Source organism: Cupressus sempervirens, chromosome 3 (assembly GCF_028749045.1).
Source record: "Cupressus sempervirens isolate cs-2001-9-10 chromosome 3, ASM2874904v1, whole genome shotgun sequence".
Lineage (NCBI taxonomy): Eukaryota > Viridiplantae > Streptophyta > Pinopsida > Cupressales > Cupressaceae > Cupressus > Cupressus sempervirens.
The window spans coordinates 1,114,297,503-1,114,369,591 of record NC_143120.1 but is presented as its reverse complement, the minus strand read 5'-3'; positions in this window follow the sequence as shown (position 1 = coordinate 1,114,369,591).

Sequence of the window (72,089 nt, the reverse complement as noted above, 5' to 3'; positions counted from 1 at the left end):
CTCTAAAAGAAGTAGCAATAGTAAGACAAAAAATTATTGGAATGAAGCAGAGTATTCAAGAAAGGAATTATGTATGTGACACCACTTACATTAATAGGACCATCTGAAGGTATAATTGTTGTAAAACTTCAAGCAGTAGCATCAACTATACATTATGCCATAGTTTCTTAGGTACAACCTATAGTTTTACAACCCATGAAAAAGGATAAAGGTTAAGAGGATATAAGTATAACAAGAGTTCAAATAGTAATCCATCCTAGCACTAGGAGATCAACAATACTGACAAAAGTGAAACAACAATTAGTTGAGCCACATCCCATGAAAAGGACCAAGTACATAGCTAATAGATCAAGAAAAAGAAGAAATTCTCTAGATGTTGAATCTAAGGAATTAGAAAGTAGGGGAAATAGAGAAATGAAAGGAAAACATGAAGACACCTTCTCGAAGAAAATATTGAAAGCTAAAGGTTGAGAATTTGAATGTTCAAATTATCAACAGCAACAATTTTGCAAAATAAAATAAGTTTTATGATCATTATAACAACATGGATAGATTGCAGTTGAAGAATGTCATAGTTAGGAATATGATTCTAATGAATAAGAAGTTTAAAGATACACAAAAAGATATACTACAAGATTTGTACAATAGATTGATTAAAAGAAGAAGAAGAGTAGCAGATGAAGATAAAAGAATTAGAGAAAATTTGAATCAAAAATTTTGTGAAATTAACAAATTAAAGATGATATGGAGAGAATAATTAAGGGTATTGAACCCTTGCTAAGAAATAAAAGAAGAGAGATTTTGTTAATGGGTAGAAATTTTGAAGAGGTGAACAAAGAAACTAAACAAGCTATTGTAAAATTTATGACCTTCACATCAAGCCACGAACAAGTTGTAGCAACAATGTCAGAATCAACTTTGCAAGTCTCTATTAGTACCGATACCATGCAAGTGGAAAGTACAAGGATCACTTTAGAGACTATAGATGATTCATTTAAGGACTATGACACTACTGTTGGAAATTTGGTGAGCTACACCAACTCTGAGAATGAAGAAAAAGAAAGGGAATGAAAAAGAAAGAGGCATAAGACAAAAAGAAGAAGGAAGAAGAAAAGAGGAAGCTAAAAGATGAAAAGAAAAATAAATTGGAGGAAGAGAAGAAGAGAAAAGAAGAGGAAAAAAAGTTAGAAGAAGAGAAAAAGAATAAATCTGAAGAGGATGAACAAAAGAAGAAGAAAGAAGAAGATGAAAAGAAGAGAATAGAAAGAAAAAGGAGGAAGAACAGAAGAAAAAGGAAGAAGAAGAGAAGAAAAAAAAGAAGAAGAGGAGAAGAATAAATGAGGAAGAATAAATGAAGAAGGAGGAAGAAGAGAAGATGAAGATGAGTACACCTAGTTCTTCTAGGACACCCCTTACACTAGCAACCCTAACAAGATCAGATGATGGTGATCAAACTGAGTTGCTCTCATTGCTCGATAAAATAATCGAGAAGAATAGAAAAGTGAAGACTCTATAGATTTCACTAATGAAAGGGACTAATAGATTACATAATACTATTTCAGTGAAGATGACTGTACTAGATTCTTAGGAAAGAGAAAAAGTTGTAATCCAAGATTTTGATATGAAATTCACAATTTTTTTAGACATTGTAGTGGTGAATGCATACACTCTAATGATGCACAAATATTTAGAAAGGTTCATAAATATGAAGGGATATCTAAAGAACCTTGATGAAAAGATTAAGGACTTAAGCCATTCTCTGAATGAAGGAAAGATAGTTTATGGGAAGTGTGTTGGAGTGTACACACTAATTAGGGATTTAACATATGAACTAAATAGAAAATTTAGAGAATTTGAAGCAATAATGAAAGAAGTTCAAGATCCCTCAATCAAGATTATAGATCTTGAGAACATAACCAAGAAAATAGATGATGACATTAGACTTTTAGAGCTATAGAAAGAGATGAAGTTGAAAATATTTTCATTGCTCAGGGAATACCTTGCATTGAAAATTGATTTAGTGCAAAAATAGCTAGAAGAATGCCTGAGATTAAAGGAATCTTATGATAAATTTTCTTACACGGATTTAGATGCAGTAGAGATAGCATCATATGATTTATGTGTAATTTTGAGTGTAGCAAATATAGTGAAAGGAAAATGGGACATGGAGTTCACCATGTTAAAGTAGAAATTTGCTGATTGCATTGCACAAATTTCTAGACAGTAACAACCAGGAAGGTAAAGTAGCAAATTTTCATTTTACATATTTTTTTTACACCTTGGTCATTGATGTTGAAGGGGTAGAGATAAGAAATTTTCTATAAATGAGAGATAAGGTATATGTTAGGGGCAATATGTTGATCTCTAAGCTATGTTATCTATTAGTGCCCAAACACTTAGTCATTTACTAGGAAAGATTACACGATCATCACTGCAACCGAGTCATCTAGTAAAGGCCAAGCATACAAAGCTCATACAGGAAAGATACTAATTATCAAGTATTTAGTTGACATCGAGCACATGTATGTGTTGAGCAATATAATTAGAGCCCAACACAGTGACAAGTTAGTGATTGCCAAGAAAGTAGGTATATAGATGTCGAGTGACAATATGAATTAGTCAACATGACTGAGCATTAGAACATTCAAGTGTCGAGTAGTTCAATTTTTTCATGTAAGTTTGTAATGGCACAAACACATATGTAAACCATTTTGGCTGACTTCTATATGAGATTTAATATTTGTAGAGCCAGCCAAGGAGATGATCACACTTCATTACAGAAGATAGTGATCTCAAAGTATGCAATCCAACCAATCAAAAAATTAGATAGAAATAACAAAAGATGATGAATTGTAAATTGTCAATCAAGATCTAGATATTTCATTGAATATATATTTAAGAAGGATTCTAACCCTAGAATCAGTATGAATAAACAAATGAAGGAGTGAGTGTATGTATGCATGTGTGAAGAGAAAGACTAATTCTGAAAGCATATCAAATAAAGGCCAATCAGTGTTAGGCTTAACCATAGACAAAAATAACAGCTACATGAAAATATAACCAATTGCAGATGCTCAAAAATGGTTCATGCCTACTGTTTCATCACATTTTCATACTAACTCATCACTCTGATCTTTTGGCTATCTTGATCATATCTCAATAGTGTTTGTCATCATTCATATCATCTTTTACACCAATTTCATATCATTTCAAAACCATTTCAAATCAACTCAGAATCACCCCAAATCTACTTGGAATCAGTCTTAATCAACCCATAACGTGTCAAAAATCCCAAATCTGTCATCATTTGTCCAATCATAGGCATTTTTGTTGCTTTCAGTGCCTTGGAAACCTATCAATCTATCAAATCTTATCAATCTGATCTTAGTACTATCATGGCTCTCAGTCCCAGGTGAAACTAGCATGCACGTCATTTGATCTTTGACATTGCCAAGTCTCTTAGTGCCAAATCATGGCATTATCTACCATTTAATAACATTGATAGTGTCCTTCGATGTTATTATGATCAATCTTATCAACCAACCAAGATCTTGTAGCATTTTACAATGTTAGTTAAATGTTACATGTCCTTAATTCAGGTCATGTGTCCTTGGCATGTTATCAATTTCAATCAATTGATCAATTTGAGCATGGCTTTGGTCTATTCGTCATCATCCTAGTCAATCTATATTATCATCACATTTTCATCAAAGGATATTGTTGCACTTATTTAATCAAATTGGCCAATCATCTACTAATTTTCTCTATAGGATTAAACAACCTATAATTTAATCCTATTTCATTTCACTAATTATTCTTCCTAACTAACATCCTCAATTAATTAATTGATTCATCATTCACAAACCATGGAAATTCTCAATTTCATAAGTCATATTTTCCACCATTAATTTCATTTTTACTAATTTCTATTTGTGTGGATATATGAATTTCTAATTCAAATATTCCACATAATATTGACACCATCATGATACATGGGCATGACATATCATGGATTCTCCATTTAAGCTTGGCTAAGATATGTCATAATCCATATATCCTTATTCTCTTATGCATGTCTATCTTTGGCTTCCATTGTCATAGATTCTTGGCTTTAAGTGGGTTTGAGGTGTCACAAGATGTGTCATAGAGTCTCTTCCATTTTTAGCCATGTTTGACTTCCAAGTGTCATACAATCCCAAATTTGGCATCTTGTGTCATATGTGTCATGGATTCTCAAAGGAATCTCTTGCCAAGTCACACATCCAAGGTGACAAATCCAATGCTCTCATATTGTGTGTTGATTATAAATTGAGCATTCTTCCTCTCATTTCTGGTCCTAATCCTTAAGTCTTTGGATCCTAATTCTTAAGTCTTTCAAGTCCTTTACCTTTTAGTCTCTCAAGCTTAAATCACATCTTCTAGTATTCTCATGAAACTTTCATTATCATAGGCTTTTGCTTCCAAATTGTGTGCACTATAGGAAATTGGAGCTACATCACACGGAGAAGAAAGAAGGACGTGGGAACTACAAGTGAAAGAGGGAGTTTTAACTTTGTGTTATTCTTTTTGTTTATTTGGATTTCATGGTATACTAGAGGTTATCAACATATGTTTATTGAGTTTGTAATTTGCTCATAGTATGTTAGACATTAGCCCATTTTCTGGTCCTACACCAATATCATAAAACAATAAATCACACAAAAGAGAACACAAGACACAAAGATTTAGCATGGTTCACCCAATCCCTAGGCTACATCCACCAACAACAAGTCCAATAATATTACTATCTAGTGATTACAATCCACAATCCCTTACAACTCAATACTACTGCAAGAAGCTACAATATCACCAAACATTATGAAATCCCTAACCCAAAGCAATTTTATACAAGATTTTGCCCCTTGACCCCACCTTGTACTACAGTAGGGAGCACACTTGGGGCATTTCCCCAAGACCCTACAGGGCATTGTCCCTTGACTCCATCTTGGGGGCGCTACCCCCAAACCCTTGTAGAAATAATTTGGGGGGAAATCACACCAAATAAACCTCTATGTCTAATTAGGATCCACATTACAACAATCTCCCACTAGGAGATTGATCAAACTCCACAATAATAACCTCCCACTCAGAGACTAATCATAGCACTACTAAAATTGTAGCTCCCATTGCAATATCAAATCACCCTAAACTATGTTGTTCTTTTATTATGTTCATTCTAGAAGACCAACCAAAGTTGAAGATGAGTTCATCTTCTCCCTTGTTACTGCCTTGGTAAATATATCTATTAGATTATCATCTATATGTATCTTTTCCATCTTTAACTAACAGAATGATGTGTTTTTTCTTTGAATGTAGAGAAAAATTCTTTACAAGATGAATGGTACTCATGCTATTGGTAAACAAATAATTATCCTTCTGTGGGTGTCTCAATTCTTCCATGAAGAATTGAAGCTATATCATCTCTTGGTTGCCTCTATAGTAGCAACATACTCTACCTCTATAGTAGATAAAGCATTAACCTTCTACAACCGAAAAACCCAAGTCATTATTTCCCCACCAATAGTAAATGCATAACCTATAGTACTCCACTTGGTGTCAATATCCCCTGCCAAATCTAAGTCAACATAGCCCTGTAAATCAGTAGTAGAGCCCCCAAAATGTAAACACTTACTAGATGTTGTTAGAGTAATTATATATTTCCTAATTAACTCTAGTTTCTTAAGCTAAAATTTAGGAATCTAATAATTAATTTTTTTTATTAATTATTATGATGCAACCTAGGTTAGACCTTTTTAGGGTTTCAATCTTCTTTATAAGGATGATCTCTCATTGTAAACATTTATTCACTTTTGATTATAGAAATTTTTTTTTTCTCATCAAGAATGTCTCATCTATGGATCTAGAAATTCTTGCCTCCATAGTTTTTTACGTCTCTCTTTCTTTTGTGACAGGTGTTTGCATGTAGGTGATTCTTGGGAGTTGTGGGGTTGATTTTTCATCAACTTCAACATGGTATTAGATCAAACCCTTGCCTCTTCTTGTATTTTTCTTCTTTGTGATAAGTTTTCTACATGTAGGTATTTGAGGGCTTCATGGATTTGATTTGCATATTTTCTCAAATCCTTCAGATGTTACTCTCAAATATATGAGAATCCATTTAACTACATTCCAATGCTCAAGCCTGGGATGACTCATATACCTGCTAACAACTCCCAATGCATGTGTAATATTTGGCCTTATACATAACATAGAATGATTAAGCTTCCTACAGCTAAAGCGTAAGGTATCTTGGACATATTTCCCTCCTATTCTTATATCTCTAGAGACATCTCCTTAGTCAACTTCAAAAAAACCAGATAAAGGTGTGTTGACAGCTTTAGCATTTTCCATAAAGAAAAATTGCAACACCTTCTCAATATAATCAACCTGAGATAATGTCAATTTTCTATTCTTTCTATCTCTACAAATCTCCATACCAAGGATTTGTTTTGTTGCCCCAAAATCTTTCATAGAAAATGAATGTGCTAACTATTTTTTTAATCCCTTAATGTGATCCATGTTAGACCCAACTATAAGCATATCATCAACATATAAACATAAAATAATGTAGCTATCATCATCTAACCTCTTAAAATAAACACAATGTTCCTGAATGACACCTACTGCATCCATGCTCATGCATAAAATTGTCATATTTTAGATACCATTTTTGAGGTGCTTGATTCAATCCATATAAACTTTTTATGCAATTTCAACACTAAGTTCTCCTTACCTTTGACCTTAAATCCCTATGGTTGTTCCATATAGATCTCTTCATCTAAATCACCATGAAGAAAGTTTGTTTTAACATCAAGCTGCTCCAAATGCAAATCTTCAATAGCCACAATACTTTAAAAAGTGTAAATAGAGGTCATTTTAACAATAGGAGAAATATCTCATCAAAATAAATGCCCTTTTTCTATGCAAATCCTTTTACCACTAACCTAACTTTAAATCTTTTCTTATCTCCATCCTCTTCTTTCAACTTGTGAACCCATTTATTCTATCAACCCCTTTTACCTACAAGCAACTTGCATAAATCCCATGTCTAGTTTTTCAGAAAAGAGTCCATTTCTTTTTGTATTAAAGACTCCCACTGAATCTTTGTATCCACCTACATAGCTTCATCATAACATCAAGGTTCACCAGCATCACTAAGTAAAATAGAATACAAAGAAGGAGAAAAACTTTCTAGAGGTCTACTTAGCCTTGTTGACCGTCTAGTTTTCACTAGGGTGTGTGGTATTTGTGGTTGTGGTTGTTGCATATCATGAGTAACTATCAGAACATCATCTTTTGAAGCACCATCTAGCACTACATAATTATTTTCTTTCTTCTCGTGTTGTTGCAATAGACCTTTGTACAACACTTTCTAATTGAATATGACATCCCTGCTTCTTACAATTTTATGCTTTTCAAAATCCAAAAACCTATAACCAAATTCATCAATTCCATATCTAATAAATACACATTTCTTTGACTTAGTTTCCATCTTGATTCTATTTTCATAATCAATATGTGTAGATGCTTCAGAACCAAAGGTTTTGAGAAAAGAATAACTCACCTTCTTACCAGTCCATGCTTCCTCTAGAATATCATAGCCCAAAGGAGTAGAGGGACCTCTATTAATCAAATATACAATAGTATTGACAACCTCTACCCACATGTTTAACGGTAGCCCAACATGCAACCTCATGCTCCTTGTACACTCTATTATTGTCATGTTCATGTTTTCAACCACTTTATTTTCTTGTGGAGTCCTTGGAATAGTTTTCTTTTCGTGAATACCATTAGTGGGGCAATAATCTTCAAATTTTTTGATGTAATGCTCACCACCATATTTGATCTAAGACATTTTAATCATTTACCAGTCTCATTTTCAACTAAGCATTTATATTTCTTAAAAGTTTGAAATACATCAAATCTCTATCTAATGAAATAAATCCATACTTTTCTAGTTGCATCATCAATAAATGTAACATAATAATGAGAGGCACCAAGGGAAGATACCTGAGCTGGTCCCCATACATCTATATGCACAAGCTCTAATTTATCATTTTTATTTTCCTAAACCCACTCTTCACAAAACTCACTCTCATTTTCTTTCCTTACACACAACTTTTACAAAAATCTAATTTAACACATTTCAAACCTAGTAAAACTTTCTTTGAATGAATTTATTTCATACCTTTCTCTCATGTGCCTAAGTTTGTAGTGTCATAGTGTTGTATCAGAATCTATACCAACTATTTATTCTCCCTACTTAACTGCAACAACTATTCCTGAATATTCATTTTTCTCTTAAATAATCAAAGTAAAAGGAACAATATGACTTGTACAAAGATATAAGGTGCCTACTTTCATGCCCTTTTCTACTACAAGGGAACCTTTTGAAACTTTTACATTTTTATCATTAAAAGTAACTACACAACCCTCATCACCGAGTTGCTCTGCCGAAATTAAATTCCTGCTCAACCTTGGAACATGTCTTACCTCGTGTAGTAGCCAATGATTTCCATTCTACAACTTAATCTTAAATTTTCTCTTTCCAACAACATGAAAGTGTTCATTATCCCCCAAATAAACAAGCCCAAAATCCCCTTAGACATAATCAATAAAATACCCACTATGGGGTGTAGCATGAAATGAAGCCCCAAAATCTAAAACCCATGTTTCATCACACTTTCTAAAGAAAGAAGAAAAGCATCCTCTTTGGATTTGTTTATTATCACATTTACCTTATTACTCCCTTTTGGTTTATCTCCTTCATTTTTCTTTCAAGTCCAACAATATTTCTTCTTATGCCCTGGTTTTTCCCAATACTTACAATCTCTCGATCTTCTAGATTGAGAGCTCTTTCCCTTTGACTTTGCTCTTGATTTCCCATGATTTTTAGAATTATTTCCTCTCTCAATTTTTCTAACTCTAATTTGTGCATTCAAAGTACTTCCTAATGTAGACCCACCTGAGGTTTTCCTAAGTTTCCTCACTCGCAATAACACCCATCACATCATCAAATTTTACGGTATTAGATCTAGAAATAGAATTACTCACAATCATTACCAAGTCATTCCACCTTTTAGGCAAAGAACACAAAATCAAGAGAGCCCTAATTTCTTCATCAAAATTGACATTCACAAAAGATAACTAACTATTAACAATATTAAACTCATTCAAATGATCTATAATAGGTCTACCTTCTGCCATCTTCATATTAAATAAATACTTCATGAGGAATACCTTGTTCAAAGTAGAGGGCTTTTCATATAGTTTTGTTGGGCTTCACATCAACTATTTCATCATCTTTTCTTTTCTAATATTAAATGTTACTGATGGTTCCAAGCATAATCAAATATTTTCCAACTATTTTTCTATATAAAATCTCCCAGTCCTCATATGTCATAGTTCCCTATTTCTTTATTTTTCCTTCCAATGGCTTCCATAAATCCTTGTGATAAAGATAGTCCTCCATTTGCATCTTCCATAACTAAAATATCTACCCATTAAAATTCTCAACCTTCAACTTACCCTTGTCTGTCATCGCTCCCACTCAACTATGAGTGCTTCTTGCAGAGGATAGCTAAACAAAAATGATGATGGTCTAGCTAAAAAAGGATGACGATAGTCTAAATCTAATACAACTGGTTAGGCTTAACCATAAACAAAAACAATAGTTACATGTAAATATAACCAATATTATAAAATAATAAATCACATAGAAGAGAACACGAGATATTAAGATTTAACGTGGTTCACCCAATCCCTGGACTACATCCACCAACAACAAGTCTAATAATATTATTATACAATGATTATAATCTGCAATCCCTTACAACTCAATACTACTACAAGAAGCTACAATATCACCATACATTATGAAATCCCTAACCCTAAGCCATTTTATACAACCTTTTGCTGCTTACAAAATTAAGACTAGAATAAGTCATCCAATAGAAAATAGTAGTTGATGTCTTTTACAATATAAGGTCATTTTTGGCTTTAGGGGTGTTGCCCTTGAAAATCCCCACAGGGGTTTTCCCCCTCAACCCCACCCTGTACTTGAATAGGGAGTGCACATAGGGTGTTGCCCCAAGACCTTGCAAGGGAGCTACCCCTAAACCTCCATAGAAATAATATGGTGGGAAATTGTGTCAAATAAACCTCCAAGTTTCATTAGGCTCCACATCACAACAATTAGAGCATTGAAGGACTAAATGGAGATATCAGAGGAATCTAAGACATTACAAAGAGGAGACCCAAGAACAACTTATAGATAAAATTGAGGGTTGGGTATTGAGTCAGTTAAAGTGAATTGAGTTAAGGTAAATCTCTTGATTGAGTGGTCTTAATAGATCTGTGTAAACTTCCTAATAGAGTCCTTACTTCATTATAAGTGTAAAATCCTTTAACAAGGTGAGACCTAACAATCTCTAAATATTTTAACAGTGCATACCTCTCACATAGTAGATCATATCTTATGATCAAACTTTGTAACCCTAACAGGTTAACTTTATTCTTATAATAGTGAAGATTTGTTGGTTTCATCCCCACCCCAGTTTTACCTTTGCATTGAAGTATTTTTTGTTTACCAAATCATTGTGTTATGTGTTGAAGTTTTCATGGATGATTATGTTTTAGCTTTATTGTTTTATGCTTTTTACTTAAATATATGAGATTTTTCAAGTGTGAAATCAGTAATTTCATTCTATTACTATAAGTTTAAGATTCTAATTCACCCCCCTCTCAATATCTTTTTTCCATTAATCCTTCCAATAATTGGTATCTGAGCTTAGTTCTCTTGTCAAGAAGCCTAATAGATTGAGAGGATTATATCATGAGATGGAAGTGTATAAGATGGGAAAAATTATTGAGAACTAGATGATTGAAATCTAGATCATATTGCAACAATTAGAAGTACCAAAAGAAGAGTTAAGGAAATCCCTAAAAAGAAGGAAAGAGATAACTATTCAGCAAAATGATGTTAATCTCGTATTGGTTTTGACATATGAGTGACAAAAAACTTAAATCATTTACTTTTTTCATGTTGAACAAGTAATACATGCAGAGCATAAGTTGTTAGATAGTATATGCCAAGCGATAGATATTTCGTGCATGTCAAGTAAACAGTGAGTGTCAAGCCACTCAAGTGTCAAGTCACTCATATGGTGAGCATATAGTATGTGTCAATTGATTCAAGTGTTGAGGAGATAGTTCATGATGACTCATTTAGATGTCGAGTGATAGCATTGAAGTTATAGTTGATGTTGAGCATCAGGGACTTCAAGTGTCGAGTTACATAGTTTTGAAATAGTTGTTTGTAATGGACCAAAGTTATATGTAAACTATTTTTGAACTGACTTAAGGATTGATTTATGATCTTTGTTGATAAGAATGAATCTTAATTGTGAATCCCTATGCATTACATGCATCCAATTAGAAAAAGGGAAGGTTTAAGCAGCAATATGGGTGAATCACTACCATTGATTCATACATAACCCTAAGTCACCTAGGTCTTCTTAAGAAAGACAAACCCTAAACTTTCTATAGAATGCTAAGGAGAATTGAGCTGAGTTTTGCATGTGCAAAAAAAGCATTTATGGTGATTAAGGTGTTATGAATTGAGTTATATTTCAGAATTAGTTAAAGGAGAATAGAGGAAAGGAATTAGAGGATAGCAAAGATACATCTGATCAAAAAGGATCAAGTACACATTAGTATAGAGGTGATATGACATCAAGAAACAAAGTGCTAACTACAGGATCATTTCTGAGACATTCTAATAGAAAAATCAGTTAAATCTCTTAACAGAGTAGTCTTAATAGGTTGTTGTAAATCTTTTAACATGGTGCTTACTTCATTGTAAGTTAAACTTCTTTTACTAGGCACACTTTTAGTAGGGTGTTTAAATGCTTTGACAGGGTAAGATCTAACAATATTGTAAGCCTTTAATAGGGTAGACCTTTCATAGGGTAGATCATGCTTCATGGTCAAACATTGTAACCTTAATTGGATACACTGTATTACTGTAGTAGTGAAGATTAGTGGGTGTCATCCCCACCCCTATTTTACCTTCTCCATGGAGGGTTTCTAGATAACCAAATATCTTTTGTCATACATGTGTTGAATATTTTACTATCATGCTATGTATGTATGTTCTTAATTTGGTATTTCAATTTATATGTATAGATTGTGAGATAGATGTATGGTGAATAGTTTTAGAAGTTAAAAGTTTTAAGTGTTGATTCAGCCCCCTCCCCTGTCAAATTTTACTTTCATATTGTATTTCCAATAATTGGTATCAGGGTGCTAGGTCTCTAAAAGTAAAGCTTTGTAACTTTGAAGAAAGATCTTGGAGACAAAAGTCTACATATTGGGAAAGACTATTGAGGATTAGAAGATTGAAATAAAACTTGCCTTACATTAGCTGAATGAAGAAAGAAATGATTTAAAGATAGCACTAAAGAGAAGGAAGGAAATTGCTATTGGAGAGAATGACACATAATACCAAGAGATTGACACTACTGAATTGTTTGTTGATGGAAACACAAATGAATCTGATGTAGCAGTTGTAGATCTAGTGAAAAAGAATGGAACCCTAACTAAAGAAGTCAAAAATATAAAGAGAGAACAAGAAGTCCGATCAGTATTGCTATGTGAAGTAATCGAGCAGAAAAAGAAAGTTGAAGAGGACAAAGTCATGATTGAAGATGATAAAAGGATTTTGACCAACAGACTAGAAGAGAAAACATCAGAGATAACTAGGATTGCTAACATGCAATTAGAAACTTTGGGTCAAATGATGATTAAAAATCATGAACTAAATGTAAAGGATATTGAGATCACAACCCTAAAGTTGTAGAATGAGCCACTGAGAAATTATCTAAAAAGATAAAAGGAGTTTGTTGATAGTTTCAACAAACCTAGTGAAGCCATCAAGTACTTTGAATAATTGATGAGATCCCCTAGATCCAACAATGATACTTCTGGATAGGGATACACTAGTACTGAAGTAGGACAATCATCCAAAAGTGGTGAAGAAAGAAGTAACAAAGGTAAGAACTCCAAACTTACTTGTCATAATTGTGGTAAGATAGGTCATACTGCTAATATTTATAAGAGCAAGACTACAAATCAAATCCTAAGTAGAAGTTCATGGGTCATTTCCATAAATGCAACAAACAAGGACATCAGGCATTAGAATTCAGAGCCAAGACCTCAAGCACATAAAGATTTGAAGGATATTTTTATAATTGTCAGAAGTATGGACATAGAGCATATGATTGTAGATCTAAGCCTAAATGGTCATCAAACACACAAACAAAAGTAAAGCACAATGACAACTCTTATAATTAAGATTATAATACAAGGTATAGTTGTCACTACTATCAAGAGTATGGACATGTTGCTGAAAATTACATAAGAACACATTTCAGAAGTGACTGCAGTAGATGGTTGAGTCAAACCACATGTTTTAGTTGTTTGAAACCTAGTCACATAAGTAGAAATTGTCCAACTATTGCAAGATTGTTGGAAGCATGAATGCTTAGGATATTCCTATGGTGGGGTATTGTAGATATGTTACTATGATGGTATGTTACATTCATGACTGATTTTTTCATTGATGTCATCATAACAGTTTTCTGTGGTATTTGATAGAAGAATAGTGGAAAGATCAAGTGGTATGGATAGCTAGTTGAGTGTTCTAACTATTTGAGGTTATGGGAGATAATTTTGAGTATCTATTATATGCAGTTAACCTTAGAAGAAGAAATGATAAGTCTAGAAGAAGTTATGTAGGTTTTGGTGATGTTTGTTCTAAGATAGAGTTTTCATAGGCATGTTCTAGTAAATTTATTATATCTCTTAGTAGAATTGTTATTCTAAGAATCGAGGTTGAGGATTTGAACAAGACATATTGCTAATGATGTGGCTAAGATTTCTCATCATAACATTACATGTATAGAAAGATATTCAAGTTGCAAGGAAGAAGATTAATGTTATCACTAAGTGTAATGTGTTCTTAATGTGATCTTATAATGACTAATTTAGAATGTCTAATAGCCTACTCAGGGAATTGTATTATGGATTCAATATAAAGGAAGGACATTTTCCTTTATCATATGGCATGGTTTTTTATTGATGATAAGAAGCAGTGAGAGTGGAATGCGAAGTTGATTAGAGCAATGCAGAAGTGAAGGAAACTTCACTGTTCAGGTTTTCCTGAGTGATTTGAGGTTTGATATTTGGATATGAGGTTTGTGACCTGGTTTATAGGGTCTGATAGTGATTGGTTTGGTTGAAAGAACAAAGGAAATAAGAACATACCAATAAATTACTTGTTTGAGTAGTGAGCTCTTCTTGAGTTGAAATTGCATGTTTGAGCAGTGGGCTCTTCTTGCATACATTGTACTACAACTCCTAACAGGGTTAGAATCTCCTAACAGGAATTCAAAGTCTCCTAATAGGGACTTTATGTACTAAATGTTGTAATATACTCCTAATAAGGTCCACCCTCTAATAAAGAATATTTATATTAGTACATCATCTTGGGGGAATCATTCCCACCAGGGTTTTCCCTCTAATCAAGGGTTTTCCTATTCAACATATATGGTGTAATTGTCTATGTGCATCTTATAATGGTTGTTGTTTACTTTGGTTGAATGGTTAAGTTTTTTTAAAGAAGATAAATGTTTTAATTGTTGGATAATTGATTCACCCCCCTCCCCCACTCTCAGTCATCTTGATGGACTATTGTTTCTAATAATTGATATCAAAGTATCAGGTCCTTGAAGATAAAGTTTAACAACTTTGGGAGATTCATGGAAAGCATGCTTAGGAAAGATAGTCCAAAGTTCAATGGAACAAATTATGACAGCTAGAAGGAAAATATGAAGACACATTTGTTATGTATGGGTCTAGGATATTGGATCTTGACAAAATCAATGAAGACAATCATTTCTAAAAAGGATTCAAAAAATTATACCAAGGACGGAAGATATCTTTTTATGTGTGAAATGAGAGCTAGAGAAGCAATATTGACTGCACTTCCTAAAATTGAATACACTCAGGTAAGCTCACTTGCTACTTCACATTTGATTTGGAAAGCTTTGGAAAATAGTTTTGAAGGTGATGCACATTCTAAGAAGTTGAGGCTAAAAAGTTGGATTTGTGCATTTCAAGATGCTAAAATGATGGAAGATGAAACTGTAAGAATATATATAGGTAGGATATCAAAAATTATTGTAGGTATTAAATCTCAAGGAGGAACCAAAGAAGATGATGAGGTTATATGGAAGATATTAAAGACTCTAACACCACCATTTAAGTCAACAGTTTAGATGATATGGTTATTGATATCTTGTACCAAAGATTTCACAAAGGAGTCATTACTTGGAAGACTTGAAGTAGTTGAGAATGACCTTAGACAATCTAGAGAATTGACCAAAATAGAGACAGGTTTCAGTGCCTTGAATATTTGACCTAATCTATCAAGGAGCACAAGCACTAGAGGGGATTTTGATAGTAGTAGCAACTATGAGGAAGAAAAAAAGATTGAAGGAGGAGAAGCCCTTCTCGTAAAAACAAAAAAAGAAGGTAAGAAAATCATTAAATGTTGGATTTGTGATGAATATGGTCATTATACATCTAAGTGTCCTAAAAGAGAGGGGAAATTACAAACCTAGAAGAGATAGAGAGTGTTTGTATGCAAATGAAGATAATGATTCTAATGAACAAGCATTAAGTGCTAGTGATAGTGAAATTAGATTTGTGGCAATTAAAGAAGAAAATCTAGAGAAAGTAGCTTTCGTGTGACAGGTTGAGAAGAAATCTAATTGGATAATTGATAGTGGTTGTTCACATCATATGACTAGTGATATGAACAAGCTTTTTTACTTCAAAAGTTAGGATGGAGAAATTGTTAGAGTTGGGAATAATGCAGCATGTCAAGTTAAAGGTATTGGATCTATAACTCTTAATGGTAAAACTAACACTGAGGATGTATATTTTTTGATGGTTTAAAGCACAATCTTTTGAGTGTTAGACAACTAGTAGAAAAAGGTTATTAGTTGTAGTTGATAGAGAAGACATGCATGATCAGAGATAAAGATGGAAAGGTAATTGGAACATGAACTAGATCTAGAGGTAATGTATTTTAGTTGAATCCTACTAAAATGACATGTTTGGTTGCAAAGGTAGATGACAGTTGGTTATGGCATAAGAGATTTTTTCATATAAACTTTGACAGTGTTGTGAAGACTAGTAGTATGTTTGAAGTTAGATATTTGCCTAAGATTGTAAAGCCTACTAACACAATTTGCAAGGGATGTGTGTTGGAAAACCATAAAAAAACTTCTTTTCCCTAAAAGAAGTTTACTACTATAGCAAAGTTGGAGATTCTACACACAAATCATAGTGGTCCTGCAAAGACTAAAGGATTCTATGGTGAAAGGTACCTTTATGATTCTAGTTGATGAATTTTTAGAATGATGTGGGTTGCATTTCTGAAAGAGAAGTCTAAGGTATTTGATAAGTTTGAGATATTGATTTTAACATGGTTTGTGAAGAAAATGGAACCAAAAGACAATTATCAGCTCCAAGAACCTCTAAATAGAATGGCATGGTAGAAAGAAGGAACGGGTTAGTTATAGAAGCTACAAGAGATATGTTAGCTAAGAATGAGGTATCCAAGACATTTTAGAGAGAAGTTGTGAATACAAAAATCTACGCTATGAATAGAGTGCAAGTTAGGAAAGACACAAACAAGACCCCTTATGAATTGTGGTTTGGTCACTCACCTATAGTTAAGTATTTCAGAATTTTTGGGAGTAAGTGTTATATCAAAAGAGAACATGATATTGGTAAGTTTGATGCTAGAAGTGATGAAGGTATTTTTATTGGTTATTCATTGAAAAGCAAGGCTTATAGATGTTATAATTAGAGAACTAAGACTATTATGGAAAGTGAAAATGTAAGAATTGATGAGAAATTCATAATACAAGAAAGAATAGTTGATTACAATTAATATGATGATGTTGTTACTAAGCCAAGGAATGATGAGGTATTTCTTGAGACTAATAATGATTTTCAGAATGAAGGAGAGCCAAGGCAGGAACAAAGCTCAGAACCTTTAGTAGAGCCAAGAGTTGAGATAGCAACTCCTACTTTAGGAAAGAATATGATAAAGAATCACCCATCTGAGAAGATCATCTGAAGAAAAGATAGAGGTGTGATGACAAGAAGCAAAGTCAATGAAGAACTATGTTTGATATCTCAAATTGAACCTAAGAATGTAGATGAAGCATGTAAAGATGATTATTGGAAACAAGCTATGAAAGAGGAATTGGATTAGATAGTAAAGAATGACACATGGGAATTGGTCCCTAGACCAGCAGACAAGAATTTGATAGGAACTAAATGGGTATTTAGGAACAAGATGAATGAACAAGGTGAAGTTGTAAGGAACAAAACAAGATTGGTATGTAAAGATTACTCATAGCAAGATGGAATAGATTATGGGGAGACCTATGCTCCAGTAGCTAGAATAGAAGTAGTAAGATTATTATTAGCCTATGCAGCATGGAAGAAATTCAAAATGTATCAAATGGATGTCATGTTAGTATTTTTGAATGGAGAACTTGAAGAAGAAGTGTACATTGAGTAGCCTGAAGGTTGTCCTTTGAAAGATGACAAGGACATGGTATGCAAATTGAGAAAAGTATTTTATGGCTTGAAGCAAGCACCTAGAACCTAGTATGCAAGGTTGGACAAGCATTTGACAAAGCTTGGATATAGGAAAGGTATGGCAGACACTAATCTCTATTGGAAAGAAATTGATGATCGTTTGATGATTTTGGTAATATTTATTGATGATATCATATTTGGAGGAAATGATGGAGAAAGTGAGAAGTTTTCAAAAGAGATGAAGGAAGAATTTGAAATGAGTATGATAGGAGAAATGTAATACTTTCTAGGATTACAAATTGTACAGAATAAAGAAGGAACCTTTATTTCTCAAACTAAGTACTTGAAGGATTTACTAAAAATAATTGGTTTGGAAACATGCAAACCCATTGGAACACCTATGCTAATAAGACACAAGTTATCTACAAAAGATGAGACACCTACTATTGAGCAGAAGCACAGATCTATGATTGGAGGATTGCAATATCTAACTCGCATAATGCCAGATATAGTAAATGCAATTGGAATTGTTGCAAGATTCCAAGCTGATACTAGAGAAGCACATTATGCAGCTGTTAAAAGGATAATTAGATATCTGAAGGGAACATCTGAGTTTAGATTATGGTATGAAAGATCTAATGAGTTTACTCTAAGTGCTTATATTGATGCTAATTAGGTAGGCAGTATGGATGATAGAATGAGCACTAGTGTGGAGCCTTCTTTCTTGGAGGAAGATTGGTTTCTTGGTTAAGTAAGAAGCTAGATTGTACATCACAAAGTACAGTGGAAGTAAAATATGTTGCAGCAACAAACAATTGTAATCAAGTTGTTTGGATGAAGTAGATGCTTAAGGATATAAGGATTGAAATCAATGAATTTGTTGTCATACATTGTGACAACACAAGCACAGTAAATATGTCTAAGAATCCAATGTTGCATTCAAGGAATAAGCACATTTCTATCAAGTATCACATGTTGAGAGAGAAAGTTGTAGAAAAGAAAATCAGATTGGAGTATGTGAGCACTAAAGATAAGATTGCAAATATATTCACAAAGCCTCTTTGAAAAGAGACTTTTGAGTATTTATGAGGTATGATTGGGGTTATGCCCCTTCTTACATCATAGTAGAAGATGCAAAAGTGAAATAGTCTAGTGTAACAGAGCACCATTATTGTCTGGATTGAATGTTGATGCTTCCTTTATGGGGGAGTATCTATGATGGACAGAGTCATATAGGACTCTTATTGGATATTGTTTTGAATAGTGTCTTTTGACACTTGAGCTAAGCATGAATCTGTTGTTGTAGAGTTTGATGCAGTAAAGTTGGTTGTTGAAATCTTTGACATTGATGTTAATGGGGAAGATGTTCAGCATGAAAGATAGCATGGAAAAATAGCATGTACAGCATGATAGTTGAAAAAGATTGGCATGAGTATAGTAAGTTCAAAAGAAGCACAAAATGGAATGATAGTTTGACAAAAAGCACATTGATGTATATCAATGGGGGAGAATGATTGATGAAGAGAATTTGAAAAGTAAGATTAACAATCTTTTTGTTGGTGTTTTTGGAACTAGATGTTTTTCATCTATGTTACCATCAATGTGAAAGGGGGAGATTGTTGCAAGATTGTTGGAAGCATGAATAATGAGGATATTCCTATGAGGGGGTATTGTAGATATGTTATTATGATGGTGTGTTACATTCATGACTAAGTTTTTCATCGATGTCAACATAGCAATTTTTTGTGGTATTTGACAGAAGAAAAATGGAAACATCAAGTTGGTACAGATGGCTAGTTGAGTGTTCTAACTATCCAAGGTTATGGGAGATACTTCTAAGTATCTAGTATATGCAGTTAACATTAGAAGAAGAAATGACAAGTTTGGAAGAAGTTATGTAAGTTTTGGTGATGTCTATTCTAAGATAGAGTTTACAGAGTCATGTTCTGGTAAACTTTTTATATCTCTTAGCAAAGTTGTTATTCTGAGAATCGAGGTTGAGGATTTGAAGAAGAAATATTGTTGATGACAGGGCTAAGATTGTGTGTCATAGCATTGCATGTAAAGAAAGATATTCAAGTTACAAGGTGGAAGATTAATGTTATCGCTAAGTGTAATGTGTTCTTAATGTGGTCCTACAATAATTAATCAAGAAGGTCTAATAGTTAACTTAGGGAATTATATTATGGACTTGGTATAGAGGAAGGAGATTTTCCTTTATCATATGGCATGGTTTTTTATTGATGATAAGAAGTAGTAAGAGTGGAATGTAAACTTGAGCAGAGCAGTGCGAAAGTGAAGGAAACTTCATTGTCAAGGTTTTTCTGAGTGATCTAAAGTTTGATATTTGGATCTAAGGTTTGTGGCCTAGTCTAAAAGGTCTAACGATGATTAGTTTGGTTGATAGAGAAAGGTCTAACAATGATTGGTTTGGTTGACAGAACAAATGAAAGAAGAACATAGCAATAAATTACTTGTTTAAGCAGTGAGCTCTTCTATTAGTTGAAATTGCATGTTTGGGCAATGGGCTCTTCTTGCATACATTGTACTACAACTCCTAATAGGGTTGGAATCTCCTAACAGTGATTCAAAGTCTCCTAATAGGGACTCTATGTACTAAATGTTGTAATAGACTCCTAACAAGGTCCACCCTCTAACAAGGAATACTTATATTTATACATCATCTTGTGCGCATCATTCCCACTAGGGTTTTCCCTCTAATCAAGGGTTTCCCTAGTCAACATATTTGGTGTAATTTTCTATGTGCATCTTATTATGGTTGTTGTTTATTTTGGTTGAATGGTTCAATTTTTTTTAAGAAGATAAATGTTTTAATTTTTGGATAACTAATTCACACCTCCCCCCCCCCTCTCAGTTATCTTGATGGACTATCATTTCTAACACCAACAAGGTCAAAGGTACCAAGAAACAAATTAAACAAAGGAAAAGGAAAAGAAGATGTTTAGAATGTCAGAGATGAGATGAACAAGACATGGAAAAGAAAGGAAGATTGTAGCACATTAAGTTCAAAAGGGATCACTTCACCCAATGGGTTAGGTGATCACACCTCCTCCAATCAAGTAATCAATAGGTATGTGGGACTGATATCTAAAAGATTTACTATACATCAATTCCAAGGATTTAGATATGAAAAGATTACATATGCATGAATATAGATGCAAAGTGTTGTTAAGAATTTAGAAGAAATTTTTAAGTTTTGCTAGTTTTCATGTTACTGCCGAGCATGAAAAGTTTCACTATTGTTGTCAAGTGAAATGATAGTTGATGTCAAGCTAGCAAAGTTGTTAGTGTTGACCAAGCTCGTAGTGATTGCCGACTAAAATGGAAACTTCATGGAAGCCATTTGAGTCAAATCTTTACTGAAACCAAGCTTATAGTTGTGTAAGCACTAAGCATTAAATGCTAGGCTTTGAGGTCTATATGATCTATTTCTACTCATTTGACATCATTTGAACTTGAAGAAGAGAATGAAGAGTGAAAGGTGAAATTGAAATAGATCATATAGAAAATTCACAAAGGTATTTATCGTGTGTCAAGCTACAAAGTTTGAATTTTTGTAAACCCTAGTTTACATTATGGCATCTAGTTCTTCAGATGCTAAGGTTAAAGAGGGTAAAGAAGTTTTGAATGTGCAATTGATAAGTAATGAGATCAAACAACCAAACTTTAAAGCCATACCCGATATCACTTACAAGAAAGGTCCATTCGGTGCTTTTTCGATGATACAACCAAGAGTTTCGATGATTCAAGATGTAAGATGTTGCTATACATGTAAGGTTGGTAGCATAGGAGACATGGAAATTATGAAAACCTATGGAAAATTATGTGAAAATAGAGAATTTAAGGATGAATTCAAAATAGTAGAAAGGAAAGAGTTGACCCATGCCCTAGATTTTCAAAATGTTTTCAAGACTGAATGAATTAAGATAGTTCTTAATAGAATTCATGATAATTCTATTTGGTTGGATAATGTGCTAGTGAATATCACCAAGAAAATTGTACATAGAGTAATAGGGTATCCAACAATTGACTAACCTAAAACAATGAGAAGTGAATCTAAAGAGGTCATTAAAAAGAATATAGGGGTAGTGTGGAACATACAAGGGATGACAATTGATACTATTTTAGATCCCCTAATTGCATTTTCGATGAGGATAATAGAACATAACTTCTATCAATCAAACAGGCTCAACATTGTACAATGTATTATTGTTGACATGGGCTATAAGAGTGTAATGAAGGATCATACCTATGACCTTGCTATGTTGTAGATGCAACAACTATTAGAAAACTTGGGAGTTATAAAGAAGACCAAAAGTGCACAATGTAAATTTGGCTCAATTCTTTTATGTATGTTCTTTTATGTACATAATACATTCCCCACATTTGGTAAAGTGTATAGCAAAACAAACAGATCTATTGTAGTGCAGATAGGAGAGTTTATTGAGCAACTTGGGAACAATTTTGAGTCAGTTATGACTAGCTATTTTGAGGACTTCAAATAATCTATGAAAAAGAGACTAAGGATACCAGTTTCACTAGTTGAGAAACATTTTAATGATGTTTTCTTTCTAGTTGATACTGATTATACTTATGTTCAAGCTATGGTTCCAAGGGTTAGGTGGCTAAGACCATTAGGCTATGAAATCAATGTTGATGAAGCCTCTATAGCAATAACAACATTACTTGCAAAATATGTAGATGTTAAGGCTATTGCCTTTGGAAACTATGATCTGACCAAATATAAGATAACAATAGATTTGAAGATTGCCTCAGTCATTAGGAAAAAGAACAAGATTTTGAATAAATTAAAAGAGAAATTTGGTAAAGGAGTAGATGAAGAAGAGGATATATCAGCTCAAGCACCATTGGCATGTTGACATTATAGTCATATTTGTTATTAATGCAATATTTTTATTCAGATTGTAAGCATCTACCAAGCTTATTGTATAGTTAACAATGTTAACCAAGCATTTCAGTATCTACCAAGTTCTACAGTTGCTACTGAGTCCTTTGGATAGTTTTTAGTTTGTTAGCGTAAATAACTAATTATTATTACACTTTACTTAAGTTTACTTAGGATAATGCATTTTTATATTAGTTGTCATGTAGATACTTAGGAATATGCATAGACATATGAATTGTCTTGTTGACAACATAGGAGTTAGCAACTTATTAGAGTGCATGGTGTCTACAATATCTCTTTATGAGATACACCTATGTAAACTTATCCTCTCATAATCACACAAACTCATGTGCTCAATGGAGGATAATCAACTCTTGGTGGACATGTGCTTAGTTGTGATGTTTATCTCATTGTTGACTCCTAGTCATTCTAGTTGCCTTTATATACAGGCACTTCTAGTGTGTATTCGTCTCATATCCAATTATCTAATATCTATTCATCTGATATCCATTCTCATTTGATCATCATTTGTCTCTCTTGTGCTATCTACTTAGCTTCTTAATCTTGGCATTGAATTATTACCTTAGGAAAATTCTTACATGGTATCAAAGCCATAGGAGTTTCGTTGCATAGCCATTGGAGAGATTTTTTTTGTAGGTCAAGATTAGAGCTTGCTGGTGCAAATCAAATATTGGTATCACATTCAGAAGGTCAAAAAAAACCCCAATCAACTTTTGTTTCATCAAAATCAGACATCTAGGGTGAAATATAGAGTCATTTGATTTTTGGAGGTCCGACGACAGCAATTCAAGAAAAATAATTATAGAGGTGATTTTCAAACAGCGATATCTCCCTCATACGAACTCCTTTTTTCGATCAATTTTTTTTGTGTTGGGGTAGAATTTTGTGATCTACACATTAGTGCAAGTTGTTTGTGATCTTTGTTCCTAGATTTTTTTGAAAATCACAAATCCTGATTTTCACAACTTCAAAGGCATCATTCAGGTTCATATGGACACATGTTCAAGTACTTTTTTTTTTTAGAGTACATAATTTTTTTTCTACTTTCAAGATTTGGTATCAGTTTGGCATAATTTTGAGTAGACATAGTACTTTCAAGATTTGGTCATTTTTTGGCCTATTTTGGCACTAGTAATTAATTAGATCCTTAAGAGGTCTTGTGTCTTATCATGTTGAGTCTAATATAGCTTCATATTTGTTGTTGTAACCAACAAAGTCAGAAGTCCACTTAGGCCCTAAATTGGCAAGTGATCATTATAATCGCACTAAATATAAAGTGTCAAATCATGCATTAGGGGGTTTCTTTAATTTATTTATTTTTTGCATTTTGGGGTTGCATACATTATTTGATCTCATGGAGTCATGTCAAAAGTGTCACTTTGGTTTAAGATTCAAATTGACAAAAAATAACTATCAGAAATGGAGTGTTTGGATGATTGATCATCTAAGACAACAAAAGGAAGTATTTCCTTATCTATATTCAAAGATATTTCCACCTAATACTAATTGAGGACATCTTTCCCTTCTTCTTTTATGCACAACAGTATGAGTAAGGAATCTTTTGTTCCTCTTAGTAAGGCGAGTAGTCATCATGACATTTGGATGTGTCTTTGGGAAGCATATGGAGATCCACAAGTCTCTCTATTACTAGAGGACATTCTACCTCTAGTCACTCCAGTTGTGGTACCTAAAAATCTAGTTGAGATCATACCTCCTAATGCTCATGTTGCTTCTACTGATCTAGTTCTAGCCACAGATGCTTTTAATTCAGTGTAGCAGGAAACACCATGTCTTCCTATTTCAGCTTCATGGGATGACTTCCTTCCAAACATTGTAGTGTTTTTTGTGGAGTCTTACATTGAAGATGTGGGAAACATTATTGATGACATCCATCTTCTCTTTGTAAAGGAGAGTTCTTCTTCACTTGTTGTGAGGGAACACTCTGACCCTCAACCACTTGATCTTTCTTTTGAGACTAACATGATTGTGGACACTTATTTTTAGTAGTTGGAGGAGGACTCTTTTACTTCAAAGGAGACATATCAGTCTTTGGAGATTATATTTTAGTTTGCTCAAACATCATACCTTTTGAGGATTCTTCCTACTAGTTGGGGAACATTCTCTACTACACCTATGGCACCACTTCTTCCTACAAGAAGGAACATCATTCAGTTTTCATGGTGTAGCTTCTTTAGTCATCAAGAAGCTTCTTTCATGGGTGTGCATTCATCATTGAGGGGAGGCTACATTGCTTCTCTTCCCATATCTTCCTATAAGGATGATTCCTTGTCTTTGGAGTTTAATTCACTTTCATACATGGACATGTTACCTTGTTTGCCACCTTCTTTTGGGCATCCACTAGATTGGCTTGTGGCATCTACATCCATCAAGGACTTGTCAACATATGAGTAGACTTTAGAGGTAGCATCCATAGCATACTACATATGGATTCCTCATCCATCTTCCTATCCACAATGGGAAGTATACTTGAACCTATACTTGGTCTATCTTCTTCCTAGAGGGAGAAATGTAGTTTATAGGCATTGGATACTTTTTTATCTTGATGACATCCTTGCAGGAGATTATTCAATATGGGGGGATACCATCATGTGTTTTTTCTTATGGGGGATATATGCTTGTACATGCATGATGTATGTCATACTAGGGGGGTTTGCATACATCTTTTATTTCTTCATCTCTCTTTTTGGAGGAGGTTTTTCCCATGAGGTTTTCCCTCTTTTTTTGTTTTCAGAGAGATTGCATTACATAGCATTGTATGTAGATTGTACGTGGGTACCTAACATGGCCTAGTAGTTGGGACCAACATTGCATCTCTCATTTTTCTTTGTGAGCTTAAGTGCATTCTCCTAAGTTGCATTTAAGGGGGGGTGTTAGTGTAAATAATTAATTATTATTACACTTTACTTAATTTTACTTAGGATAATGCATTTTTATATTAATTTTCATGTAGACACTTAGGAATATGCATAGACATATCAGTTTTCTTGTTGACAACATAGGAGTTAGAAACTTATTAGAGTACATGGTGTCTACAACATCTCTTTATGAGATACACCTATGTAAACTTATCCTCTCATCATTGCACAAACTCTTGTGCTCAATGGAGGATAATCCACTCTTGGTGGACATGTGCTTAGTTGTGATGTTTATCTCTTTGCTGACTCCTATTCATTATAGTTGCCTTTGTATACAAGCACTTCTAGTGTGTATTTGTCTCATATCCAATTAGATATCCAATCATGTGATATCCATTCTCATTTGATCATCATTTCTCTCTCTTTTTCTATCTAGTAAGCTTCTTGATCTTGGCATTGAATTATTTCCTTAGGAAAATTCTTACATGGTATCAAAGCTATACCAAATTCTTATAAACTTGTTGATTAGCAATTTTAAACTGAGCATCTCAGTGTATGTTAAGTTTATTAGTGCAAACCGAGTTCTGTAGTGCTTACAGAGATTACAGTTACTATGATGTGAGTCTAGTGTTAGCTAAGCTACTCAAGGTTAACCAAGTGACTTAGTTTATGCCAAGCTCATAGTGATAGTGTTGATCGAGCTATGCAGTTAGAACCAAGTGATTCAGTCTATATGATGAGTTTCATAGTATTCGTTGAGTCACCAATGCAAACTAAGTTCAAGACTACTTGGAAGTGATTAGCATGGATCGATCTTCTATGTCTACTAAGTGTACAATGATATTGAGATTTGATAATGGGTTTTGAGTATCAGAACCTCATCGAGCTAGTCTTCAAAACCCAAGTTTCTATACTTTGGCCAACTTTGTGTGTTTTTTGTAAACTTGTATTATGGTCAACTTTGTAATTTTGTAATTGGATTGGTATATATGTAATTTATTGTATCACATCCAATGTAATATATGGAATTAATGTAATAATAAGAGAAGAGTAGAAGAACATATTACAAAGGCTACAACAGTATAATGAGCAGTAAAGATTTTCTATCACATCAAGGTGATTTCTACACTCAGAGGATTCTCATTCAGCAAACCAAGTTATATATTAGAGATCAGCTATTGTTTCATCTTAATAGGTAGATTAGTCAAATCCTTTCAAAAGGTAGACCTAATAGTCTTTTGTAAATCTCTGTATTGAGTGCATATTTCGTTGTATGTTTGTAAATCTTTTTGTAAGGTGGACCTAGCAGTCCTTATTGCTCCTAACAGGGAAAATCATCAGAAGTGATCATTGTAAGCCTTAATAGGCCAACTTTATACTACAATAATAAAGCTTGTGGGTATCATCCCCACCCTAGTTTTACTTTCGATTTGGAAGGTTTCAAGGTTACCAAATTGTGTGTCAAAAGTGTTATGTATGCTTTAATGTTTTTAGTTTCTCATGCATGCAATTAGATCAGAATACACATGAAGAATTAATTGTTAATTAAGGATTAATTTTTATTGGTTACTAATTCACCCCTCCCCTCTCAATAACTTAGCCTATGATAATATTTCCAACATGGCCTTAACTCAAGGTCAAGGAGAAGACCAAGCAAAAGAAGTGGAAATTGAAGAAGGTGTTGAGGGAGAAGAAGCTAGTGAAGCACCCCAAGAAAAAGAAAAGGAAAGCTAAGACACCAACTGCTAGCAAACTAAGGAAGGTTGAAAAACCTAATCCTATAGTCCCCTTTACAAGAAAAAGCACAAGGGCTACTAAAAAGAAGGATCAAGAAGCAATCAAGCCAAAGGAGAAGAGAGCTAGTCAAGCTAGCAAGGGTGAAGAATCTCAAAAGAGACAGAGGAGAAAATATGTTGCTTTAGTTGAATCTGATGAAGAGAAGACATAATCTGATGAAAATAGCTGATTTCAAGTGGTAATTCATAGTCCTTCTTTAGATATAGATAATATATGTGAGAATATAAAGAACAATGTTGATTTATCTAGTCTCTCACATATTAAAGTTGATACACTTGGAAAAGTTGAGATGAACCAAGTAGAGGAGTCAAGTTACACAATGATGGAAACATTTAAACAAACTCCAATTGAGATTTCCAACTCTCTACCAAAGGAATTATCTGATAGAGTTGAGAAAAAGTGGCAATATAGTCTAAACATAGAAAGACAAATTAGAGAGACTACACTTGCTAGAGTAATGTTGGAACTGGATAGGGAATCAATGGGCAAGGCATTGAAGAAGCATACTAGAAAATTTGCACCAAAATATAGGGCATTCAACATATTGCAGAACAAGATTGAGGATTTTGTACAAAAGACCACTTTGATTTGGAAATCACTATATGGTTTGACAACACCCAAGGCAATAATGTAGGCACCTATTGAGGTAGGTGAGGAAAAAGAAGAGCAACAATAGGTAACTAAGGTAATTAGAGTTGATACTAAGCTAGTTACATAGGAGGAAGACACTAAAAAAAATGTAGATACACATGCACCAATTGAGGATGAGCAACAAATAGAATAGAGTGTACCAAATACACTAGTGTTGAGTGTCAGTCTTCCACATGAAGTGAATACAGAATGTGATAATGTAAAGATTAAGGATGTTTCTAATTCTATCACTCAAAACATTAATCCTCTCACAGTGGATGACTTGAAAAAGATATTGGTGGAATCCACTACCTAGGCCAAAAATTTTAAGAATCTTGTACTAGTGAGTGTTGATAAGATTGAGAAGGAAAATAAGATATCTATAGGGGAGGAAGTACAGAAGCAAGTTATACTTGTAGGCCTCCTCAATTTTCTATGATAAAACCTACATTACCCCTTGTGGTATATCAAAGGAAAGAGCCAGCTACTTCTACCATCAGTACATTGGCACAAAGTACTCCAGTCTCAGTCACTATAAGGGTAAGTGAACATGATAAGGCTGAGATAGTTGGAGAGCAAAAATTTGAAATGGAGAAGACTGAAGGAACACAAGTTCAAACAGGTTAGGTAGACACTCCTGCACCTACAACACAAGAACAAGGTGCATCTATGAATGTAGAGAAGGAAAAGGATAAGACTGAAGAGCTAGGTATGACTACCAAAACTGAGGAACAATTAGCAATACAAACACTGGTAACTTTACCAAAAATTGCTACTCCTAGTCAAGCTCTTCATAGGTTGAGTATAGAAGCTATATCCCTATAATCATTATGGTTGACCCCAAGAAGATCTAAGGTAGATAAAGTCACATCATTTATCAATGTGAACTTGGATGAGGTGATTGAGTTGCCCAAATTTGATTTTGCAACTATCACTATTGAGTAGATGGGCATACTACAGGATGCTCTAGCAATGAAGAAGAATCAACAACTACTCAGACAAGACCATAGGTAGAAGTAAGCCTTGAAAGATATCAAGGAAATTTTCAATTATACATTCAGTCTGCTGGCTCTAGAGGAAAATAAGCCAATAATTGAACAATTAACCAGCTTAGTGGAGAAGCTAAATGACACAAACCCAGATTCAAATGTAAAATTACTCGAATGGTCTGAGAGAAAGTTCCAACATAAGGTTGATAAAAAGATATCAAGTGTTATTACATTATCACAAGTTGAGTTAGCAACCAAAATAAACAGTGTGAAGAAGGTACTAGAGAACATCTTCTCTTTGTATGCCAATTTGTGTAATCCCACACTCTTCACACAAGAAATAAGGATTCATATTCTAAGTTTGGAGAGTCATATATAGTCATCTAGTATAACTTTTCCAAAGTCTCCAACTCAGAGTGAGAAACATTTCAAAAATCTCCTCAACTCCCAAATTCAGTTGGCAATGTTATAAATAGATGAAGTGAACATCAAGGATAAACTAATAATAATCCAGTCAATTTTGACTCCAATAGATATTTCATGAGGAACTAGCCTTTTCTAAAACATTCATGAAGAAATATATGCATCTTTCTAGTCATGAAGGCTTAGTTCACCTTGCTACCAAGCTAGCCATCTAGATCAAATCATTAGAGGTAGCTTGTGATAACTCAGATGCAGCATTGAAAATCATGCTTGAGGTCCACAAATCATTTTTGGACAAACACACTCTAAGTGTATAACCCTTTGACATCGATGTCAAAATGGAGGAGAGATAAGGTATGGGAGAGATAAGAAGTATGGGGGAGATAATATTTTTGAGGGAGATGACATAAACAAAATACATACAAATCTACTCAGTAGGAGGAATAACGTTGAGTTCAGAAAAATTCAATCAACTCGAGGAGAGTTATTGAATTTTGTGGTGAGACTGATGAGTCATAAGCTTTTGAAAAAATTTAAAGTTCTAAAATTTTGTATCTATATAGATATTATCTTAGTTATGCTTGAAAGGCTAAAGGTTATTCATACATGATCAAGTATTTTTCCACTCATGTCAAAGGGGGAGATTGTTAATCTCATATTGGTTTTCACATATGAGTGACAATATACTTAAATCATTTACTTTGTTCATGCTAAACAAGTAATATATGTCGAGCATAAGTTGTCAAATAGTATATGTGGAGCGATAGATATTTAGTGCATGCCAAGTAAACAATAAGTGTCGAGCCACTCAAGTGCCAAGTCACTCAGATGCTGAGCAGATAGTATGTGCCAAGTGATTCAAGTGTTGAGTACACAAATCATGCTAAGTCATTCAGATGTCGAGTGATAGTATTAAAGTTGTAGTTGATGTCGAGCATGAGGGACTTCAAGTGTCGAGTTACATAGTTTTGACATACTTTTTTTGTAATGGCACAAACTTCTACGTAAACCATTTTTGGGCCAACTTAAGGACTGATTTACGGTTTTTGTTGATAAGAATGAATCTTAATTGTGAATCCATATGCATTGCATGCATCCAATCATAAAAAGGGAAGGTTTAAGTGGCAATATGGGTGAATCACTATCGTTGATTCATACCTAACCCTAATTCACCTAGGTCTTCTTAAGGAAGACAAACCCTAAACTTTCTATAGAATGCTAAGAAGAATTGAAGTGAGTTTTGCATGCACAAAAAGAGCATTTATGGTGATTAAGCTATTATGAATTGAGTTACATTACAGAATCAGTTAAAGGAGAATAGAGGAAAGGAATTAGAGGATGTTAAAGATATATTTGATAAGAAAGGATCAAGTACACATCAGTATAGAGGTGATTTTACATCAAGCAATAGAGTGCTAACTGTGGGATCATTGCTGAGACATTCTAATAGGTGAAATAGTTAAATCTCTTAACAGAGTAGTCTTAATAGGCTATTGTAAATCCTTTAACAGGGTGCTTACTTTATTGTAAGTTAAAGTCCTTTTACTAGGCACACTGTTAGCAGGGTGTTTAAATCCTTTAATAGGGTAAGATCTAACAATCTTGTAAGCCTTTAACAAGGTAGACCTTTCATAGGGTAGATCATGTTTCATGGTCAAACATTGTAACCTTCATTGGATACACTTTGTTACTGCAGTAGTGAATATTTGTGGGTGTCATCCCCACCCCAGTTTTATCTTCTCCTTAGAGGGTTTTTGGTTAACCAAATAGCTTGTGTCACACATGTGTTGAATATTTTACTTTCATTCTATCTTTCATAACATGTATGTATATGCTTAATTTGGTATTTCAATTTATATGCATAAATTGTGAGATGGATGTGTGGTGAATAGTTTTAGAGGTTGATAGTTTTAAGTGTTTATTCACCCCACCCCCCCCCCCCCCCCCCCCCCCCCTCATATTTTACTTCCCTATTGTATTTCCAACAAATGACACTCAATACAAAGAAGTTGACACAAAAGGATTGCTTAACAGTGGAAAGATTAGCAGTGACAATGAAGCATTGACAAAACTACTGGAGAAGAACAATGTCGTAACCAAAGAAGAAAAAGATCTCAAGAGAGAACATGAAATCTAGTTAGTCATACTATGTGAAGCAATGGAGAAAAAGAAGAAATCAATGGAAGACAAGCTCATGACTAAAGAAGATAAAAGATAGATAGCTATCAAACTTGAAGAGAGATCATTTGAAGTAGAGAAGCTCACAAATAATCAGTTGGACATGATAAATTAATTGATAGGTGCCAATCAAGAAGTAAACAAAAAGGACTTGGAGATCACAAACCTAAGGTCATAGAATGAACAATTAAAAAATAAGTAACTTATGGAAAGAATGAACAAACCAAGTGAAGTTGTCAAACACTTTGAAGACCTATTGAGGTCACCCAAAACAAATGAAACCTCTGGACTTGGATATAACAAGCACTTTTCATCTACTAAAGTAGGAGAATCATCAAAGAGTGGAGAAAAAAGGAATAATAAATCCAAAGGTGAACCTACATGTCATCAATGTGGTAAACTTAGACTCATAGTAAACATTTGCAAAAGTAAGAAAGGTATGCAAACTTAAAAACTTAGGTCTATTACTAACTAGTCTAAATGCAAGAAGGTAGGACATCAAGCACACAAATGCAGATTAGAGAAAATGATTCATTCACCACATTTAAAGGATGGTGTTATAACTGTCAAAAATATGGACATAGAGCTCATGAGTGCAATTTCTAGACAAAACCTCAGTGGACATCTGAGAAGTGGGTTCATGCATCAAGAAAAGGCAATTCCTACAATTGGGATTACAATACATGGCACAATTGTCACTATTGAGGAGAATATGGGCATATTCTAGAGAAGTGCATCAAAACACATTTTAGAGAAAATTACAAGAAGTGGCTAAATGGAGAAATAATACGTTTCAATTGTCTCAAAGTTGGACATATTAGTAGAAACTTCAAAACCAAAGCACCAACACCAAGTAATGGAAATAACAAAATTGAGGGAAATAAGAAATGGATAGAGATAGTGAGAGCTAGAATAGTGGAGTAGGAAAAGTTGAGATCACCTAATCTAATAGATTAGGTGATCACACCATATCTTACTAAATAAAGAAGATATGTACGAACTATATATTCAATGACATATTTCACATTAGTTCCTAACATAGATGTACCAAAAGGTTCATGTTTGCATAAGTAAAGATGCATTAAGATTAGATTCATAGAAGGGAAAGGAAAATAAAATCATTTATTACTATTGCCATTACATCAGTCCCCTATATTTCTCAAGATCATAGGATTGGGGTTGTTTCAATCTTTCACGTATGTGTTTGGTCTAGGTTTCTATTAGGGTTTTTCTCTCTCATCTTTATCCCTAAGTTGCCTAGGTGGGAATACAAGAATAATGTAATAGATTCAAATAGTCTAGATGTCTAGGATTTGGGATGGTAAGTTTCTACATACCCTAGATGGGAGAGAGAAAGAAAGAATCATTTCTATTCATATGAAATCCTAACTCTATGATCAGGTGCTCCAGTGAAGACATAACATAGAATAGAATGAAGAAATTACAGGCATATATAGAGAAAATACAAAAGAGAAACATCAAAGACTAAGGCTTAAAGATAAAATGCAGATCGTGAGAATGAGATACAAGTGAAATCAATTGAATTTGATGCAAAATGAACTTTCAAAAATACATAAATGGTCAAAGAACATGGTCAAAGGTGGTGAAGACCAAAGTTGAAAATCAAATCGATGAATCAAAACACATTTGAACATCCACATCGTCAAGTCAAATAGTCAAGTCACCTTGGAAATAAGTCATAATTGTTAGATGTTTTGAGATTGATGGATAATGTTTTAAGATGAAATTATAAACTATCTAATGATGCATCTTGTTGGTTGTCAAATTAAATGAAGATCCACAATCATTGTTATGTCGCTATGTAAAGTTGCTCGATCATTATTTATAGTGACATAGCAATGGATCAACATGTGTCCAATGGGCCATCACCTTTCATAAGGTACAATCAGAACTCAATCACAAACCAAAACAAGTCCATGTCAGATCCTTCACGCAATGAAATGACATTACCTATTAGTCACAATGTGCCTAGCTGGAGAAAGTGGACCAATGTTGTAAAACAAAGAGACTGACATCATTTTGTTACCACCGTGAGATTGGAATAAGATCTATGCACGTCGCTTTGTCACTATGTAAGGTTGCTTGATCATTAAATATAGTGGCAAAGCAACATGAAGACATGTATACATAGAGGCCCCAGTAAGGAAATACAAAGGAAAGACATAAAGAGGTTTCTCATGATATAATCCTAATCGTAGGTTCTAGGGTCAATGATGGAAGTTTAAAATAGCAATGAACATTGGAATATGAACCATGCATATTTGGCGCAAAATGATAGAAGATGAAGAAAATAGTTTTATCACAGGGTTTTCTGAAGATTGCAAGAAGTTAAAAAGTCATGGAGTGTTTTCAAGAATATCTCTAATTCAGAATCATTGATGGAGAAGATGCCACTTGGTCATATTATTGGATAATGTCATATTTCATCCTCATATTTATAACTGTTTCTCTGCCAGAATTAGAAAGGATAACAAATAGCTATTAATGTAACCTCATTTGATAACACAAAGGTCGACAAACTTGATGGTGAATTGGTCTGTGATTCCATTTATCGTATTTTCTTGTGATGTTTTGTTGTCCATGCATAGATTAGTTCTACATTAAGAGTTGAAGGAAAATTATATGTGATATTGTGATAATAAGGTGGATTCCATTTCATTTTTATAGTTGCAGTCGAAGTGATTCCATTTACTTTCCTCATATATGATTCTACTTCCTCTCTTGTTCATTTCATATCATGTTAGATAATTTCATTGGGAAATGAAAGATAAATGTATATGAATCTATTAGTTATTGGTTGGATTCTATTTCATTCAAGGCTAATAGTGAAAGCAATTCCATTTGCCCTCATCTGCATATCTCTTTATTCCTCTTTTGCATTTAGATGGTAAATCTACACTTAGAAGTAGGAGTAGATTTTAGAAAAATTTCAAGGTATCTTGTGATATTCATTCCACTGGGAGTTATAAGTTGGCCAAATCTTTTTCTACCTAGGGTTTTTGTAGTTATGAACATCCTAGTTTATCCTTTTCTGCTCTCAGGTTAAGAGCATACCCCATATTCCAATGATCTATTAAAAACACAATTCATTGCATATATTGCATATAAGGGAGTTGTACCTTACAATTCAGAGGGTAGTGATATAACACATACACTAACTCATTTTTTGGTAACATGCTTTTGTTTCCTCACATTTTGGGCATCTAGAGTCGAGGTAAAACCAAGTTAGCAAGAGGGACAAACTATTCACCAACAGTTATTAGCAACTCTGCTAGGGAATTGGAATCTAAGCCCAGTGTTTGGTTTCTCATCCTCAAAAATCTAAAGGTGTCTTCCCTGGGATGAAGACTGGTGACTCTGTATGAAGGACCTACATTCTTTGGTCTGAGAAGGTTCAGTGTAATTCAATGGTCATTATAAATTCAAAGAATGAGAAAAGGCCAAGGCTTAAACCCACTCTCCAAGAGCTTAATGAAACTACTGACAAGTTTTTGTAGGAGCTTGTACTTCTATATAAAGAAAGCATCTCCCATGTTATACAAAAAAATTAGCATTGAAGATGATCATGTTTTTGCCTCCCTCTGGAAATGTGTGTGCTCTAGATTCTATAAGATGAAACAAATACATATAGTTGAACATGAAAAACTCTTGGATAGGCTAAGGCCTGAGCCTACTCTTGAGGAACTTTATACAATTAAGGACAAGTTCTTTAAGAAGATCTTATTAAATTTTGTCGAGATTCTTGATAAAGGAGATGACCCCAAAGCAATGAAGATGTGGGATCACCTTTGCAACCAATTCCACAAGTTGAAGAATCAGAAAAAAGACAATAGAAAGGAGCTAAAGTTGAAAATAACATCTACACCTAATTATGAAACTCCCATGGTAATGTCTCCTGACTCTACTTCTCACATTTCAGAGTCTTTGGTAGACAACAAGCTATTCTTGATGTTATAGATCAAGATGACAATATTCCATCAGATTCTTTTGAAGAAGAATCTTTTGATGATCAAATTCCTACACTAGAACATTCCACTTGTGATCTACCAATAGCTACAAGTCTAACTCCAATTGAAGGAAGAAGCAACAAAGTTCAGCCTGAAGAATGGTTGTATTGGCATAAGGAAGAACTTCATGAACTCACTAGCAAGAATCTTATCTTTGATAAAGAGTTGATTGAAGAAATGAGTCTTGAGACCAACTATCAATTTGTAGAAGAATCAGTTCCATTGGTAGACACAACTTTCCCTTGTAGTGAAGAAGAAACAACTCATGCACTTCCTACAAAAGAAGAAGAAGATGTGACTCCATTGAAGATCAAGAAGAATGGTAAGGAAGAGCCTTTTTATGAGACCACTTTACTAGGCAATTTTGATCATCATGATCTTACTTTTGATGATGAAGAACAAGTCTTAAATGACAAAAAGAAAGTAGAAGATATAGAAAGAGAAGTTATTCCCTTTTGGTCTTCTTCTATTGAGAAATGCTCACCCGATGAAGAAGAACTTGTTGAAAAAGGATTAATGGTGGATGTATTATTTGAGAGCTTTTTGAATGTTCATAACTCCTCTAAAGAAGTAGTGAAGTGGAAAGCATAAATCTTTTACAACAACTCAAGTATGAAATGTCAAACTATTGAAGATGAGTTGTTTTTGGCTTCCCCATCTCATCTTTATGAACCAGACATTGTCAATCTAAAGTATAAGTTTGTTATTGAAAAACCATTAACATGTTAGAGGATGTAAAGAAAGAAGAATCATTAGATTGCCCAAATAAAAAACCAAATCAAATTAAAGAAGGGTCATTAATGGTTGAGTTTTCTCCTCCTTGTTAGGATTAACCTCTGATAGAAAATAACAGTTACATACAAAATATAACCAATACCAAAAAATAGTAGATTGCATAAAAGAGAAAATGAGACACCAAGATTTAATGTGGTTCACCCAATCGTTGGGCTACGTCCACCAATAGCAAGTCCACTATTATTATTATATAGTGATTACAACCTAATTACAATCAGTAATCCCTTACAACTCAATACTATTGCAAGAAGCTACAGAATCACCATTCATTATGAAATCCCCAACCCTAAGCCTTTTTATACAAGCTTTTGTTGCCTACAAAATTAGGGCTAGGATAATAGAAAAATAGTAGCCAATGCCTTTTACAATATAAGAGCATTTTTGGTTTCGAGGGCATTGCCCCCAAAAACCCCCATGGGGGCATTGCCCCTCGACCCCATCCTATACTGCGATAGGGAGCATGCTTGGGGTGCTACCCCTAGACCCCGCAAGGGCACTACCCTCAAACCCCCATAGAAATAATATGGGGAGAAAACCACACCGAATAAACCTCTGAGTCTGATTAGGCTCCACATCACAACAATATCCCATTTGGAGACTAATTAGGCTCCAAAACAATAACCTCCTACTTGGAGACTAATCGTAGCACTACTAAACCTGTAGCTCCCACTAGAATATCAAACCACCCTGAACTCTGTTGTTCTTTTATTCTGTTCAATCTAGAAGACCAACCAAAGTTGAAGAGGAATTTAGATTCTCCCTTGTCACTACCTTTATAAACATATCCATTTATCATCTATATGTATCTTGTCCAGCTTTAACTATCCATCATCCGAAACTAATTGAATGAAATGGTACCGCAATTGAATGTGTTTTGTCTTTGAATGTAGAGCTTAATTCTTTGAATGGCACTTTGACTATCTGTAAACAAATAATTATCCTTCTGAGGGTGTCCCAATTCTTCCAAGAAGAGTTGAAGCCATATCATCTCCTTGACTGCCTCTGTAGTAGCAACATACTCTACCTTTGTAGTGGATAAAATAGTAACCTTCTGTAACCTAGAAACTCAGCACATGGTTGTCCCACCAATAGTAAATAAATAACCTGTAGTACTCTGTCTAGTATCAATATCCCCTGCCAAATCTAAGTCAACATATCCCTGTAAATCAATAGTAGAGCCTCAAAAGTGTAAACACTTACTAGATGTTCCTCTCAAATATCTAAGAATCCATTTAACTGTAGTCTAATGCTCAATTCTTGGGTGACTCATATACCTACTAACAATTCCCATTGCATGTGCAATATCTAGCCTTGTACATACCATAGCATACATCAAGCTTGCTATAGCTGAAGCATAAGGTACCTTGGACATCTTATCCTCCTCTTCTTATGTCTTGGGACACATCTCCTTAGTCAACTTCAAATGACTAGGTAAAGGTGTGTTGACAACTTTAGCATTCTCTATAGAGTGATGCTGCAACACCTTCTCACTATAATCAGCCTGAGATAATGTCAATTTCATATTCCTCCTATCTCTAAAAATCTTCAAAGGATTTATTTTGCTGCCCCCAAATCCTTCATAGAAAATTCATGTGTTAGTAGGCATTTCAGCCCCTTAATGTGATCCATGTTAGACCCAGCTACAAGCATATCATCAACATATAAACATAAAATAATATAGGTATCATCATTCAACCTCTTAAAATAAAAATAATGATCTGAATGACACCTACTATATCCATGCTCATGCATAAAACTATCAAATTTCAAATACCATTGCTGAGGTGCTTGCTTCAAGCCATATAAACTTTTCTTCAATTTACACACTAAGTTCTCCTTACCCTTGACTTCAAATCCCTATGGTTGTGCCATATATATCTCTTCATTCAAATCACCATGAAGAAAGGTTGTTTTAACATCAAGCTACTCCAAATGCAAATCTTTAGTAGCCACAATACTTAAAATAGTGCAAATAGAAGTCATTTTAACAATAGGAGAAAACATCTCATCAAAATAAATGCCCTTTTTCTATAAAAATCCTTTTACAACTAACCTGGCTTTAAATATTTTCTTACCTCCATCCTCTTCTTTCAACTTGTAAACCCACTTATTCTATAAAGTCTTTTTACCTGCAAGCAACTTACATAAATCTCATGTCTTATTTTTCAGCAAATAGTCCATTCCTTCTTTCATTGTAGACTCCCACTGAATATTTGTATCCACCTACATAGCTTCATCATAACATTAAGGTTCACCAGCATCAGTAAGTAAAATAGAATACAAGGAAGGAGAAAATATTTCTAGAGGTCTACTCATCCTTGTTGATTGTCTAACATTCACTGGGGTGTGTGGTATTTGTTGTTGTGGTTGTTGCACATCATGAGGAACTGTTGGAATCGTTGAAATGTTCAAAATGGGAAGAGTACTTTTAAGAGGGGGGGGTGAATCAGAAGTAACCAATTTTTATCCTTTTAAACCCTTATTAACATATAACTGAAAGCAATGTACATGCATGTAAATATATAAGCAAACATGAAATGAAAGCATGCATCAACACATAACACAAAGATTTGGTAACCCAGAAACCCTCCAGGAATAAGAAGGTAAAATTGGGGTGGGGATGACACCCACAAAAACCACTGCAGCAATCAATGTTCAACCACTTCTGATGGTCTACCCTATGAAAGGCCTGCCCTATTAAAAGATTTACACTGTGTCAATAATGACCCAGTTAGAGGATTTACAAACACTTACATGAAGTGTCACCCTATTAAAGGATTTACAATAGGTTGTTAAACCCACCTAATACATAGGATTTTCAATCACCTTCTCCAAAGGTTGTCCTACCTAGCTGTTAAGCTAACCTATCAATATAGGATTTTAGCATCTAATACAATTGTGAGAGAGTATTAGAACATTTGACCTGATTGAATGCAATCTCAAATTGCTGAGTTCAAGTACTAGATCTACTCTTCTTGTTTTGATCCTTGCTTGATCTGATCTCTATATGTGCTCCTTGTCCCTTGTACTATTCTAATCAACTTGATATGAAATTGTTGCTTTCTACCTCTAAGTCTTTCCTTCTTCACACTAAAATTTCGTTATAATCTCCCCATACACTATTCTGATATAAACATGCAATGGGTTTTTGACCTCCTTTTAAAGATTGTAAAGACTTAGGGTTAGGTATGAATCTACGATCCACATTGAATTTCAAATTCCCAATCAAATCCTTGGATTTTCTTCATTGGAGGTATGCATTCTCCATTTTTCTGATTGGTTGCATGCAGATTTCATAGGGAATGTAAATGATTTGTCTTTATCCTTTTTCTCCTTCAAAATCCCTCTAAGTTAGCTCCAAAAATGGTTTACATCTTAGTTTGTGAAAGTACAAACTCTTAGTTGATCCTGAGTTACTTGGCACTCATTACATTACTAATGCTCGGCATGAATTGATTCCTAGATTGCTTGACATCCATTACTTTCCTGGTTTGCTCCGCACCTATTAAACAATGTATTGCTTGGCACATGTATGTTCTATATTTTTTGGGATCCGAACATTTATGGATTACTCAGCACATGAACATTTCTTGGATCACTCGGCACATGAACATTTCCTAGATCACTCAGCACATACTACATTCTGACTTGCTCAGCACCAACTGTGGCTTGGTACCTATTGAAATTTTGGCTCGGCATACATTGTGTACTTGGCTTATATATTGAAAATGGTTAAGTGTGTTGACACTCAATTGTCAAGACTATTCTTTTGACCAACAATCTCCCCCTTTGACATGAGTGTCAAAAACACTTAACTAAGCATTTATGAACTTAACCTTATTGAGTATATTCTTTATTTGCTTGGCATTTATGAAAAATTTCAAAAAATATTGTAACAATATACCTTATGACCCCCCTAAGTTGATTTTTCCTTGTCCATTCTTAAGACTAAAATTGTGTGCTAATGTGCCTAATTCTTTCTGTCTTTTGTCCTATTTCAGCATTCTGAGCCTGTGTGCTGTATCTGATCTATGTGAAGTTCAAAATTTTGCATCTCCCCCTTTTTCCTTATTACTCAACTCCCCCTTTTAGCTATTTACAAACTTTCCACTCAATATTCAAAATGAAAGAATGTAATAAAAAATGATTCAAAATTTTGTATTCTCCCATAGCATTTGCATATATACATATCTCCCCTTATACATATATCTCCCCCTTACTTTATCTCTCCCTTTTTGACATTGATGTCAAAGGGTTATATGGAGTAGTACCATGCTTAGCCAAAAATGTGGTATTTACCTCCAAGAATATTTTTAGAGGTGCATCCCAATTTGCTAGTGCAATGTCCAATGACTTATGTTGGATGGCAATCTCTACTGCTAGATGTACAAGTCCATCTGAGGTAGAAAGATTTGAATCTTTCTTGAGGACTATTTCTACACACATTTGCTCCTTATGGAGTACCTCCAAGTGAGAGGTTATAGAGGACTGGATTTGCATCAACTTAGCTTTTGCATTTGCCTCCTCTATTGTTAATATAGCTAATTCTCTTTGAGTGTGAAGTGTTTGAGCAAAATGCTTCTCACTTTGAGCTAGATTGGATGGGAGTTGCATACTAGAAATATTTAGATTTCTCTCCAAACTCAGTATCCTCTGGCTAGTCTCCTGTGTGAAGTTGGAAAAATCACACAACTTGTTGTATAGGGAGAATATATTCCCAAGTACAATCTTTACTCTATCCAATTTCTTAGCCAGCTCAACTTGAGATAGTGCTATATCACCAAATATTTTCTCATTTACCTTTCCTTGGAACTTGCTTTCAAACCATTCCATCAATTTTGCATTTGTAGCATGGTCTTCATTTGTCACCTAGTCAACTATATCAGATTGTTGCTCTATTCTTGGCCTTGACTCATTAGGTGTCTGCAAGCTAAAGGCATCCATGAAGATGTCCTTTATCTCATTCAGTGCTTGCCTATATTTATATTCTTTTGTCGATACCTCTTATCTTCTTCTTCTATCCAATGCACTCTGTATTTCATTAATCTTCTCTTTAGTGAGAGTGTTTAATTCATAGTAAGGTATTGCAATTTCTTCATCAAGCTCATGAATTCCATACTGAAGTTTCCATGCTACTTTTGTTGAGCTCAAGCCTGGTGTTCTAACTTGCAATGCTAGCATTTCAGTGCTCGGCTTCTAAAGAGTTTGAGTGGGAGTACCTGTGTTTGGTAATTCAACCAAAGTTTTTATTGTAGATTCCTCTTCATCTCTTGTCTCTTCCTTCTCTTCAGCTTGTTTCTCCTTTTCACTATCAATGGCTGGGCATGTGCTTGCCAGTTGTTCTATTTTTCTTGTGTCTACCCCTACTGTTGCACTCGGCACTTGAACTGCATCTGTTATTGGTTTTGGTAGAGATGGTGGTGGAAGCAATAAGATTCCAGTAGTTTGAGTGGTCAAAGGTGGTTCTTGTGTTTGCACCTTGAATTCCTTTGATTTTACTACTGCCTTTTGCAACTCATCAACATTGACCAGTATTAGGCTTGAACATAATCTAGTTGCTTGTGTTGATTGGTCAAGGATCTTTGTGAGATCCTCTACAATCAATGGATTGATTTTTTGATAAGAGGTGTCAATAACATCCTTTATTTTGATAATCTATGTGGGTGTGATGATGGCATGAGGAGGGATAGGAGGTGGTAGTTGTGTGTCTTGCACACTTTGCTCTTGTTGTTCATATGTACCCTTTTCTTCCTCTTTCTCCTCTTTATTCTCCTCTTCATTTTTATTTTCTTTTTCCACTTTCTTCTCTTCCTCGGCCTTATTCTCCTCTTCCTTCTTATCTTCCTCCTTCTTCCCTATTTCTTTCATTTCCTTTTTCTTGGCACTTGCTTCTACCTTGTATTCCTCATCAAACACATCATCAATTTTCTTGTGTATTATTTTCCACAATCTTGTGGATTTGCTGACTACATCTTCAATTTTATTTTGCAAAATACAAAATGCTCTATGCCCTAGTTTTCCATAGTACCTATAGTCATTTGGTCCTCTTGATTGAGACCTCCTCCCCTTTGACTTTCCTCTTGATTTCTCATGATTTCTAGAATTACTTCCTCTTTTTGTCATTCTATCTCTGCTTTGTGCGTTCAAAGCACTTCCTGATGTAGATCCACCTAAGGATTTCCTATAATTTTCCTCACTCAAAATGACACTGATTACATCATCATACTTTAGGGTACTATATTCAAAAATAGAATTATTCATAGCCATTACCAAGTCATTACAATTTTCAGGCAAAGAACACAAAATCAAGAGAGCCCTAATTTCTTCATCAAAATTGATACCCACAGAAGATAGCTAACTAGTAATAGTATTAAACTCATTTAAATGATCTATAATAGATCCACTTTCTTCCATTTTCATATTAAATAAATGCTTCATGAGAAATACCTTATTTGAAGCAGAGGGCTTTTCATACAGTTTCACTTGTGTTTGCATCAACTCTTCTATTGTCTTCGCTTTTGTAATATTAAATGCCACTGATGGTGCCAAGAGTAATTGAATTCTTCCAAGTGTCTTTCTATCTAAAAGATCCCAATTGTCATTTGTTATAGATCCCTGATTCTTTTTTTTCCTTCCAACAACTTTCATAAATCCTTCTGATAGAGATAATCCTCCACTTGTATCTTCCATAATTGAAAGTTATGCCCATTAAACTTGTCCACCTTTATCTTAGCCTTGTCTTCCATCGCTCCCACTCAACCATGAGACCTTCCTGTAGAGGATGGCTAAAAAAAAATGATGATGGTTTGGCTAAAAATAATGACAACTGTCTAGCTCTGATACTACTTGTTAGGATTAACCTCAAACAAAAAATAATAGTTACATGCAAAATATAACCAATACTAGAAAATAGTAGATCACATAAAATAGAACAATACACCAAGATTTAACATGGTTTACCCAATCCTTGGGCTACATCCACCAACAACAAGTCCAATATTATTATTATCTATTAATTACAACCTAATTACAATCCATAATCCCTTACAGCTCATTACATCACAAGAAGCTACAATATCACCATTCATTATGAAATCCCTAACCCTAAGCCTTTTTATACAAGCTTTTTCTACTTATAAAATTAGGGCTAGAATAATAGAAAATTAGTAGTCAATGTCTTTTACAATATAAGGGCATTTTTGGCTTTGGGGGCACTACCTCCAAAAACCCTCGCAACCCCACTATGTACAACGATAGGGAACGCACCTGAGGCACTACCCTAGGACCCCATAGGGGCATTGCCCCTTGACCTCATCTTGGGGGACCCCCTAGAAATAATATGGGGATAAAACCATGCCGAATAAATCTCTGAGTCTAATTAGGCTCCACATTACAACACTTTATTTGTGTTTATTCCTATTGATTTCATTCTTGAAGATAATGAAGATTCAATGGAGGATAGGGAGAATGCATATCACTATATAGTTGAGGGAGTTTTAGTTCTTGAATGCAATAAAGTAGGTATCCATCCATTGACAAATTTTATGCAAGAGAGGTTTTTCTTTACCTTGGTTGATGAAGCCCAATTATGTAGGGAGTAATTGAAGTTCCTGATGCCAACTTCTTTTCTTCTAATAAGGAGATGCCTGATCATTTTCCTCTTCTACAAGATTATTAGAAAGAAATTATCAAAGAGAGAAGGGATGAAATCAATTTTTTTTTCAAAGTAATGAGGTGACTGATCATCAACTAGTGCATTCCATGGTGAAGGTGACATCTTCTTATTCTCAAGCTCATGAAAGAAGTTCAAACCACTGCAAGAATGAGTTTATTTTCCCAAAGAGGTGTATGTCTTTGGCACAATAAGAGTGTTGGACTAACTACCAATATTCCCCTTCAGTATTCGTGACATGGCTTAACCACCTCCTATGTTCTATAAGTCTAGTGGTTGTATCAGGCATTGATAGGTTAATCTTTTGGTGCAACGACAACTCTAGCTTCTAACAAGTGGTATCAAAGCTTGGTCACAAGTTTGAATCTCCTTGAGTAACACTAAAGGGGAGATTGTTGGACTAACCGCCAACATTCACTTTGGGATTCATGACATGGCTTAACTGCCTCTTATGTTCTATAAGTCTAGTGGTTGTATCAAGCATTGACAAGTCGATCTTTTGGTGCAACAACAACTCTAGCTTCTAATAAGGAGACCATCAAGAGAATGTCATAAAATGTGAAAAATGAGATAATGAAGTATATGACCCACCATGGTTGCTTGAACTTGAATGGATGTATAGCTGACTAGTGCATGTAATCAAAGAAACATGTGGACTTGTGATGCAAGAGCATCCTGGGTTTCTTTGCAATCATACACTTTTGTTCATTTGGTTAGTTATCACTAAGCATTGGAGGATGTTCAGTTCATAGTTGATGCTGAGTGATTCTTTGGTTGCCGGGTTATTCCTTTGGTTATCGAGTTCCTTTGGTTGCCAAGTCATTCCTTTGGTTACCAAGTTCCTTCAGTTTTCGAGTGATTCCTTTGGTTTTCAAGTTCCTTTGGATGCCAACTTATTCATTTGGTTATCAAGAGTTGGAGGATGCTGAGTTCGTAGTTGATGCCGAGTGATTCCTATGGGTGTTGAGTTTGCATGGTTGTCGAGTGTTTGTTCAGATGCCGAGTGCCAGTATTTCGTGAAACCTTCATTTGTCAATTAGTTTGTGTCTAGTTCCAATTTGGGTCAAATTTGTTTGCATTTAATTTTGGTATAGATAGTTAATATCTAATGTGAGTCAACTTGTGGCCTTTCTTGTTCTAGAATATTTTGTAAGCCATTTTGGCAAGTATTTAAAGAGGTCTAGGACTGAGTTTTTAGGCAGATTGGTAGAGAAGGGGACTTAGATGATTGGAATGTGAACTTTCTAAATTTGATTATATATGGTCGTAATCTAGAAGGCCTTACAGCTAGGCATATATGTTGATCATTCAATGAATCAATAAGAAATATTTTGTTCTCTCCCTCCTTGGTGATGTTCTTGTTTATTGTGTCCACTGTGTCAACTCTTGTAGGGTGGCTTAGATAGTTGGGTGTGCCTTTGGCCCTAGTTTCCCCTCTCTCTCCCTATGTTAGGTGGTATCAGAGCTTGAGGAACCTAATTTGAAAATATGGTTTGAGGTAGAGGAAATGTTGATAGTGCAATATTGGATACATTAAGATAGATTGTAGCTAGATTAGATGTTGTGGAGATAGCCCAGAGGAGAGGAGCACATCTTGATGATGTAAGTGATGATGAAGTAGTAGTACCAAACCCTAATCCAAAACCTAAAGAAGACCAAGATGAAGAAAGGGTGTTGAGAGTATTATCTAGGGAAAATTCAAAGCCTGCTATCGAAGTTGTTCCTTATGATAGGAAGTTGGACACCAATACTATATTGGATTGGATCTCTAATATGGAGAAGTTCTTTGAGTATGAAAACACTCATGATAATAGGAAGGTGAAGATTTTAGTTACTAGGTTGAAAGCTCATGCCTCACGATGGTGGGAGCATTTGCAAACTGATAGACAAAGGCGAGGTAAGGAGAAGATAAAAACTTGGGTGAAAATGGTGAGCAAGGTAAAGAACAAATTCCTTCATGCTGATTATCAAGTTAGTTTGCTAAGAAAGATACAAAATTTGAGACAAAGAGACATGAGTGTGAAAGAGTATACTAAGGAATTCTATAGATTGGACATTAGATCTAGACATTTGGATGATGATGTTGAGAAAATTGCAAGGTACATAAATGGATTGAGATCTGGAATTCAAGATGAGATAAGTTTTGTGAAATTGGAAAGCTGTTAAGCTAACCTAGCAATGTAGGGTTTTAATACCTAATACAATGGTAAGAAAGTATTAGAAGGATTTTGACCTGATACAAATTGCAACTTCAACCTTTTAGATTTCAAATCGCTCTTCAGTCCTTTTCTTTGCTTGGCTTTCCTCCCTTGCAATATTGACAACTTGTTCACCCTTCAAGATCTATCTCCTTGAGTTCTTCCACTTGTTATGCCAAAGCACTCTATGGTCATTTGATCGATCTCAAAGTCATGATGCTCTATTCTTACTCCTCTTGGCTTCTTTGCATGATCACACTTATGACCGATTCCCTCTCATGCATGTGCATTTGATCTCTGACCTATAATTCCTTATAAAGAAGTTATGTTCTTCATTTCCCGCTCAAATCTTAATTTGCTCTTGAGAAAACGGTATTGTTTTCCCTCCAAATTGTTTCTTCTAGAAACTTCATGATAAATATATTAGCATTTGCCTTGAAAATGATTTGCATGGATTACATAGAATTCTGTGACATCTACTCATCATCCCTATCATCCAACTAATTCACAAAATTTTATGTAATGACCTTATCGCTACTGATCTGGTGAATCTTTGACTTTAACAAATAATGCAGCAACTCGACATCATTGGTTTACTGATGCTCGACTCCTTCTATGTTACTCGGCTTCTATTATTATTTACTGGCACTCAGCACCTAAAGAAATTCTATGTAACTTGGCACCTAATCTTTACTCGGCACCAAAAAGCTGCTCGGTACTATATATGCTACTTTAGTATGTTAGAAACACTAAATTAAAACAATCAAAAAAAGCATTTGCATACTAATTTAACATAACTTCATGAGAGACAAAGTGAAGTCTTCAAATGAGAATATGAGCCATGGATAGGCTCTCTCAATGAGGATGATCACTTGATGTAGAGGTGTGTCTAATAGCTAAGATGGATTGATTATGTATGTATGCTCAAATGCTCAAATGGGCTTCAATGGAGGATTTTTGATAGATTTTGGTGAATGGATTTGATGTAAAAATGGCTTCTCAAAATGGCATTATGGCTTTACTTTCTAAATTGTGTTGTTTTTGCAAAGGGGAATGATCCAATTTATAGGCAAGAGGCTTGAGGGATGCAGGGCTAATATGGAAGGAAAGGAGAAAGCTTATGGAGGGCTCAGATTGAATGAGAGGAGAGCACATGGATTGTGCTTCCTTACAGCCAATTAGGGAGTGACACATGTAACAGGGTGAGAGGATGGAGGAAAGGGCAAGGATGACTCAACAAAGGAGGCTCAAGGGATAATATCTTCATAAAGACCCTTCATAAGTGCTTTGTAAGAGCATTGAAGGAGAGTGTAAGAGATATTTGAGGGTCATTTATGCTGGAGGGTGAGGAATTTCGACTTGGGTTGGATTAGGAAGGTTTTAAGCTTGCTTAGGATTGTGCAAATGATTAGAGGATGGATTAGGATGGTTTAGGATTAGCTTACGGATAGGCAAGTGGATGGCAATAAATGAGGGTGGGTGAAGGAGGAGATATTTGTTAACTTTGGCTTGGGTTAGCAAGTCCTAACCCATGTTTAGGGAATGTGACAAGGTTAGGAGGGGACTAGGATTAGGATTAAAGATAAGGATTGACATCTTCTAGAAGAGTCTAGGCTTTGGATGAGGATGGAGACTTTCTAGAAGAGTCCAGAACTTCTTAGGATGAGGATAAAAAAGGTTTTTTAGAAAATAAATAAAGTTTTATTTATTTCAAGGGTTTGGGTTGAGGAGATATTTATTAAAACATTTTTAATAAATATGAGGATTAATATTTAATCTTAATTAAATATTTTGAGTTGGGATTAGGGATAGGAAATGATGGGATTAGCTTTTAATCGAAATTAAAGAAGGATTAGAAGATTTTGGAAGAGGTTAGTGGTCTTAAGGAAATTGGCCAAGTTTTGGGCAAAAAATAAATTATTTATTTATTTTGAAATTTTTGGTCAATTTATTAATTAAATAATAAATAAATAAGGAAATAATGTTTAAATAAGATTTAAACATTTTTGGGAGGGATTCCTTAATTAAATATTTTAAATTAAGATAAAGGGATTTAATGGCATACAAAATTAATTAATTAATTAATTAATGATGATGTCATTAGGGACTTTTTTTAGAAAATAAAAATATTTTATTTTCTAAAGGATTTTTAGGTGTCTACAAGTACCTGAAGATCATTCGGCACCTAATCTTCACTTGGCACCTAATCTTCACTCGGCACACACTAAGTTGAACTTGCTCCGCTTCAACTAAGAATCTGTTCGGCACTTATTAGCAAGCTCAGTTCTCTCCAATGAACTTAGTTAATCCTTACATCTTTAATGTGTCTTAGTGTGTCCATCCTTTGTGTCTTAGAGTATTTCATCAATAGCTTAGTTGATCCTTATATTTCATTACAACATCATAACTTCAACCTTTCTCTAGGTACTCTAGTTACATCTTATTGATTACCACCTCCTTGTCAATCAACCAATTGATAGTATTTGGATCACTTAAGCAATTGTCATTCCTGCAAGTAGCAAGTTTGACATCAATAACAAAACAATGATTGAAACATTCTTTACCAGTTCCATTATTCTTCATTCATGATCTTTTCAATCATTTCCAACAATCTCCCTCTTTGGCATTTATGGTAAACCAAACTGATCAAATGTTTAAACTGATCAACTTAGTTACCACCAAAATTACATACATTTTCTTTTGCTGATACAAACTGAATCCTTTGTTCTGCTTCTCCCTCTGGACTGCTGCATCCTTACTCTTCTAAATCTCTCTCTTTCATATACATCTCTCATATATATATATATATATATATATCTCTCCCTCTTACTTTGTATTGATCAGTTTCTCATATATCTCTGTCTTTGACATAAATGCCAAAGATGTAGCATCTTCAACATGCTAAATATAAGCTTTGCATCTTATGTTTTCTCCCTCTGTCACCATGCTTATGACTGATCTAGAAGTTCTGTACATGTTGTTATCCTCTGCATCATTTTTCTGATATTTCAATGAGATACTTCTGTTGATGTAGGGAAATTTCTCAGTTGCTTTAGATGGCTTGAGTTAGGGGCATTACCCCCAACTTGCTCTAAGATATTCATAAGCATCCTTGGGCAATGGTTTGGTGAAGATATCTGCAATTTGTTCCTTTGTGTGAATGTACTCCATCTTCACTTGTTTGGCTTCCACCAATTCTCTAACATAGTGATACTTGATTGCAATATGCTTGGTTTTTGCATGCATTACTGGATTCTTGGATATTTGTATAGCACTTGTATTATCACAATACAATATCACAGGTTTGGTTACCTCTTCTTTCATTCCTTTCAATAGATGTTTAAGCCACACAATGTTTGTGCAATTAATTGTTGTTGCCACATATTCTGCTTTTGCAGTGGATTGAGATGTGCATGTTTATTTTTTGCTAGTCCAAGTAACTAGCTTTTTACCTAAGAATAATGCTCCTCCACTTGTGTTTTTCTTATCATCAATGTTGCCTCCCCAATCTACATCTGTGTATGCATTGAGCTCAAACTTCTCATTCTTTCTGTAATATAGGCCAAAATCATCAGTTCCTTTGAGATACCTCATTATCCTCTTTACTACCATGAGATGATTTTCTCTAGGATTAGCAGAGAATCTAGCCACTATTCCAACTGCTAGTGTTATGTCTAGTCTGCTATGTATAACATATTGCAGTTTTCTAATCATGGATCTGTACATTATTTGATTGACTTCAGCTGATTCATCATTTTTAGATAGCTTATGTCCTATTGCCATTGGTGTGCTTACACGTTTGGAGTCTTCCAATCCAAATGTCTTGAGTATCTCCTTGATGTATTTTGATTGTGTCATGAATATGTCATGTTTTAGTTGATGTACTTGCAATCCTACAAAGAACTTGATTTCTCCAAACATAGACATTTCAAACTCATGTTTCATTTTGTCAGCAAAACTTTTGCAAAGTACTTCCTTTCCTCCAAATACTATGACATCCACAAATATTTCAGATACAAGAATATCCTTTCCTTTTTCTGATTTGAGTACATGTTGTTGTTGTCATCAGTTCTTTCAAATCCTATTTGCACCAGATACTTGTGAAGTCTCTCATACCATGCTCTAGGGGCTTGCTTAAATCCATATAGAGCCTTGTGTAATTTGCATACCTTATTTTTGTTCTTTTCATCAACAAAACCTTCTGGTTTCTCTATGTAGACTTCCTCTTCAAGTATACCATTCAAAAATGTGGACTTAACATCCATTTGATAGACTTTAAATCCTTTGAAGGCTACATATGCCAGTAAGGTCCTTACTCCTTCCATTCTGGCAACTGGAGCAAAAGTTTCTCCATAGTCTAGTCCTTCTTCTTGTGCATACCCTTTATAGACTAGTCTTGCCTTGTTCCTTGTGATTTCACCATTCTCATCTAACTTGTTTCTAAACACCCACTTGGTTCCAATTATATTCTTGTCAGCTGGTCTTGAGACTAAGGTCCATGTCTTATTCTTCTCAATTTGTTCTATTTCTTCTTTCACGGAATTCTACCAGTCATCATCTTTTATGGCTTCATTTACTATTTTTGGTTCCATTTTGCTGAGCAAACATGTTTCACTTCTGAGTCTATTCCTTGTCATTGGTCCTACCTCATTGTTTCCAATAATTTGATCTGCAGGATGATGTCTTTTCACATACTTTGCCAGTACTAGTTCTTTCCTTGTTTGCATGTTGTCTCTTTTAGAATCTGATCTCTCATGCATATTTTCATTAGGTATTTGTTCATTTTCTTCTTGTTGGCTATTCTCAGAATCTGAATGAACATTTTTTGCATTCTGTAGCTCGGCTTCTAAATGTGTCTATTGTTCAACATTCATTGTTTGTGACTCGATAGATGCTGGATTTTGTTGTTGATTGTCATTCTAAGTTGTAATTTCACCATTATTAGGTATACCTTCATAAAAGTAGACAAAGGTCTTGTATTCTTCTACTTTCTTGATGTCTTCAACACTTTGAACTTCTGCAAGCTCATCAAACTTCACATTTGTGCTTTATGCTACTTTGTTAGTGTTAACATTCAAACACTTATAAGCTTTACTTCTAGTCGAATAACCAAGAAATGTGCCTTCCTCACTTTTTACATCAAACTTTCCATTTCTAGATTCTTTATATATATAGCATTTGCATCCAAATATTTTGAAATATTTTACATTAGGAGAATGCCCATACCATAATTCAAAAGGTGTTGCATTTGTACCTTTCTTAACTTGAACTCTATTGAGTGTGTAGACTACAGTACTTACAACTTCTCTCCAGTACCTGAGTGCAACATTTTTCTCCATCATTAAGGTCCTGGCACAATCAATAACTGATCTATTCCTTCTCTCTACTATACCATTTTGAGGTGGAGTCCTAGGTGCTGATGTCTACCTTTTGATTCCTCTTTCAATGCAGAACTCTTCAAATTCTCTTGATGTGAATTCTCCTCCTCTATCAGATCTGAGACATTTTAGGCTCTTTCTAGTCTCTTTCTCTACTCTGGCCAAGTACCATTTGAATATTTGAAATGCATTTGATTTTAGTTTCAGGAACATGACTGTCATCATCCTTGAATAGTCATCTACAAATAGCATTATGTATCTATCACCTTTATAGCTTTGTACTTCAATAGGACCACACAAGTCAGTATGATCTAGCTCTAATACTTCATTAGAAGTATAAGCCTTGCTTTTGAAAGTTGATTTGGTCATTTTTCCTAGTTGGCATTGTTTGCACATAGTGTTATCAGGTTTCTTCAACTTTGGTAGACCTCTGACTTTCTTTATTTTGTTGATGCTTATCAGATTGTCAAAATTTACATGAAATAGCCTCTTGTGTCATAATCATACATCGTCAGTTTGAACAATGAGACAAGAAGCATCTTCCATGTCTAGATAAAATAAATTACTCCTAATTTGATCACATTTTCCTATTAGACTTCTTTGAGAATCACAGATTTTGGCAATTCCATTTCCAAATTCAACCTTGTATCCTATGTTGCTTAACTGTGAGACACTTAACAAGTTATAATTCAGGCCTTCAACATAGTATGTATTATCACATGATATCTTTTTAGTAAGCTTGATACTATCTTTCCCTTTGATCTGACATGGTGCATTGTTACCAAATCTAACACTATTTCCTTCATATTGAGTAAAGGTAATGAACTTACTTTTGTCTCCAGTCATGTGATGAGAGCATCTGCTCTTTATGATCCATCTATCATTCCTGTTCATGTAGGTTACCAGGGCAGTTGCTTCATCTTCATCTAATTCATCTTTCATAGCCACATAGACTACTTCATCATCATTCCCATCAGTCTTCTTCAACAATGTAGCATCTTTTTCCTTTACCTCTATAGTCCTTGTTTCCTCTATCCTTGTAATTTTTCTTTTGTGTGCATCTAGTTGCAATGTGACCAACTTCATTACAATTAAAACAAATGATTGGTAGCTTACCTTTGAATTTTCCTTTTCCTTTATGATGGTCTACATCATCTTCATCAATGTTGCTATCATTAGTTACATACTTTCCTTTTCCATTCTTTTTCTTTGTTTGCACCTCATCATTGTCTTTTATCGTCATCTTGGCTTTGAATGCAGATTCAAAGTTTTCTGGCTTGTAGTTGTCAAAGTTGGATAGCTCAAAGGCAGTGAGTCTTCCAATTATTCCTTCAAATGTCACTATGTTGCCTGGTACACACCTTAGTTCTTGGATGGCTGATACTCTTATAGCATAGATGGGAAGCAAAGTTCTCAAGTATTTGCTACATACTATTTCTTCTGTTGACTGTCCTCCTAGACTTCTTATGGCACTTACTACTTCCTTCATCCTTGCACCATATTTAGCAGCATTCTCTCCTTCTTCCATTTTCATATCATCAAACTTCCCTCTTAGGCTCTCTCTTGACATCTCCTCCATAGATTATTGACAATGTTTCCCACATCTGATGTGCAGTATCACATCCTTTGATGTCATCATACTCGGCATAGCTTAGTGCTGAAGCAATATCTAACATTGCTTGATTGTGCTCCTTCTTCTTGCTCATGTCATCTACAGTGAGGGGTCCTGCAGGGTCTACATGATCAACTATGATTGAGGTCTATGCATAGTCACCTATTGATCTGAGGTGTAGCTTCATCAGACTTTTCCATGCAACAAAGTTGTCTTTGTTTAGCTTGGAAACTTCTCTCTTAGACATCTTGATCTTCCTGCTGCTAGTACCTTGAAACAAATCAGCAGTATGCTCCGATACCAATTGTTAGAATTATTTAGAATAACTGAGAGGGGGGGTGAATTAGTTATCCAAGGTCCAATGATGTCTAATACAATTTTTTCTTGTAATCCTTAATGACACATAACTGAAATTATCATGCATGCAATTGAACATTAAACAATCATGAAAATTAAACATGCATCACACCATAACCTTAAGGATTTTGATGACCCAGAAACCCTCCAGGAATAAGAAGGTAAAACTGGGGTGGGGATAATACCCACAAAATAACTGCGCAATTGATTTCAACCACTTCTGATGGTCTGCCCTGTTAAAGGCTTTACACATTGTAAGATGTGACCATGTTAAAGGATTTAAGAATATTCAACTTAGAATGTCACCCTATTAAAGGATTTACATAGATCTGTTAGGCTCGCCCAAGTCCATGGGATTTTCAGTCACCTTCTCAAAAGAATCTTTTATCCCTCTCTAAGGATCTCCTATCCTCCTCTCTAAGGATCTCTTATCCTTCTCCTAAGGATCTCTTTATCCTTCTCTTGACGATCTCTTTGTCCTTCTCCTAAGGATCTCTTTATCCTTTTCCTGAGGCTTATCCACCTAGTTGTTAAGCTAACCTAGAAATGTAGGGTTTTAATACCTAATACAATGGTAAGAAAGTATTAGAAGGATTTTGACTTGATATAGATTGCAACTTCAACCTTGTAGATTTCAGATCGCTCTTCAGTCCTTTTCTTTGCTTGGCTTTCCTCCCTTGCAGTATTGACAGCTTGTTCACCCTTCAAGATCTGTCTCCTTGAGTTCTTCCACTTGTTATGCCAAAGCACTCTATGGTGACTTGATCAATCTCAAAGTCATGATGCTCTGTTCTTACTCCTCTTGGTTTCTTTGCATGATCACACTTATGACCGATTCCCTTTCATGCATGCGCATTTGATCTCTAACCTGTAATTCCTTATAAAGAAGTTATGTTTTTCATTTCCCACTCAAATCTTAATTTTCTCTTGAGAAAATGGTATTTTTTTCCCTCCAAATTGTTTCTTCTAGAAAATTCATGATAAATCTATTAGCATTCGCCTTGAAAATGGTTTGCATGGATTACATAGAATTTTGTGACATCTACTCATCATCCCTATCATCCAACTAATTCACAAAATTTGATGTAACGAGCTTATCACTACTGATCTAGCGAATCTTTGACTTCAACAAATAATGTAGAAACTCAGCATAATTGGTTTACTGATGCTCGACTCCTTCTATGTTACTCGGCTTCTATTGTTATTTACTGGTGCTTGACACCTAAAGAAATTCTGTGTAACTCAACACCTAATCTTTACTCGGTTGCAAAAAGCTACTCGGTACCTAAAGATCATTTGGCACCTAATCTTCACTTGACACCTTATCTTCACTCGACACACACTAAGTTAAACTTTCTTGGCTTCAACTGAGAATCTATTTGGCACTTATTAGCTAGCTTGGTTCTCTCCAATGAACTTAGTTAATCCTTACATCTTTGATGTGTCTCAGTGTGTCCATCCTTTGTGTCTTAGAGTATGTCATCAATACAATATTTCATCAATAGCTTAGTTGATCCTTATATTTCATTACAACATCATAACTTCAACCTTTCTCTAGGTACTCTAGTTACATCTTATTGATTGCCGCCTCCTTGTCAATCAACCAATTTATAGTATTTGGATCACTCAAGCAATTGTCATTCCTACAAGTAGCAAGTTTGACATCAATGACAAAAAAATGATTGAAACATTCTTTACTAATTCCATTATTCTTCATTCATGATCTTTTCAATCATTTCCAATAGCAAGTGCATTAATTCTTGCAGAAAGGTTTGATTAGAGAAAGCTGGAGTCCATGTGTTGTACCTATTGTATTAGCACCTAAAAAAAATGGAGAATGGAGAATGTGTACTAATTCCAGAGCTATCAACAAGATCATAGTAAAATATAAGTTTTTTATGCCAATGATGGATGACATAATGGATTTTTTAAGTGGTATTTTACTAAGATTGATTTGAAGAGTGGCTATCATTAGATGAGAATCAGAGAAGGTGATGAATGGAAGACTACTTTTAAGACAAAAGATGGTTTGTATGAATGGTTGGTTATGTCTTTTGGTTTGACTAATGCACCTAGTACTTTCATGAGGTTGATGAATGAAGTTTTGAAAAGGTTCTTGGGTAAGTTTGTGATTGTTTACTTGGATGATATTCTGATATTTAGTAAGACTAAGGAAGAACATCTTGAGCATATTAGACAAGTATTATAGAGATTGAAAGAGGAGAAGTTGTTGATTAATTTGAAAGAGTGTTCTTTTATGCAAGAGGAGATTGTATATTTGGGATTTGTGATTTCAGCTGATGGTTTGAAGATGGATCTTTAGAAGGTTAAAGCAATTTTGGAATGGCCTACACCTGAGAATGTGGGTGAGGTAAGATCATTTCATGGTTTGGCTAGTTTTTATAGGAAGTTTGAAAAAGTTTGATAGTGGTAATGCTTATGAAGTTAAGTTGCTTGATGACATGGATATATCTCCTATATTCAATGTTGCTAATCTATATAAGTATCATGAGTCAAATGATGAAGTTGTTGTACCTGATGATTATCCTAGGAAGTAGATTGAAGAAGTTGAACAGATATTGAATCAAAGAGTTGGCAAGAGTACAAGAGGAAAAGATTACTGTGAATATTTGGTGAAATGGAAGAATAGACCAGTTGAAGATGCTACATAGATTTCTAAATCTGAGTTGGGTGCAGCTCAAGTTGTGACACTTGCATGATTCAGGAGAATCATTTCTTCAACCTTGGTTGTTTGATGCAGGAGCATACTGGGTTTCTTTGTAATCCTGCACTTTTGTTCATTCGGCTAGTTGCTACTGAGTGTTGGAGGATGTCGAGTTTGTAGTTAATACCGAGTGATTCTTTGGCTGCTAAGTTATTCCTCTGGTTACTGGGTTCCTTTGGTTGCCAAATCATTCCTTTGGCTATCAAGTTCCTTTGGTTGTTGAATGATTCCTTTGGTTGTCGAGTTCCTTTGGATGTCGAGTTATTCCTTTGGTTGCCAAGCGTTGGAGGATGTCAAGTTCGTAGTTGATGTCGAGAAATTCTTGTGGATATTGAGTTCATGTAGTTGTTGAGTGTTTGTTCAGATGCCAAGTGCCAGTGTTTTGTGAAACCTTCATTTACCAAGTAGTCTATGTCTAGTTCCAGTTTAGGCCAACTTTGCTTGCATTTAGTTTTGGTATAGATAGTTAATATCTGATGTGAGCTGACTTGTGGCTGCACATGCATCTAATGTAAGGGTTTATTAGTTGGTATTTGCATCAGGATGACTTGTGGCCTTTCTTGTTCTAGAATCTACTATAATCTATTTTGGAAAGTATTTAAAGAGGTCTAGGATTGAGTTTTTAGGTAGATTGGTAGAGAAGGAGACTTAGATGATTAGAATGCAAACTTTTTGAATTTGATTGTATGTGGTTGTAACCTAGAAGGCCTCACAAATGGGCATGTATGTTGATCATTTGATGAATCAATAAGAAATATTTTGTTCTCTCCCTCCTTGGTGTTGTTCTTGTGTATTGTTTCTATTGTGTCAACTCTTGCAGGGTGGATTGGATAGTTGGGTGTGTCTTTGACTCTAGTTTCACCTCTCTCTCCCTACATCAAGTTGCCTTGTTGTTGTTACTACTACAAGTAGGGATCCTACTTAGAGATCAAAATCAATTATGGAGGAGGGGATCCTACTTCAGTCAATCAATAAGTGGATTCACTTGAACATCTTTTGTTGCTAGTTCTCAAGGTGAGATTCATCTCACCTTTGTAAATATGTTAGGTTAGGTGTGTGTTTAGTATAGTTGTATTTCCTTGCTTTCCTACTTTATGTGTGTTTGTTTTTCTTTTGTGTTAGCTACCCTGTTTCTCCACCACCCAAATGCATGGCATCTCCCTATGCTATTTAAGACTTTGCAACCCAATGGACTAGGCATTGATCTTTTCTATTTGGTTTTTTCTATAATAAAGGAAGAAGGTAGCTTGTTGTTGCATGTGTTTTTGCCAAGCTTTTGTGAAACCAGAGATTGCTAGGTTCTTGCCTAGGCACTAACATGCATAGTTCCCTAGTCAAAGCCATTTATTGCCATGATATCAGTCCCCTATATTTTTTAAGATCATAGGATTAGGGTTGTGTCAATGATTCACGTATGTGTTTGGTCTAGGTTTCTATTAGGGTTTTTCTCTCTCATCTTTATCCCTGAGTTACCTAGGTAGGAATACAAGAATAATGTAATAGATTCAATTAGTCTAGGCATCTAGGATTTGGGAAGGTAAGTTTTTGCATACCCTAGATGAGAGAGAGAGAAAGAAAGAATTAATTCTATTCATATGAAATCCTAACTCTATGATCAATTGCTCTATTAAAGACATAACACATATAGAATGAAGAAAGTACAGGCATATACAGAGAAAATACAATAGAGAAACATCGAAGACTGAGGCTTAAAGACAAAATGTAGATTGTGAGGATGAGATACAAGCCAAATTAGTTGAATTCGATGCAAAATGAATGTTCAAAAATACATAAATGGTAAAAGAATGTGGTCAAAGGTGGTGAAGACCAAAGTTGAAAATCAAATTGATGAATCAAAACACATTTGAACATCCACATCATCAGTGTAAGAAATCTTGCAACAAATAATATAACCATTTCCACATAACCCATAATAGATTTGAAATGAATACGAAATTAAAATCCACATGCAAAAGAATAGACAACATACCCACAAAAATTGTGACACAAGATATACCCTAGGAAACCCTCATTAAGGAAAAAAACCTAGCCTCCAAACGCATCCATCACCATGTATTATTTAGCAAAAATATCATTGCAATACAACCATGGAAGCCTTCAAAGCCATAACCACAACCAAGCAATGCATGTGAACAAGTATGAATCCACACATCCCATGCCATGTTTCCAACCTTCACAAATGCTCCCTTAGCTAATTTGTCAAGCCTTGTCCCACTTGACTCTTGCCTTTTTCCCTTCCATCTTTTCTCACCAACAACTACCCTTGTGGCTACTTATATAGCAGCAAGTCTCACAAAACCACCAAGTGGTATTACATAAACTATGTGCTAGAACCATGTGCTACATAACCCATTGACCCCACATTTAATATTAGAAATTTAATTATTTTTTCCAATATTAAATAATTATATAAAATATTATCAAAATGTTATAATACAAATCATCAAATATATCCCATGAGAATATTTACATGTTGCACATCCATCTAGGCGCAACATTACATAATAAAATAATATAATATAATAAACAATATTATGCAATGTGTGCAACACCCATTATCTCAACAATCTCCCACTTGTGTATGCAGTGCATAGGATCAATCTATAGCCACATAAATGAACAAGGGAACAATCCCTCCTAGCACATCTACCATCATGGATCAAAGTACACAAAGTGCTCCATCCTAGTACTCACAATAAATTCAAAGTATCCAGCATCTCAAACATGAATGATCTCACCTCCTATTATGCCACTGCCACTGGACATACATAAAATCCATCCAAAGGAAAGATCATAAAATCATGTACCAACTGAAATGTCAAGCATGAAAAACCTGATCCAAAGGTAATCGCTTGTATCCGTAGTTGTCAAAATATCTATAGCTGAAATAAAACCCACAACAAGTGCCAAACCCATCCAACTATCCATACCTCCAAAGGTATACCAAGTGAATCTCACATCACTAACATATCCAATTTGTAACCTACAATTACAAGCCTCAAGAGCAATACCTGCCACATATATATCAAGAAGCTCCCACTGTAAAAGATAATGTCAAATCTATAACCAATCCACTCACAACATCTCAAAGAAGTGAATCCATATAGTCTTAAGGACATCCATAACACATAAACCAATAACCTGCAAGAACAACTCTCACAAAAAAACTCCAACAGTCTCCTAAGCTCTCCACAACCAACATAGGAAAGAGATAAAGGAACAACCATGTCATCTCTCACATGACATACATCAGCACAAACCAGTGATCATAATATCTAACCAATCTCAAATCCAATGTAAGTGAAACCGAACATCCAAGAAGATAACCAAGACGAAAGAGAAACTATGCAAATCATAACATGTATCATGTCCTTCATCATACACCTCTTGATTTAAATTGTGTAAGCGTGATCTCCTCCATAAAACCCCAACCAAGAAGCAACAGCAACACCCAAACCATGCCATATAACTAATCATGGATGTAAGCCTCTCACAAGAAGATCAAACTCATAAACTATTCCCAATCCAAGGAATATGCCCAATATAAAACCATCTCCCAAACTCAACTAGCATAACAATATATGCAAATGGAGATAATCAATGCTAAACCATATCTCAAATGAACCCTCTAGAACGAACTCATGTACTATAGCTCAAAATCCATATCCATGAAAGACAAGCATAAACATAATGCACCTAAGAGAAACAATGGGCTATACCTCTCAAGTAGCAAACCACTGAGTAGACCAAGAGTGGGGAATGAGAATGTTCATCAAGATATCCAAGTCTCCAACCAAAAATCATCTAATAGCAATCTCATTTCAAGTCCATATCAGGTGAATGCCCCTAGGACTCTCCTGCTAAAACCATCAACCGTCCCAACAAATACTTCTCTAATCTAAGATAAATCAGCATCACCACTGTCTCTAAGTATCCATGAGCACTTGTAACCAATCAATCTATGCCAACTCCAAATGCAACATATAAATATCATGAAGTATCCAGCTTATGATCAATGTACTCAATACAAAGAAACTAAACCAAGATCATTGTCAAAGTTCCAACCATGGCCTCAAGAACATAAACATGACAACATGATCTTACCAGCTCAACCAAAGAGATAACAAGCTCCATAGGAACATACTATAACATGTCAAAAATCTAGACATGTATCAAGAGTATACCATGACATAATAATAAAACCATCCTCACACCAAGGATAACATGTCAAATGAAAGCATAAACTACACCTTTACCAAGAACCCCATTAGTCCTCAAGATGCAACCACCTCCACACACCATGAAGAAAAACCATCTGCACATACCATGAAGAACCATCTCCACACACCATAAAGATAACCAAGAACCCCATGACTCCTCAAGGTCTAACCATCTTCACACACCATGAAGATAACAAGTGCACCATGCAAATGTCAAAGACACTTCTGCAGCAATAGGATCTAAGACAAACCTTCAACATCTACAAACACTCAATAAGTATATCAATGTCAACAACTCCCACTCAACTATGGTACCGAGTTACCTATCGCATCATAAAATCCATCTCCTACATGATGATCCTCTAGGTCTACACTCACACAAAGTGTCAATACTAAGTGAAACCAAGATCTCCAAACCAAGAAGATACAAACCAAACCAGGAACTAATCCTACATTGTCACCTCATCACTATCAGAAACTCCCACTAAACCATGTATCCAAGCTATCCATGACATCATGACGAAAAAAATCTTCCTCTAACCATGAGAATCAACCACTGCATCAAATTATCAAAGAATTCAAAGTGCACATCATGAGCTCCTCAAAAGAAACCAAATAACCATGATCCTCAACTAAAAAGATATACCACCATAACCAAATTAGAATCCAAAATCTATGACACCATGATCACATCCATGAATCGATCATCTGACCCTCAATATGTCCAACTTGTCAGCATAAAATAGTCAACCACAATCCTCCACCATAATTGTACCTAGTAACAACATCTCATCCCTTCTACATGAAGAAAAAATCAGAAAATCATATGATTTAGGGCATAGACAACCCAAATCTAAGCTACCAATCTAAATACATATCAATAATGAAAGATCAATGGAAAAAGACAACCCATAACCAAGCTATAAATGCAACCTATAAATATAGACTGCTTACAACATTGCACAACTTGTAAACCCAACAAGTCATCATACATATCCAAACCAAACATTGATACCATATCATCATGAGACTAAGTCTAAAATATGAACTGAGTATACAATGACATCAAATATTAAATCTCCAAAATATACAATGTCATAAACTCACAATGCTACCATAGTCAATATATAACATAAAATGTTTAGATTAATATATCACCAAATAAATCATGCCAAACTAGCATTAAATCTAAACCAATGTGTAGAGCTCTCCAAGAGCTTTCTATTGACTACTTGAAGTCCAAAATTTGACTCTGTATGCCCAAGTTATGCCTTAATATGTGCTCAAAATAAATAAACATCTAAATTTTGGGCTCTTAAAATCTAACAAAATATCAAAATAATAGAACCAAACCTACACCATGTTGTAGTGCTCTGAATTAGTTTTCTAATGCCTATAAGAAGTTTGAAATCTGATATCTTGAGAGAAAGTTATGGCCATTTTACTAAGACGGTCTTTTTACCATTTTCACTGCGATTTTTTTTTGTCACGAAAATTTTGATGGGATTAAATTTGACGGTCATCACTAGATGAAACTAAAAAACTCTTTCATTTCCATTGAACATGGCCAAACTAGGGCATATTATACATCAAAATTTATGGAAACATTGACCCAGATCCAATGGTGAGGTTTGTTTTTACCTAGGAGGTCATTTCTACAAGCTCCCCTTAAAACCCTGATTTAAATGAAACATCCAAAAAAATTATTTAGCCAATAATTTCAAATGCCCAAAATATTTCAATATCCCATCATAACAAAAAACCCAAAGACCCTTAGATATGCAATAGACAACCTACAAAATCCATATATCTTGTCATTTCTTTAATCCTCTCATGCATTCCCATGGATTCAATCTAGGGTTACAGTAATAAAAACATAGCTCTAATACCACTTGTAAAGAAACTTGCAACAAAGAATATAACCGTTTCCACATAACCCATAATCGATCTAAAATGAATACGAAATTAAAATCCACATGCAAGAGAATAGACAACATACCCATTAAAATTGTGACATAATATATACCCTAGAAAACCCTTATTGAGGGAAAAAATTGAGCCTCCAAAAGCATCCATCACCATATATTATTCAGCAAAAATATCATTGCAATACAACCATGTAATTCTTTAAAGCCATAGCCACAACCAATCAATCCATGTGAACAAGCATGAATCCACACATCCCATGTCATGCTTCCAATCTTCACAACTGCTCCCTTGGCTAACCTCTCAAGCCTTGTCCCGCTTGACTCTTGTCTTTTTTCGTTCTATCTTTTCTCACTAATAACTACTTTGTGATTGCTTATATAGTAGCAAGTCTCACAAAACCACCAAGTGGTATTACATAAACTATGTACTAAAATCATGTGCTACCTAACCCATTGACCCCACATTTAATATTAGAAATTTAATTATTTTCTCCAATATTAAATAATTGCATGAAATATTATCATAATGTTACAATACAACTCATCAAGTATATCCCATGGGAATATTTACATGTTTCACATCCATCTAGGTGCAACATTACATAATAAAATAAAATAATATAGTAAACAATATTATGCAGTGTGTCAACACCCATTATCTCAATAGTCAAGTCAAATAGTCAAGCCACCTTGGAAATAAGCCACGACCATCGAATGTTTTGAGATTGATGGATAATGTTCTAAGATGACATTATAAACTATCTAACGATGCATCTTGTTGACTGTCAGATCAAATGAAGATCCATGATTGATAGAGGGCCACACCACTCTAACAACTCACAACCAAGAATGCAACAATATAGAGACCAAGAAAAAAATACTTCACAAATAATTTTATTATACTTGAAAAATCCTTACAACACCCACAAGATGATATGACTTCTTCAACATAAGAGAAATCCTAAATAAGAGTCTTCACACCAAGAGCTTCACCAATAACTTCTACTTGAAGAGCTACACCTTTAGAGTTTTCACACCTTGAAGTCTTCACGCCTTCTAGCTTCTGCTTCTCAAACTTGATTAGAAATGCTCATATGCCTTGCTTAAATAGGCACTTACCACCCCATGCATGGCTTATCCACAACCTTCTAGAATTCCTCCTACACAATATCCACAACCTTCTAAAACTTCCATAACCTTCTAGAATTACAACTAAGCACCACCACGTGGCCCAAAAATTACATTTCCTTTATGGATCACAACAAATATTAAATGCAAGATTTAAGAAACTTTCCACAAGCTTCTAAGATGCCACCTACACACCTCGATTAATGTAATGACAACTTTTTTTTTTAATTTTTCTATTTATGCCACCTATGCACCTCGAAAATAAAAATCCTCTTTTCCTTTCTTTTCTCCTTTTTATTTTTTATTATTTCTCCTCTAATTTTCGTCACTTTCTCTCTCCTCCAGATTTTTTTTTTTTTTTTTCTAAATTTACATTCAACATGTCTCCCCTTTATTTTGGATGCAAGATGTTCCTGCATCAGACTCCCCAGGTCCGAAAAGATGTTCTAATAGCTAGAAGAACATCTTTCGGGATTCAGTACATAAATCCCAAACTGGTTCTTCACATATATGTCCTCCAAATCTTCAACTTGCACACTCTTTCCCTTGTTTTTCTTCTTCTCCTTTACATCCACCACAGGTGTTCTATAGGTTTGCTTCCCATGCTGATTTTCAATCTTCTCAAAATCTGCCAACTCAACTCGACTGCCAACACTTAGGTTTCTCCTACCGAGCGCTTCATTCTACAAAGGAATCAAGGAAAACTTCCTACCACCTTTCTCAATAGTAAACACATTCCTAACACAATCATGCATAGCCCTGCAATCATACCGCCAAGGTCTACCAAGTAACACATGACAACTGTTCATATCCATAATATCGCACAATACTTGATCCTTATACTGCCGAATCTGAAAATCAACAAGACATTGCTCTCTCACTTCCAAAGCATGCTCACCTTGCAACCAGCCAATTCTATAAGGACAAGAATGTCTCAATCTCTTCAAACCAAGTTTTTGAACCATCTCCTCAGCAACAAGGTTATCAGTACTACCACTATCTATAATCACCTTGCAAACTTTTCCACCAGACTTACAACAAGTTTTGAACAAACTAGTCCTCTGACAAGAATCCAATGTCTTCTTACCCATTAGTACTCGCTGAGCCAACAAACTTTCTCCTTCCTCAGGCTGATTTTCCTGGACTTCAACCTCATTCACAATAGTAGCTGTCCTACCAATAGAACATTCAAAAGATCTATGCCCTTCTTGACCACACTTGAAACAATTACCTCTGAATACACCTCCACCTGTCCTTCTTCTTTGTTCAATAGGTTTTGGTTCACCTTTTACTTTTGGTTTAGCTTGTACCAAACTATCTTGCTTCTCCTTCCCTCAGGAACTACCTTGATTCTTCCTCTTTAGCTTCTCCTCTGCTCTCAAAGCATATTGATAAGCATCCTCAACTATGGAAATATTCAGCATACCAACCTCATCTTGAATATTGAATCTCAAACCATTAATATATCGTGCTACCTTCTCCTTTGACAATTCTCTATGCCCAGACCGAATAGTCAATTTGTAGAACTCCTCAGTGTAATCCTTCATAGTCATATCCTTCTGTTTCAGATTCTGCAACCTCTTAAACAATTCAAGTTCATAATCAACCGGAATGAACTTTGCCTTTAACTTAGTCACCATCAATTTCCATCTAGTGATCTTCATTTCACCTTCCTCTTCTCTGTCTCTTTGTAGTTCCTTCCACCAAAGAGTAGCATGTCCCTTCAACTTAGTTTGTGCCAACCTTACTCTCAATGGATCTTCAATACCCTCAAGCTCAAAGTAGTCCTCTAATTCACCAATCCAATCAATTAGGTCTTCAGGATTCAAAGTACCTGAAAATTTAGAAACCTCCATCCTATGCTTCAACTTCAACTGAGATCCAGGTCGAGCAAACTGACTAGCCCTAATTCCAATAGGTCTCTCCTCATGATCACTTCTATCCTCGCTAGTAGCTTCAAAGTCTTCAACAACTTCGTCATATCTGTCTTTAGTACCCACATGCCTAGGTACACCACCCAAAGCACTCACAATTTTAGCAATCATGTCACTCTTTATCAATGCAATTTCTAATTTGACCTCTGCTCTTATCTTCTCTAAGATTCTTTCTTCCATCGCTTCACTAAGGTCATCATTTTCCTTGGGGTCCAATCTTCTTGGAGGCATCTTCCAAAAATTTAGCAAACCCTAAACAAATCCAGCAATCTAAAAGATCAATCAGCCACAAGATCAACCTTCTTTGCAAATCCTGGTGTAAACTGCCTCACGTTCGGCGATCTGTCCACACACTTAGGAACTCCCACTCTGATACCACTTGATAGAGGGCCACACCACTTTAACAACTCACAACCAAGAATGCAACAATATAGAGACCAAGAAAAAAATACTTCACAAATAATTTTATTATACTTGAAAAATCCTTACAACACCCACAAGATGATATGACTTCTTCAACATAAGAGAAATCCTAAATAAGAGTCTTCACACCAAGAGCTTCACCAATAACTTCTACTTGAAGAGCTACACCTTTAGAGTTTTCACACCTTGAAGTCTTCACGCCTTCTAGCTTCTACTTCTCAAACTTGATTAGAAATGCTCATATGCCTTGCTTAAATAGGCACTTACCACCCCATGCATGGCTTATCCACAACCTTCTAGAATTCCTCCTACACAATATCCACAACCTTCTAAAACTTCCATAACCTTCTAGAATTACAACTAAGCACCACCACGTGGCCCAAATCAATCAGCCACAAGATCAACCTTCTTTGCAAATCCTGGTGTAAACTGCCTCACGTTCGGCGATCTGTCCACACACTCAAGAACTCCCGCTCTGATACCACTTGATAGAGGGCCACACCACTCTAACAACTCACAACCAAGAATGCAACAATATAGAGACCAAGAAAAAAATACTTCACAAATAATTTTATTAGACTTGAAAAATCCTTACAACACCCACAAGATGATCTGACTTCTTCAACATAAGAGAAATCCTAAATAAGAGTCTTCACACCAAGAGCTTCACCAATAACTTCTACTTGAAGAGCTACACCTTTAGAGTTTTCACACCTTGAAGTCTTCACGCCTTCTAGCTTCTACTTCTCAAACTTGATTAGAAATGCTCATATGCCTTACTTAAATAGGCACTTACCACCCCATGCATGGCTTATCCACAACCTTCTAGAATTCCTCCTACACAATATCCACAACCTTCTAAAACTTCCATAACCTTCTAGAATTACAACTAAGCACCACCACGTGGCCCAAAAATTACATTTCCTTTATGGATCACAACAAAGATTAAATGCAAGATTTAAGAAACTTTCCACAAGCTTCTAAGATGCCACCTACACACCTCGATTAATGTAATGACAACTATTTTTTTATATTTTTCTATTTATGCCACCTATGCACCTCGAAAATAAAAATCCTCTTTTCCTTTCTTTTCTCCTTTTTATTTTTTATTATTTCTCCTCTAATTTTCGTCACTTTCTCTCTCCTCCATTTTTTTTTTTTTTTTTAATAAATTTTACATTCAACATGTCTACCCTTTATTTTGGATGCAAGATGCTCCTGCATCAATGATCATCATTATATTGCTATGTAAATTTGCTTGATCATTATTTATAGTGACATAATGATGGATCAATACATGTCCAGTGGGCCATCACCTTTCATAAGGTACAGTCAAAACTTCATCGCAAACCAAAACAAGTCCATGCAAGATCCTTCATGCAATGAAATGATGTCACCTGTCAGCTATGATGCGCCTGGCTGGAGAAAGTGGACCCGCACCGTAAAATAAAGAGACTAACATCATTTTGTTACCACCATGATATTGGAATAAGATCTATGCACGTCACTTTGTCACTATGTAAAGTTGCTTGATCATTAATTATAGTGACAAAGCAACATGAAGAAACATGTACATAGAGGCCCCACTAAGGAAATATAAAGGAAAGACATAAAGAGGATTCTCATGATATAATCTTGATCGTAGGTTCTAAGATCAACGATGGAAGTTTAAACTAGCAGTGACTATTGGAATATGAATCATGCATATTTGGTGCGAAGCGATAGAAGATGAAGAAAACAGTGTTATCACAGGGTTTTCTGAAGATTGCAAGAAGATAAAAGTCATAGAGTTTTTTTTTGACATAATTGATTAATTGTGTATTGTCTTTGATGTTACACAAATGTTATATCTATTTCAGTCAATGTATGTTGAGCTCACTCAAGCAGTGAATATAGTTTTCTTGTGGCTACTGAGTGTTCTAGAGTTTTCCAAGTTTAGAAGACAGTGTCTACCGAGTTCACTCGTGAGACAAATTAAAGTGTGCAGAAGATGAGTGTTAACCGAGCTCACTCGATTAATGAAGGAAATTTGGATGGAACCAGTGTTAACCGAATCACTCGATTACCAAAGGAACTTTGTGAATATGTAGTATTGACCAAGCTTCACTTGGTTAAAATAGGAAAATTATTTCTAAGTTAGTGTCTACTGAGCTGGGTCGGCTAATGAAAGATTTTCTTGTTTTGGCATATTGAGTTTAATTGATTTATCTATTGGTTCTAGTCAACTAAGAAGATGAATATAAGTTATTCTAAGTTGTATTTTAGCCAACTTGACAATATGAAAGATATAAGTATAAGGTCAAGTTGAGGATGTGAAGATATGGAAGTGTGTGAATGAATTGAAGATTTGATGATGCCAAGAAGAAGCGAATTCGAAGGATAAGCAGAATATCCTTGTGGAGCATAAAAGATATATTCAATTAGGAAGGATCAAGTACAAGTTGAAATCAAGATCTATAATCAACAATTCAATTACATTCAAATTAGGTCATCTCATTGTTACTCTCTAAGTATTGTAGCAGTGATCTAAATCTCTTAACAGAGTTGGCTTAACAACTATTTGTAAAACCTCTCACAAGGTGGCAGTTCTATTGAATTGTCTTAAGACCTCTAACAAGGCCACTCCTAGTAGGGTGATTAAATCCTCTAATAGGGTCACACCTAATAGTGTGTTTTGTAACCTTTAACAAGGTTGGCTCCTAATAGGGCTCACTTCAAAAGAGTGAAAACCATAACTAGTTGCAATTGGTGGTTTTCCCAAAATTGGATTTCCACGTTAAATCTTGGTGTTAATTATGTTTATGCTATTTCCTTTATGTGTTTTGTAACTAAGTTAAAGTAATGGTAATCATATATAATATCTAAAGATTTTTATGTTAATGTTTATCGAGCAATTATAGTGTTTACCGAGTTACAACATTTCTTTGTTTGCTGAGCATCAACAATATTCAATTTTTAGAATTTTTTTTGTACTGACATCTAAGGGATCTGGGATTTATTTTTGTGTAATTGATTCACCCCTCCCCTCTCAGTTACTCCTCTTATATTTCCAAAAATTGGTATTAGAGCTTTTGGTACTTATAGAGAAGGTTTCAAGGACCTAAGCTAAAGATTAGGATGTCTTACAGAAGAAAGATTCCTAAGTTGAACAGAGAAAACTTTGTAGCATGACAAGGACTTATAAGACTACATTAGGCTACCATCATTGATTCAAGTTGCAAGCATCTTGATGTGAATACAAGACTCCCACTGGAACATTATCAGTTGAAGATATTGTTGAGAAGAAGAACCATAACATCATGATGATTGATATTGTATCTACTCTCAGTTATGTTGAATTTGATGAAGTAAAAGATTACAAAATAGCTCATGCAATGTGGACCAAACTAAAAGATATCTATGGAGGAGATGACAATGTAAGAAGAGCTAAAGCTAAAAGTCTTAGAGATCATTTTGATCAAATGAAAATGAGAGAAGATGAAAACATTGCAAAATATGTGGAAAGAATCAAAGCAAGTGTAAGCACAATCAAGGCATCTGGAGGAGACATTGAAGAGAAAATTATTGTAAGAAAGGTACTCGAAACTCTTCTTCCTATTGATGCTATTAGAGTTTCTTCTATTCAAGAGATGAGATGTGATCCAAATAATAAAATGTCTTTGGATGCTCTAGTTGGAAGATTGGCAACCTTTGAACTAGATAACTTTGATAACTATGTTCTTAGATCAAAAGTTATTGAGTGTGCATTTGAAGCTGAACTCTCTCTCGAGAAAAAGGATAAGAAATCAAAGTCCAATCAATTAGGAAGTGAAGAAGAAATAGATGAAAGTTTAGACAGTGATCTTGAAGTTGTTGAAGCCCTACTTGCAAGGAAGTATTCCAAAGGTAGAGGAAAGTACAAAGGTAAAGCTCCTCTAATATGCTTTTCTTGTGAAGAAGTTGGTCAAATTGCTACAAGGTGTCCAAACTGAGAGAAAAAAGATAAAAAGAAAAGTAATAAGTACAAAGGCAAGAAGGATTTCAAGAACTACAAGGAAAAAGGTAAGAAATCTTGTTTTATGGCTAAAGATTCTAATAATAGTGAAGATGAAATGGTATATATTGTTGTAAAAGATGAATTTGACGATGAAGAAGATAAGATTGCACCTATCTCTCATATTAGCAAAAATGATACATGGATTATTGACAGTAGTTGTTCACATCATATGACTGGAGATAAAACAAAATTTGAAAACATGGGAACTTATGATGGAGGAAGTGTGAGATTTGGAAACAATGAACCTTGTTGCATAAAATGAAAAGGTTGTATCTCACTAACCAATGAACTTGTATGTGATAATGCTTATTGGGTTGAAGGACTAAAACATAATCTACTGAGTGTGTCATAGTTGAATAAATTAGATTCAAGGTAGAATTCATGAATGGGAAGGCCAGATTGCTAGATGGTACAGGAAATCTAGTTGGATCTGGCAAGCACACAAAAGCTAATCTATTTTATCTTGATCTCAATTAAATTTCATGTTTTATTGCTCAAGTAGAAGAAAGTTGGTTATGGCACAAAAGACTGTCATGTTAACTTTGATAATCTAGTTAAGATAAGAAAACATAAAAGAGTAAGAGGTATTCCTAGTCTAAAGAAACCTAATATGGGTGTACGCAAGAATTGTCAAATTGGTAAGATGAGACAGACTAGTTTCAAAACAAAAAAACTATCAGTCTCAAGAAGTCTTAGAGATTGTGCATACTGACCTATGTGGACCTATTGGAATAGAGAGTTATAGTGGAGATAATTTTTTCATTATTTTTGTTGTTGATTACTCTAGAATGATGATTGTAATGTACTTAAAAGAAAAATCAAAAGCTTTTTAGAAATTCAAGTGGTATCTGGCAAGAGTAGAAAAAGAAACTAGAAAGAAGTTGAAATGTTTAAGATCAGACAGAGGTAGTGAATTCGTCTCCAATGAATTCAATAATTTTTGCATTGAAAGACAGATCAAAAGAAAAGTGTCAGCCCTTGGTACACCTCAGCAAAATGGTATAGCTAAAAGGAGGAACAGATCCATCATGGATTGTGCAAGAACATTAATGATAGAAAAAAATATTGTTATCAAATACTAGAAGGAACCTATTAGCATTGCAGTTCATACCTTAAACAAAGTGCAATTGAAGAAAGACTCAAACCAAACTCTTTATGAACTATGGTATGGTTACAAAGCTAATGTAAGTTACTTGAAAGTATTTGGCAGTAAATTTATATCTTGAAAGAATCTAGAAAAAGAAAATTTGATGTCAAAGGTGATGAAGGCATATTTCTATGATACTCTTGCAAAACTAAAGCATACAAATGTTTGAATTTGTCTACTCATAAAATCATAGAAAGTGCACATGTGACAATTGATGAGTTTGCATAAAGGAGTGAAGAAGAAATCAATAAAGAACTAGACAATTACAAAATATTTTTTTACTATGAACTTGATACTCTATCAAAAATATCTAAAGGAAATGAGGCTTCACCTCCCGAGTCCCCAAAATCTCCAACAGTTACCGAGTTGCAGATAGTGCAACCTGAGTCACAATCTGAAGGACTCGAGTCACAGTTAGAAGCTACCAAGCTAGTTCAAACCAACTCTGATGGACCCAAGTCATAGATAGTGGGACCTAAGCTTGACATTGAAGTTCATAATGAAGTCAATAAAAGTCATTCATTATCCAAAGAGCCTGTGTTAGCAAGATATGTCAGAAGGCATCATGCACCTAATCAGATCATTGGAGACAAATTTGATAGAACAATGATAAGAAACAAATTGAAAGGTGCATGTTTACTTGCTAAATTTGAATTAAGAAATATTAAAGATGCATTGGACAATGAAAGTTGGGTTGAGGCAATGAATGAAGAAATAGAACAGATTGAGAAGAACAAAACCTAGACTCTTGTTCCTAAACCTGAGGATAAAAATGTTATTGGCACAAAGTGGGTGTTCAAAAATAAGTTGAATAAAGATGGAGAAGTTTCTAGAAACAAAGCAAGGTTAGTATGTAAAGGTTATTCACAAGAAGAAGGCATTGCTTATGGTGAAACTTTTGCTCCTATTGCAAGATTGGAACATG